General features: G+C 34.8%; 6 protein-coding genes across 6 annotated transcripts; 1 reads left to right on the forward strand and 5 right to left on the reverse strand.

Annotated features, from left to right (window-relative positions):
• Window positions 1-6,882: 6,882 nt before the first annotated feature.
• Window positions 6,883-7,827, reverse strand: LOC127684293 (olfactory receptor 8H1-like). Its single transcript, XM_052181245.1, has one exon. The coding sequence runs from the start codon at window positions 7,825-7,827 to the stop codon at window positions 6,883-6,885; it is 945 nt and encodes a 314-aa protein (XP_052037205.1).
• Window positions 7,828-26,963: 19,136 nt separating this feature from the next.
• On the reverse strand, window positions 26,964-27,929 carry LOC127684294 (olfactory receptor 8H3-like). The gene has a single exon (XM_052181246.1). The coding sequence runs from the start codon at window positions 27,927-27,929 to the stop codon at window positions 26,964-26,966; it is 966 nt and encodes a 321-aa protein (XP_052037206.1).
• Window positions 27,930-35,079: 7,150 nt separating this feature from the next.
• Window positions 35,080-36,015, reverse strand: LOC127684295 (olfactory receptor 141-like). Its single transcript, XM_052181247.1, has one exon. It carries the CDS (start codon window positions 36,013-36,015, stop codon window positions 35,080-35,082), a length of 936 nt encoding a protein of 311 aa, XP_052037207.1.
• Window positions 36,016-47,404: 11,389 nt separating this feature from the next.
• On the forward strand, window positions 47,405-48,379 carry LOC127684296 (olfactory receptor 1102). Its single transcript, XM_052181248.1, has one exon. The coding sequence runs from the start codon at window positions 47,405-47,407 to the stop codon at window positions 48,377-48,379; it is 975 nt and encodes a 324-aa protein (XP_052037208.1).
• Window positions 48,380-57,370: 8,991 nt separating this feature from the next.
• On the reverse strand, window positions 57,371-58,309 carry LOC127684297 (olfactory receptor 8H1-like). Its single transcript, XM_052181249.1, has one exon. The coding sequence runs from the start codon at window positions 58,307-58,309 to the stop codon at window positions 57,371-57,373; it is 939 nt and encodes a 312-aa protein (XP_052037209.1).
• Window positions 58,310-67,624: 9,315 nt separating this feature from the next.
• On the reverse strand, window positions 67,625-68,557 carry LOC127684298 (olfactory receptor 8I2-like). The gene has a single exon (XM_052181250.1). The coding sequence runs from the start codon at window positions 68,555-68,557 to the stop codon at window positions 67,625-67,627; it is 933 nt and encodes a 310-aa protein (XP_052037210.1).
• Window positions 68,558-72,089: the final 3,532 nt, after the last annotated feature.

The following is a 72,089-nucleotide window of genomic DNA, read 5'->3' on the forward strand; positions in this document are numbered from 1 at the left end:
TAAATTCAGGCTTATATGTATGTCAAGGCATTCATTGTGAATGGTCTTGAACTGTTGAGAAATCAAGTCATATATATTTTTAATGATTTCTAAAGGATTTTGTTTATATGTATATTCCAGGGATTAATAATCACCTACACATATATAGCAATGTTTGACTATAAACATTTTGCTTGAAAAATTCTAGAATGATATTTGAATATGTCATAATTATAAACATATTTCAGGGTTTAATTAATTTGTAATTAATTTCATGTTTGACACAGGTATAGGGTTGCATTTTACATGTGGCCACTTATATTAGATGTATTAAATAGGACATATCAGTCTAGTAACACAATTTTACTGCATATACATGTTGACTCTATTACTTGGTTCATTTCATTGTACTCAAAGAAAAAGCTCATGTCACAATTATCTCATTTATAAAAAATTCACTAAAACCAAGCATGATGTTAGATATAGAATAAATAAAAACTTAAATATATAATTTATTGCTCATTTATTTGCAATACATTAAGATTACATATAATTAAACTTAACTTTTCAAGACTGTAATTGGTAGCACTAGGACATAAAATTATTTATGGACTTTTGCACTTTTGCTTACCTGATAAACAAAATCAAATTTCTACTTAAGTTAATTGTCAAAAACATCATCATTGCTAGAACACTCTTCTCTTTTGCAATCCCTGATATTAATTGTATAATAATAGATGTATTATGTATATACATATTAGTTAATAAATAACATGTTTTTACTTTAAATGATCTAAATCTCTCTAATTTTAAGAAAACTTACTATAAACCAAAGTCTATATTCATAACTCACCAGTCTAAAATATGTGTCAACTACCAGTTTCCTTTTAATATAAGAGAAAAATCTAATCGAATTTTAAAGTTATAAAATTTCTGAATTGTTGCAATCATTTTCTTATAGATTATTATTCCTACTTTGTGCAATTGTTTTTTATTGGTAAGTTAAGTTGCCCTATAACTATTATGCAAATCTTGGTCAAATGGACACTCCTTGGAGGTTATGACCCACAAGCATCTCTGCTTTTAACTTGGCCATAGTAGGTTCTCCATCTCTGCCTGTTAACCAGAGTTTCTCGTGTATGGGCCTTGAGCATCAGGATTACTGTGGTCATCCTTAGGAGCCAATTTTAAAACAATGAATTGTCATGTTTCAAGTGAGAGGACTGAGCTAGTCAGAGTCAGGCTAACTTGATGTCTGACTGAAAACTGGTAATCCAGGAGACTAAGCCTCAGGATTTTTTCCCTCAACTGAAGAAGTCCAAAACAAATCAATTCCCTCCCCCCCAAAAAATACAAGCATCAAGAAACCACTCAATGGCAGCTAATCAAGAGCTTCCACAAGCTCTACCCACCTGTAGCCACCCTGGCCCCATCTAGCCTGAGCCAAATATTATTATCAGCAACAGCTCTGGAAAGATCCCAGAATTCCCTTTAACCAATCACAAAGGTAGACATACCTCTGGAGATAAAACTAACAAATCAAGAAAAAGAAAAGGACACCAACTCCTTGACTAACATGCTTAAAACTGAACCAGCAATGCTTACACATCTGTCTTCCATCTTGATAAATGGTGGACTCCTCATGCTGGATTTCTGCAGCATAAGCACCTTTTACTGTTGCATGCTATTTTGGTCTGCAGTATCATTCTTGGATGAATCAGGAAACCTTACACAAAGACCAGAGTTCAGTTGATAATTTTTGGGTATCTTCTTTTTGCCTAGGAGCTGAAAAATAAAGTGTATGATCATGCTGTTTTTTTTTCTGGAGTGCTAGGTTGAGGCAAAATATACCTTGGCAGCAACTACAAGAATGGAATATAAGATTAAGTGTATATATTTTTCAAATTAGTATATTGAACTAGAGTAGAAGAGATCAACTTTTCAGACATAAATATAGTTACATTTTCAGTGACAATAAAAAATGGAACAGGGAATTTTTAATGAAGAAATTTTTAAATCAAAACATGATTATGTCAAATGTATTCATTAAAATAATAAAATACATGCAAAGTTCAAACAAGTAAATAAAATGATGCTAAACTCCCTTTAACATGTTATTATCTAAAATTACATGATTTTGTGTACAAAACACTATCTGTATTCTCATTTTTTGGTATACTAGAGATTAACTTTTTATCACTTTATTATATGACACGTATTTTTAAATCTTCTTGCACTGTTTTGTAGAAAAAAATAGGATTTGGTCCATTTAACATCTGAAAAATACACTTTGTATGTACATGCTAAACTTTAACCTACTCATAGGATTGTTCCATTATTTGGCTGTGGAGTTTGATGACTGACGGCTTTAGGTAACTTGTAGCTGTCATATACTATGCCTATATTATGATTTTTCTTTTTCTTCATTAACCTATGTTCCTATTCCAATTATGTATACATTTATACCTGTTAGCAGTATATACTATTTTATATTTTCCCATTTTTATGCCAGATGCTTTTGCTGCTTGTTTTGAGTATATGGGAGAGGATATACAGGATCACACAATGTCCTGCATATGATGGTCATTGCAAGATATATGTCAGTATAATCTATTCACTGTCTTGGGGGTCAAGAGTATCAGTAATAAGCACTTTCATCTTCTAAGCCTCCTTGTCAGTCCTCCAAATACATTTTAAAACAATTATCTAGTCTTCAATTTGTTTTCATTCACTTGATTTTTGTATTATTACTAGTTATTATTTTTAGACATGTTCTTGCTCTGTACATAGCTGTCCTATTGCTCTTCACCTTGTCTAGATTGTTGTCAGATGAGTGACAATCCTGCCTCAAAATTTTAAGTGCTAGGATTACAATGATATCATACCACATCCAATGAGAACAGGAATTTTTCAGAAGCAAGAACAATGTTTTCGCAAATACATTGCAGTCTCTCTAAAATTAAGCTTATATTTTTTGTATTAATCATTAATTCATTTGCATCTCATATGATATCCCACTTCCCAGTTGCCCCCTCCACCAACTCCCAATTCCATAATATCCTACTTCCAGGTTACCCCTCCACCAAACCCCCATCCCACAACCCCCTCTTCCCTCCTCTTTGCCTGTATGAGGGTGCCCCCTGACCCACACATACTCTCCTACCCCACCAATTCAGCGTCCTCCTATACTGGTGCATCAAACCTCCCCAGGACCAAGGGCTTCCCATCCCATTGCTATAAGGCAAGATCATCCTCTGCTACGTATATCTAGAGCCATGGATCTTTCCAGGTACACTCTGTGGTTAGTGGTCTAGACTTTCGGAGAACTGGGTAGTCAGGCCAGCCTATGTTATTCTTCCAACGGGGTTGCAATCAGCTCCTCCAGTCCTTCTGCCAGCTCCCCTACCAGGATCCCTGAGCTCAGACTGATGGTTAGCTCCAAGCATCCACATCTGTATTGGTCAATTGCTGGCCAACTCTTCTAAGGAACTGCCATATTAGGTTTCTGTCAGCAAGTGCCTTTTGACCACAGCAAAGGTGTTAAGTTTGGTGTCTGCAGATCCGATGGATCCCTATGTGGAACAGACCCCTGTTGGCCCTTCCTTCAGTCTTTGTTCCATTTTTTGTCCCTGTTTTTCCTTTGGACAGGAGCATTTCTGGGTTAAAACATTTGAGATGGGTGGGTGGCCAGATCACACAACCATGGGCTGTGACTATCTATTGGAGGTTGTCTCATCAGGTTCTATCTCCCACTTCTCTACGTCATCCCTGTTGAGTCCCAGGAGCCTCATGCTTTCCTGGTTCACACGGAATCATGATATAAACCTTTTTTAAACATTACTATGATTAAATTCACTTCAAGAAGTGCTGTAAAGCTGTATTTAATTATTTGAGTTGGATTTTTACCATTTACTTGTGTTCTATCAGAGCTATATTTTAAAAATAATTGCATTAATTCTTTTGTTTTATTTTACTTTATTTCTTTGTATTTTATTAGATATTTGCTTTATTTACATTTCAAATGTTAGCCTCTTTACTCTTTTCTCCTCCAAAAACCCATAATCCCATCCCCACTCCCCTGCTTACCAACACACCCACCCCCACATTCCTGTCCTGGCATTTCCCTACACTGGGGCATCTAGCCTTCAAAGGATAAAAGGCTTCTTTGTACAAGTGTTTTGATCATATTCAGCCCTTTGCAACTTTTCTTAGATCCAGCATCCCTTCCCCATTTCCCCAACTTGTGTCTTTTTTAAAAATAAAACATCAAGGACAATTTTTGATGCCCAAATATTCCTGGATATATAACATTCCAGAGGACTTTGTATGAAATACCAGAAGCCATGCTCGTACAGAAAATGACTCCCTCTCTTCCAGAAGCTATTAAATGCCAATAGCTCCATAGCAAGGTTGGCACCTACATCTAATCTCCAGTCTCCATACTGGGATTTGGGATGATTTAGGCTTGCACAGCTGAATTTTTTTTTAAATTAATTCATCTACTGAATTTACGTGCTAAACATAACTTTCTTTCTTCTCTTTCATTGCATTCCTTCCTTTTCACACCCCACTCCCAGTTCATCAGCCCCTTCTTTCAGCTCAGAAAAGGGAAGGCATCCTGTGGAAATCTTCATGACCTTGGCATATCACGTCGCAGTAGGACTAAGTGCATCTTATTGTGGCTAGACAAATAAAAGGAATACTGCCAAAGTCAGTAATGAGACCATAGTGACTCTGATACTTATCCCACACAAAGATTCAATCAAGAAAGATAATTTTAGTGAGTCATGACATATTAAAAAATAAGAGGAAAAATATAAAAGTAGACAACAAATTGGTTATTAGTGATAAGCCAAACTAATGACTAAACAAATGTTTATTTAATTTATATTTCTAATCAAAGGCATAAACAAATTAGAATAAGAATAACTGACCAACACAGATACCAAAGAGCAAATAATTAATAATAATTTCCTATGGGATTGATATATGTTAAGGCCAATATTTAAAAGGGATAAACAAAATATATGAATATATAGATATTTAGGATATTTAATTAAATGGTGGTAGTTGGAATACATAAACAATCATGAAATTATTATTCACTAAAGTAGAATATTTTCACTTATATAAAAATACACAGAGCAATTTAGAAAATAATAAGCAAATATAGCTTTACATTAATAGTCAATGGCATGCAATTTAATAATTCATAAGTTATATCTGATGGCTTGAAAAAAGTTTTACTGCATTCAATACTAGAGATTACAAGCAGAATTAAACATTTGGAAAGTGGAACTATTTTTCAAATAATAGTCAAAATATCTAAAAAAATTAGATAAAAGAAAGACAATTTTGACTATAGTTAGAGTTTATGAAGCTGAATTTATGATAATAAAGGAACTCCTCTATAAGAAAATATTTATAACATGTAATCAAATATATATGTCATATCAATTCTATGTCAAAAAAATTCTTAACTAAATGTAATAAAAGGTATACCAATAATTTTATTACATGTTTTCAATTTTCAGATTTTAAAAATTTTCTTTGCTGTATATGTATATACATATATATATATATGTATGTATGTGTATATATATATATATATGTATATATATATCTAATTTTCTTTCAATAAATTCATGTTGTAATGGCTAGATTGGACAATACATCGGAGATTGTTAGGATTACAAGTGTGTATTAAATTTATGGCAATAGATTTCCTCTGCCTGACTTTATCAGAAACAAATTCTTCATCAGTGAAGGTTAAGGCCCTCTCAGTAACTATTTTCTTCATGTGTGGAATTTGAGGGGATCATTCATTGACAGACCCTGTATAGACATCAACTGCTATTATTATTTTGTGGTCTAAAGAAGTGTATCTTGACTACAAAATTGCATTTCTCTTATCTCAAAATTTTATTTTAAATTTTCAGAACAAGGACAATGAGCAAGTAACTTTTTGATATTTATCAAAGTTATTTTGTTTCTAAAACACTAACCAGAAACATACAGAAGAATATTATATTATGAATATTTCTGATTTGATAAATTTATAATACATAATATTTGAAGCAATACAAGATGAGAATGGTATACTCATTACACATTCACTGACAATGCTAATTGCCTAAGAGATAACAAACGATTTGACCTTTTTATGTAAAATTAAATACTAATTACAATAGTCCATAAATCACTTAGATGAATAAAAGAACTAAAGCACAGTATGGAGACAATAGCATGAATTTGGTGTCTTTGTCATATAAATGTATATATTCAAATTATTAGACTAACAAGAATATGTACTAGAATGTCAATAATTGTTACAGTGTGACTATTGGTTAAAATGTCAGTTTTCTAGTTGCAAAGAGTATTAGGCTATAATTTAATTCTATTTTGACAATTTAGTTTGAATTTGAACTTATTCAGCTTAACTAAAAATAAATTCTAAAACATTAATCAATATCCTTCACATATAATAATGTTTGTTTCATATAAAGCAATGTGCAATAATATATGGCAAGAATTTAAGTTTTGCAATATTAAATCATGACATTTTTATTATATTTTCGAATAGTTTTATACATTTTCATATTACATTGTTCTGGAATTCTTGTTCTCTGTTACTGATGAATTGGAGATTAAAACCCAGTGAATTTTATTATTTCATATTAAAGAGGATCTTATAATATCGCATAATTGTCACTTTGATCATAGTCAAATGGATGTTTTATTATATGGACTGTATAAAATTCATTTCTAATGATTTCAATTAAGTTCTGTGCAATGAAATATTCCTAAATATGAGAAAACACAAGCATTTGCTTATTTTTAAGGCAGAGAAGCCAAGGAGATAATGTGAACAAAGGAAAATTGACCTTTGGTATAATTGTTACTTTAGTAGTCTGGAACTTTATTTCTTTTCTTTATAATTCTTTCAATAGCACAATTTACTTCTTTGTTTCTGAGACTATAAATGAGTGGGTTCAGCATGGGAATCACAATGGTATAAAACACAGAAGCCACTTGATCCTTTTCCAAGGAGAAAGACTTATTTGATTTTAAATGAGTGAAGATCATGGTACCATAATATATGGTAACTGCCAGGATATGAGAGGCACAAGTTGAGAAGGCCTTTTGCTTTCCTGAAGTGGAATTGATCTTCAAAATGGCAGAGAGAATAGACACATAAGATGCAGATATTGTGATCAGGGACAAGAGTAGAGTAGAACCAGCAAAAATGAATATAATGAATTCAATATTATGTGTGTTGCTGCATGAGAGGGCTATAAGTGGGGGTGAGTCACAAAAAAAGTCATGGACAACATTGGAGTTGCAAAAATCCAGTGTACCCATGCATAACATATTGACAGTGGAATCCACAGCTCCAAACACATATGACCAAGTAAGGAGAGTACTGCAGAATCTTTTGGACATAATTACTGAATAATGTAGAGGATTGCAGATAGCTACATATCGATCATAGGCCATTGACGACAGAAGGAAACACTCGGAAGCTGCCAAAAGGACAAAAAAGTACATTTGAGTGAAGCAGCCCATGAAGGAAATGTTCTTAGTGGAAGTCAGCAGATTGCTTAAAGTTTTAGGTGTGATTACTGTTGAGTAACTGAGGTCAAGGAATGACAGGTGGGTGAGAAAAAAATACATTGGAGTATGAAGCTGGACATCTAAACGGATGATCAGTATCATGCCTATATTCCCCAGAACAGTAACCATGTATATCAGAAGAAAAAGCACAGATAAGACCAGCTGAACCTCCTTGGAATCTGTCAGTCCCATGAGGATGAAATCAGGCTTATTCGTATAATTCAAGTTATTCATTGTGAACTACCCTAAAATGAAATTAAAGTGACACTTAGGTCAAATGAATTTCAATAAAATATTTTATGCATGTTTCTTTATTTTTATAATTAATTTCTGTTATCACAAATAATATTTCTGTAGTGCTACTAAAAACTACTGCCAAAACAGAAATATGACGCTTGATTATTAGGTAATAAAAATCTTAGATTTTTATATTTTCAATAGAACACATACCATTTTCAAAGAGAAAGAAGGTACAGAAATTACTACTGAGATGTGTTAAATTACTATATCAAATGTTTCTTGATTGTATGTATATATAATTTCACTGCAGAGCATATTTGTGAATCTCTATTGCTCTCTAAAATTAGCTTTTGAAACTTAATCAAAACTCTTAATAAACAAAACAAGAAATTTAGAAAATCATTTTAATGTAACATTTGCTTTTCTTTTTCTTCCAATATGATCTACATCTATTAATAAATAAATCTCATTTTTACAGAAATCTTATTGACCCACATAAAAATTATGCCAATTCATAATGCAGAGATAATCTCATGTCCCAACAATACAAAGTCAAAGTTCTAAAATTTCACTTTCAAAATACGACAATGACTTTTAGAGTCTCATGTCATTAAGACATATTTTGTCAGAAATCTTGACATTTCTTGTCAAAGCTATAAACTTATTGTGTATAAACAGTCTTAGAGTAAACACCTTGTATTGTTTTCAACTGTTCTAACACTGTCTACTTCCACAATACTTACTGTGAGCCAAATATTTTAGGAAATGACAATCACAGACCTTTTAATATAATAGGTCTAAAATTTTGAAAACTTTGAATTTTTTTCAAAAATAAAAGAGGACATAGGTTTAAGAAACTGAATGCTTCTGGAGTATGGATTTCCTTGTTTTTTCCAAATATCTGTATATTCATTTTCTTCCTTTTCTTTAAGTAGGAATATAAAGTAAGACAACCAAAGGTTTATTCAGATCTTGCTGGAATACATGGTCCTACAGTAGCTATACATCAAACGAGTCCTAGGAAATTCTATAAGTCCGAGTAATCTATGTCTTTTTATCTAATAATTCTAGACACATTTATATAAGGGTGCTGAACATAATTTAACCTGTGGTCATCCTTAGAGACTAATTTCTAAGAAAGTCTGGCATGCTTTTGAGAACCAAAGTTCCAGGGATAATTGAACCAGAGATTTCCTTTTCTAAGCACCATAGTGAACATAGTGACCAAATCTTTCGTTCTAATGATATAATTCCATTGAAAAGTTGTATGTACAATCATTTTTATTAATTCAGAAGAGTGAATATGTTAACAGATATAAGTGTTTATCAGTTATATTCTCAATATTGTACTTATAAAATTTCAGTGAAATATATTTTAACTTGAGAATGATTCTATAATAAGAGGCATACATTATAAATAATAAACTACACAAGAAAATATCAGATTGGTTATTTTTTACACTTTACTTTTAATTTGTTTTATTTTATATTTTATTTTTCAGTTCCTTAAACATGAGAGAAGAGACACAAAATTAAAAATTACTAACCATTAAAAAACATATACTGGTTGGCCCAGGGCAAAGCCAGAGTTCTAGATACTTTCCATATCAAGACACCTTGATTTCCAGGTACTCTGACACAACCAGGCTCATAGGAGAGACACAAAAACCTGCCCAAATACTTGATAGGTCCCCTACAGAATGTAATAGAGGTGGACTCTATCTTCCCTGGCCAGCAGAGACATGACTTTCATCCTGCCCACAATTTGGCCCTGGGCAAATCCAGTGCTACAAAACCTCTCCCATAAGCAGAGAGAGCTTGACTCCAAGGAGATACTCCACAACCAAGCTCATAGGCTCACAGGCTCACAGGTTCACAGAAGGGACAGAATCTAGTCACAGGCAGGAAAGCCAGTTAACACCTGAGATAAACAGATGGTGATAGGCAAGCATAAAAACATGTACAACAGAAACTGATGCTTCATCAGTATCTAGTTCTCTCATCATAGCAAGCCCTAGACAACCTAACACACCTGAAAAGCAAGACTCCAACCTAAAATCCCATTACATCAATATCATAGAGGATATAAAGAAATACAGAACATAGGTGAACAGGTAGAAACTCATAAAGAGGAAACACATGAATGGCTTAAAGAAGTTAAGGAAAACACAATCAAACAAGTGAAGGAATTGAACAAACGGATCCAAGATCTAAAAATGGAAATAGAAACAATAAAGAAATCACAAAGAGAAGCAAACCTGAAAATGGAAAAACCTAGGAAAGAGATTAGGAGTAACAGATGCAAGAATCACCAACAGAATATAAGAGAAAGAAGAATCTCAAGCTGGAAGATACTATAGAAGATATTGAGATGATAATCAAAGAAAATACAAAGTGCAAAAAGCTCCCAACCCAAAACATCCAGGAAATTCAGGAAACAATAAAAGATCAGGCCTAAGAATACTAGGAATAGAAGAGAGAGAAGATTCCCAATGCAAAGAGTCAGAAAACATCTTCAACAAAATCATAGAAGAAAAGTTCCCTATCATAAAAAATTGATAGTCATAAACATACAAGAAGCCTACAGAATACCAAATAGATTCTACCAGAAAAGAAATGTCTCCTATCACATAATAATCAAAACACTAAATGCACAGAACAAGGAATGAATATTGAAAAGTTAAGAGGAAAAGTCAAGTAATATATAAAGGAAGACCTATCAGAATTACATCAGACTTTTCTTTTTTAATTTATTTTTTATTCGATATATTTTTTATTTACATTTCAAATGATTTCCCCTTTCCCTGCCTCCCCAAACCCCTAAAGACCCATAAGACCTCTTTCATTCCCCTGTTCCCTCATCCACCCCTTCCCACTTCCCTGTTCTGGTACTGCCCTACACTGCTGCACTGAGCCTTTCCAGAACCAGGGGCCATGCCTCCGTTCTTCTTGGACACCATTTGATATGTGGATTATATGACTTGTGTCTTGGGTATTCCAAGTCTCTAGGCTAATATCCCCTTATCAGTGAGTGCATACCATGTTTAATCTTTTGAGACTGGGTTACCTCATTTAGTATGATGTTCTCCAGTTCCATCCCTTTGTCTAAGAATTTCATGAATTCATTGTTTCTAATGGCTGAATAGTACACCATTGTGTGTGTGTGTGTGTGTGTGTGTGTGTGTGTGTGTGTGTGTGTGTATTTTTTATCCATTCCTTTGTTGAGGGACATGTGGGTTATTTCGAGCTTCTGGATATTATAAACAGGGATGTTGTGAACATAGTGGAGCATGCTGGGGATCCTCTGGGTATATGCCCAGGAGCGGTATAGCAGGGTCCTCTGGAAGTGATGTGCCCAGTTTTCTGAGAAACTGCCAGACTGATTTCCAGAGTGGTTGTACCGACTTGCAACACGACCAGTAGTGGAGGAGTGTTCCTCTTTCTTGACATCCTCGCCAACACCAGCTATCTCCTGAGATTTTAATCTTAGACATTCTGACTGGTGTAAGGTGAAATCTCAGAGTTGTTTTGATTTGCATTTCCTTAATGACTAATGATGCTGAACATTTTTTAAGATTCTTCTCAGCCATCCAAAGTTCTTCTGGTGAAAATTCATTGTTCAGCTCTGTACCCCATTTTTAATAGGGTTATTTGATTCTCTGGGGTCTAACTTCTTGAGTTCTTTGTATATATTGGATATTAGCCCTCTGTGAGATGTAGGGTTGGTGAAGATCTTCACCCAATTTGTTGGTTGCCGATTTGTCCTTTTGATGTTGTCCTTTGCCTTACAGAAACGTTGCAATTTAATGTGGTCCCATTTGTCAATTCTTGATCTTGTGAGCGTAAACTATTAGTATTCTGTTCAGAAACTTTCCCCCTGTACTGATGTCCTCAACAGTCTTCCCCAGTTCCTTTTCTACTAGTTTCAGTGTGTCTGGCTTTATGTGGAGGTCCTTGATCCACTTGGAGATGAGCTTAGTACAAGGAGATAATGGATGGATCTGCATGTTGACCTCCAATTGAACCAGCACCATTTGTTTAAAAAACTATCTTTTTTTTCCAATGGATGTTTTCAGTTCCTTTGTCGAAGATCAAGTGGCCATAGGTGTGTGGGTTCATTTCTGGAACTTCAATCCTGTTCCATTGATCAACCTGCCTGTCACTGTACTAATACCTTGCAGTTTTTAACACTATTGCTCTGTAGTATTGCTTGAGGTCAGGGATACTGATTCCCCCAGATTTTCTTTTGTTGCTGAGAATAGTTTTAGCTATCCTGGGTTTTTTGTTGTTCCAGATGAATTTGATAATTGCTCTTTCTAACTCTGTGAAGAATTGAGTTGGGATTTTGATGGGTATTTCATTGAATCTGTATATTGCTTTTGGCAAGATGGCTATTTTAACTATAGTAATCCTGCTAATCCATGAGCATGGCAGATCTTTCCATTTTCTGGCATCTACGTCCATTTCCTTCTTCAGAGACTTGAAGTTCTTGTCATACAGGTCTGTTACTTGTTTGGTCAGAGTCACACCAAGGTACTTTATATTGTTTGTGGCTATTGTGAAGGGTGTCATTTCTTTAATGACACCCTTCATTCATTGAGAAATGTCTTTCTCAACCTGCTTATCCTTTGAGTATAGGAAGGCTTCTGATATGCTTGAGTTGATTTTATAACCTGCCATTTTGCTGAAGTTGTTTATCAGCTGTAGGAGCTCTCTTGTGGAGTTTTTTTGGGTCACTTAAGTATGCTATCATATCATCTGCAAACTAGTGATAGTTTGATTTCTTCCTTTCCAATTTGTATCCCTTTGACCTCCTTATGTTGTGTAATTGCCATAGCTAGTACCTCAAGTACAATATTGAAAAGATATGGAAAGAAGGGGCAGCCTTGTCTAGTCCCTGATTTTATTGGAATTGCTTTAAATTACTCTATATTTAGTTTGATGTTGGCTACCAGTTTGCTGTATATTGCTTTTACTGACTTTAGGTATGGGCCTTGAATTCCTGTTCTTTCCAAGACTTTTAGCATGAAAGGGTGCTGAACTTTGTCAAATGCTTTTTCAACATCCAATGAAATGACCATGTAGTTTTTTTTTTCTTTGAGTTTGTTTATGTAGTGGATTGCATTGATGGATTTCCCCATATTGAACCATCCCTGCGTCCCTGGGATGAAGCCTACTTGATCATGGTGAATGATCATTTTGATGTGTTCTTAGATTTGGTTGGCAAGAATTTTATTGAGTATTTTTTCATTGATGTTCATACGAGGAATTGGTCTGAAGTTATCTTTCCTTGTTGAATCTTTGTGTGGTTTTAGTATGCTGGTCAAAGGAAAAATCCACCAAGAAGAACTCTCAATTCTAAACATCTATGCTCCAAATGTAAGGGCATCCTCATTCATAAAAGAAACTTTACTAAATTTCAAAGCACACATTGCACCTAACACAATAATTGTGGGTGACTTCAATACTCCACTCTCCTCAATGGACCATCAGGAAAACAGAAACTAAACAGGGACACAGAAAAACTAATCAAAGCTTTGGATCAATTGAATTTAACATATATATATATATATATATATATATATATATATATATATATATATATATATATATATATAACATTTCATCCTAAAGAAAAATAATATACCTTTTTTTCAGCACCTCATGGTACCTTCTCCAAAATCGACTTTATAATGGTCACAAGGCAGGCCTCAACAAATATAAGAAGATCGAAATAATGCCATGCCTCCTATCAGATCACTATGGAATAAGAGTGGGCTTCAATAGCAACAAAAAACAACAGAAAACCCACATACACATGGAGGCTGAACAATACTCTACTCAATGATACTTTGGCCAAAGAAGAAATAAAGAAAGAAATCAAAGACTTTTTAGAATTTAACTAAAATGTAGGCACAATATACCCAAATCTGTAAGACACCATGAAAGCAGATCTTTAAGATCTATATGAGAAGAACTTTAGGTCTCTAAAGAAGAAAATTGAAGAAGACCTCAGAAAGTGGAAAAATGTGCCATGCTCTTGGATTGACAGGATTAATATAGTTAAAATGGCCATCTTGCCAAAAGCAATATGCAAATTCAACGCAATCCCCATCAAAATTCCAACTCAGTTCTTAGAGTTAGAAAAAGCAATTCTCAAATTCATCTGGAATAACAAAAAACCCAGGATAGCTATAACTATTCTCAACAGTAAAAGAGCTTCTAGGGGAATCAATATCCCAGACCTCAAGCAAGACTACAGAGCAATAGTGTTAAAAACTGCATGATATTGGCACAGCAACAGACAAGTGGACCAATGGAATAGAATTGAAGACCCAGAAATGAATCCACACACCTATGGTCACTTGATCTTCAACAAAGGAGCAGAAAACATCCAGTGGAAAAAAGATAGCCCTTTCAACAAATGGTGCTGGTTCAACTGGAGGTCAGCATGCAGAAGATTGCAAATTGATCCATTCTTATCTCCTTGTACTAAACTCAACTCCAAGTGGATCAAGGACCAGACACACTGAAACTAATAGAAAAGAAACTGGGGAAAACCCTTGAGGACAGAGGCACAGGGGAAAAGTTCCTGAACAGAACACCAATAGCTTATGCTCTAAGATCAAGAATTGACAAATGGGACCTCATAAAATTACAAAGTTTCTGTAAGGCAAAGGATACTGTCAAAAGGATAAAATGGCAACCAACAAACTGGGAAAAGATCTTCACCAACCCTACATCTGATACAGGGCTAATATCCAATATATACAAGGAACTCAAGAAGTTAGACCCCAGGGAACCAAATAACCCTATGCAAAAATGGGGTGCAGATCTAAACAAAGAATTTTCACCAGATGAAATTCGGATGGCTGAGAAGCACCTTAAGAAATGCTCATCATCATTAGTCATTAGGGAAATGCAAATCAAAACAACCCTAAGATTTCACCTCGCACCAGTCAGAATGGCTAAGGTTAAAAACTCAGGAGAAAACAGGTGTTGGCAAGGATGTGGAGAAAGAGGAACACTCCTTCACTGCTGGTGGGATTGCAAGAAGGTACAACTACTCTGGAAATCAGTCTGGAGGTTCTTCAGAAAATTGAACATGACACTACCGGAGGACCCTGCTATACCACTCCTGGGCATATACCCAGAGGATTCCCCGGCATGTAATAAGGACACATGCTCCACTATGTTCATAGCAGCCTTATTTATAATAGCCAGAAGCTGGAAAGAACCCCAATGTCCCTCAATGGAAAATGGATACAGAAAATATGGTATATTAACATAATGGAATATTATTCAGCAATTAAAAACAATGAATTCATGAAAATTTTAGGCAACTGTTTGGAAATGGAAAATATCATCCTAAGTGAGGTAACCCAATCACAAAAGAATATACATGGAATGCAATCACTGATAAGTGGATATTAACTAGCTCAGAATCTCTGAATACCCAAGACACAAGTAGCATATCAAATGACTCCCATGAAGAAGTAAGGAGAGGGCCCTGATCCTGGAAAGGCCTGATCCAGCATTGTAGGGGAGTACCAGGACAGAGAAAAAGGATGGAGGTGATTGGAGTATGGGTGTAGAGAAGGCTTATGGGACATATGGGGAAGGAGGAACTGGGAAAGGGGAAAGCGTTTTGGAATGCAAACAAAGAATTTAGAAAAGAAAAAAATAGCAGTAGTAAGAAAAAATTCATAGCCCTGAGTGCCTCCCAAAAGAAACTGGAGAGAACATGCACTAGCAGCTTAATGGCACATGTGAAAGCCCTGGAACAAAAAGAAGCTAATTCACCAAGGAGGAGTAGAAGACAGGAAATCATCAAACTCACAGCTGAGATCAATCAAGTGGAAACAAAGAGAATCATACAAAGAATCAACAAAACCAGGAGCTGGTTCTTTGAGAAAATCAACAAGATAGATAAACCTTTAGCCACACTAACCAAAGGGCACAGAGACAGTATCAAGGTTAACAAAATTATAAATGAAAAGGGGGATATAACAACAGAAACTGAGGAAATTCAAAAAATCATCAGATCCTACTACAAAAGCCTATACTCAACACAACTGGAGAATCTGGAGGAAATGGACAATTTCCTAGACAGATACCAATTACCAAAATTAAATCAGGATCAAATAGATAATCTAAACAGTTCCATAACTCCTAAAGAAATCGAAGGGGTCTTAGAAAGTCTTCCAACCAAAAACTCACAGGACCAGATGATCTCAGCATAGAATTCTATCAGACCTTCAAAGAAGACCTAACACCAATATTCTTCAAACTATTCCACAAAATAGAAACAGAAGTAACACTACCCAACTCCGTCTATGAAACCACAATTACACTTATACATCAGACTTTTCAACAGAGACTCTAAAAGCCAGAAGATCTTGGACAGAAGTCATACAGACCCTAAGAGAAAACAAATGCCAGTGCAGGCTACTATACCCAGCAAAACTCTCGATCCCCATTTTTGGAGAGACCAAGATATTCCATGACAAAATAAAATTTATACAATATCTTTTCATTAATCCAGCTCTTTGGAGGATAAGAGAAGGAAAGCTACAACATAAATGGGGAAACTACAACCATGAAAAACCAAAAAAAAAAAAAATTAAACATCACATAACAAACCTAAAGAGGAGATCCACACAAACAATATAACAACACAAACAACAAAAATAACAGAAATCAGCAATCATTGGTCTTTAATATCTTTTAACATCAATGAACTCAATTCCCCAGTAAAAAGACATATGTTAGCAGACTGGATACATAAGTAGGGCCCAGCATGTTGATGCATGCAGGAAACACACATCAGTGACAAAAACAAATACTACCTCAAACCAAAAGGAGTACAGGGTCCCAAGAATCAAGCTGAAGTAACCATAGTAATATCCAGTTAAAAAGTTTCAACCACAAGTTTTCAAAAGAGATGGGAAAAACTCTTCTTACTCTTCAAAAGAAAAGTCCACCAATATGAATTCTCAATTCTGATCATCAATACCCCAAATGCAAGTGCACCCAATTTTGTAAAAGAAACTTTACTAAAGCTTAAACACACATTGGTCCTTACACAATAATACTGAGAGACATCACCACCCAACTCTGGACAATGGATAAGTCATTGAAACAGAAACTTAACAGAGAGACAGTGAAACTAACAGAAGTTATGAACCAAATGGATTTAACAGATATCTATAGAACATTTCACCCTAATAGAAAAGAATATACCTTATTCTCAATTAGACAAATAAAGTAGGTCAAATGAATACAAATTGGAAACAAGTAGTCAAGGTCTCACTGTTTGCAAATGACATGATAGTATACATAAGCAACATCAAAAAATTCTACCAAAGAACTTCTATACCTGAAAAGCAACTTCAGCAATGTTGCTGGATATAAAATTAACTCAAATACATCAGCAGCTTTTCTCTACAGAAAAGATAATTCGGCTGAAAAATTAACAACACCATTAAAATAGTCAAAAATAATATAGAGTATCTTGGCTTAACTCGAACCAAGCAAGTGAATGACCTGAATGACAAGATCGTCAAGTCCCTGAAGAAATAAATCAAAGAAGACCTCAGAAGACAGAAATATCTTCCATGCTCATGGGTCAGTAAAATGAACATAGTAAAAAATAACACAGATGTCCCTCAACAGAGGAATGGATACAGAAAATGGGGTACATTTACACAATGGAATACTACTCAGCTATTAAAAAAAATGAATTCATGAAATTCTTAGGCAAATGGATGGAACTAGAAAATATCATCCTGAATGAGGTAACCTAATCACCAAAGAACACACATGATAAGTGGATATTAGCTCAGAAGCTTGTGCATTGATGCCAGACTTTTTCTTCCAACTTATCTGTTGTTGAGAACCAGCATGATGCAAAGCTTACTATAATGTTCAGTGTGTCAGCATAAGTGTTTAGCTATATCTTATGCACAGTGCATGTGATTCTCACAAATATACATTTCTGATGGAATTGCTGAACAATATGGCAATTCTTTTATTATTTATACATTATTATTCAAATTTTTAATATTATATTTGTAAATATTAATATTATATTTTTAAATTATACTTTTACTTTTTTATTACATACACACTATGTACTTTGATTGCATTAAGCTCTCTCCTCACTAAGAAGCATTTATTCTTAACATGTCCTTCTCCTGTGTGCATATCTGTATGATTTATTTTGTTGTCATCTAGCATACTCAATTAGAATTGCATTCATGAGCATAGTTACAGCTTATTTACTTGAGCAGGGGCAATTTCTTGATGATGACTACTACTGAGGAATATGATGTCCCCATCTCAATCAAATATAAACTTTCTGTAGATCCTCAGTGAGGGAAGGGATCTCATGGATTCTTCCCCACCTCCATGATGAGATATTGATGGGCTCAGTCCTATGAAGACAGTCACCATGGGAGTGAGTTTATGAGCACAATAGCAAAGTTCTGTTAAAATTTTCATAGGACTCCATTGCACCCTTACATGCTCAATCCTCATTTGAAACATTTCCTGACCCTTGGAGGAGATAATATAGAAATTGCATTTATGTCTGAGTCATGAAAACTCACTGATTCTCAGCATTTTACTTGCTATGAGTCTCAACTTTAATAAGTTATTGCTTTAAGGAAAGAATTTTGTAAGGAGGATTGAGAGTGAGACAGATCTATTTTTATAAAACTAAACACTCACCACTATAACATTTATTCTTGGAACTGTATTTATTGTATTCTCAAGATCCTGCTATGCTATATTTTTATTTTCATTTATTTTAGGAATTTTTGTACTATTGTCTATTTATTCCATTGTCCAGTCATCAATTAAAGTGTTTTGCTCAAGCACAGTTTTATATAATTTTTTTTTTAGTTTCTTTGGCTGATTTAGACTTTTCTTTTGTAAGGTCTCTTAAGAAACAATTAGGTCTTTTATATATTTATATCTGTTAAGAGTTGTTTCCTAGCAATAAATATAATAAAATTTAGGTAATTGTTTAGATATGATAAAAACTTAGATAAAGTGTTTACTGGTACAATGAATATATTATAGATAGCAGTTACTTTCTTTTTAATCAAATTTATTCATTTTTTATTATTCATTCCATGATTAATAAATGATATTCCACTTCCTAGTTAGCCCTCCACAAGCCCCCCTATCCCATAACCTCCTTCTCCCTCCCCTTTACCTGTATGAGGGTGATCCTCCAGCCACCCATCCTCTCTTGCCCCACCCCACTTCTAGCATCCCCCTAAGCTTGGCAATTGAACCTCCACAGGACCAAGGGTCTACCCTCCCATTGATGTCAGACAAGAACATCCTAAGCTACATATGTACACTCCCTGTTCACTCCTTGGTTGTTGGTCTAGTCCCTAGGAGCACTGGGTGGTCCTTCCAGCTGAGGTTTTTCCTATGGGGTTGCAATCCTTCTCAGCTTCTCCAGTCCTTCCATCAACTTCCCCACCAAGAGTCCCTGAGCTTAGTCTAGTGGTTGGCTCCAAGCATCCACATCTGCCTTGGTCAGTTGCTGGCTGAAGTTCCCAAGGAACAGCCACACCAGGTTCTTGTCAGCATGTGCCTCTTGGCATTGGCAACAATGACAGGTTTGGTGTCTGAAAACAGGATAGATTCGCAGGTGGAGCAATCCTGCATGCTGGATCTAGCCTGGGGCCTAAAGTCAGGGGAAGAGGAGCTCTGGCTGGTCCACAGGGTAGAATTCTTGTCTTGAGAGGCAGCAGCAGGATTCACCTTGGTAGCTGGGAGTGCAGAGAGGTCTTCTTTTTTTTAATATTTTTATTTTCTATATTCTTTGTTTACATTCCAAATGATTTCCCCTTTCCCAGATCCCCCCTCCCCATATGTCCCATAAACCTTTTTCTCTCCATCTTCTAAGGGATATTCGATGGTGGCTGTATAGGCAAAGGATTCTCCATGGCTACTCATAGCAGATCCTGATGAAAAGGGGCACTGCATGGTTTTAAGGCATTTATTGTCATAGCAGAAAGTAGATGTGTAAAACTATATATCACTTCTCAGGGTGGGCATGAGATTAAATATCTTTTGTAGAGAGGAGTGTCTGGGAAGGAAGACTGAATGGATAATTCCTCTAGGCCTATAGGTACCTCAATAAAATGGAAATCTGTCTTGGGCCTGTGATAGTTCACATCCTTTATGTGGGGGGAGGGGGCTGGGGTATTGCACTTATGTGACAAATCTATGAGGGAGCTGAAGCTAGTAACAGGGGCCTAGTGCCTGAGAGAAGGTTAAGCTCCTACTATCCCTTCAGAGTCTGCTGGGCAGATACTAGCCATTGTTCAACTGGGGACCTTGCTACCTTTCACGGTCCCACAATAACCCAGACTCACAAAGAAGATTAATAGTATATCACTTATAAGAGGATAAGAGTCATAAAGTACAGGATACCCACACAAATTTACAGAGACCCCAAGAAGCTAAATAATGAGGGGGTGTCAAAGTTAGAGTGGTGCCATCCTAATAAGAAGGTGGAAAGAAAATACTCATCTGTCACTAGATTTGATCAAGGGAAGGACCTGGGTTGGAGAGGGAATAGGGAATGGAATGGGGGGATCAGCTGTAAGACAAGCTAGGAAGAGAGGCACAGGACATTGATTAGAAATAGGCAGCAGGCAGGGCAAGGGACATCTGTAAGATTTTCCAGAGATCTGGGATAGGGAAGGTTCCGGGAATTTATGAGGGTCACTCTTATTGATCTTCCTAGCAGTAGGGGATATGGCCATTCCCTATAGTCAGACATGACTCCCAATGGAGGGATAAAGACAGCAAACCACCCAGAAAGTCACTAAATCAAAATCGATCCTGCATACCAGACAAAAGCAGACCAGATGTTGAAACAGCCAACCAATGACTGACCCACTTTGAGATCCATGCCATGGGCAAGACACAATCCCTGACACTATTGATGGTACTCTATTAGGCTTGCAGAGATGAGCAGCCATAACTGTCCTCTGAGAGGCTTCACCCACCAGCTGACAAAAGCAGATGCAGAGACCCAAATCCAAACTTTAGACAGAGATTGGGGTGTCATATAGAAGAGTCAGGGGAAGGAAAGAGATCATGGAGGAGAGAGAGAATCTCCAAGAAGACCAACATAGTCAACTAACTTGGAAAATAGCATGCTCTCAGAGACTGAAACACCAACCAAAAAACATACATGAATTAGACCTAGGGCCCCTGCACATGTGTAGCAGAGATGCAGCTTTGTGTTCCTGTGTGTCCCCAAAAAAGAGAGGGGGTTGTCCCTGACAATATTGTCTTCCTGTGGATCCTGTTCCCTAACTTAGCTCCCTAGTCTTGCTTTACATGGAAACGTTGTGCCTAGTCCTATAGTGACTTGATATGCCTGGGAGTGTGAAGTGAAGGGGAGATGAGGGGACAATATATATATGGGCATAACAGGATGAGGGGGTGCTATTCGTATGTAAAGTGAGGGTATAAATTAATGGAAAACAACAACAAAAATAAATAAAAATAATCTTAATATTAATTGTCACAGAAATTTAGAAACATATGTTAGCTAAGCCAAGGCAGAGTATACTACAGATTATTATCATTGCTTTGGATTACCTTCCATTCTGAATTAGATGGTAAAAGCTGAAGTTAAAGGATATAGGAAAATTAAGCTGAATTTATAGAACAAGATTACTTCTTTCTTCTCATTAGTACACAGAATTTGAAGAGACTGTTCATGCTGCTGTGGATAGAAATATCATCAGTAATATCATCCAGTTGTAGACCCTGTAATCTGCAATACCAAACTGTCATACAAAATATGCCCAGTACAGTGGGATGGATATTTTGGGAGTACCAAACCATCCATATATTACATTTGAGGTCTTCTACTAAAAATAATAAAATATGGTGTGGATGATCATAGGTCCAATAGAGAAACATGTTTACATCATATTGGTGACTGTATGTTATCACACTGCCTTCTAAACACATATTTATATCCATAGACTAGAACTGCTTTAAAGCTTGAATAAGAAGCTCTTCTTTGGAGTAGGAAACTAAAAGGTCAGAGGCTTATACATTGTAACCCCCCACAAGAATACTTATTCTGTATTGCATGTATGACTAATTTATGTATGACACTTATAGACTCATACAAAAATTAAAAGAAAAAAACTGTCATTCACTTCAAAATCAGGGAACCTTGTAAAAAAGTGGTGACAAGGAAGGTAAGAGTAAGAGGATGAGGGAAAATTCTATGAAGTACTGAAACACAGTGAGGACTTGGCCATTATGACCATAAAGAGAACTCAGATAGAGATATATTTAGGAGTTTCCTTGGATCTTCAAATTCCTGCCATTTATGTGGCAGGTGGCGCTGAAGACATACTTCTCCTGATGACGATCAGTAAATCATTGCCAGGAGAAGGTTGTCACTCTCCTTTCACTCATAATGTTTGCTGATTTGTCTGTGTCCCCCAAAATATCTTTCATTCATGTTCCCATAAGCAACCTTAACTAACCAAAGTAGGTGCATGAAAAAAAGTAGAATAGTTGGAATTTTAATGAGAATTACATAGAATCCATAGATTGCATTTGGCAAGATAGACATATTTACTATTTTAATCTTGCCAGTCCACAAGCATGGGAGTTATTTCCATCTTCTAAAGTCTTCCTCGATTTCTTTTTTCAGAGACTTGAAGTTCTTGTTATACATATCTTTCACTTGTTTGGTTAGAGTCACACCAATATACTTTATATTCTTTGTGACTATTGTGAATTTTGTCATTTCCCCAATTTCTTTCTCAGTCTGTTTATCTTTTGAGTAGAAGAAGACTACAGATTTGTTTGAGTTAATTTCATATCTGGCCACTTTGCTGAAGTTATCAGCTGTAGCATTTCTCTGGTGGAGTGTTTTAGGTCACTTAAGTACAGTATATTATCATCTGCTAATAGTGATATTTTGACTTCTTCCTTTCCAATTTGTATCACTTTGACCTATTGTCTAATTACTCTAGCTAGAACATCAAGAACTATATTGAGTAGAAAGGGAGAGAAAGGGCAGATTTGATTGGTCCCTGATTTTAGTGGGATTGCTTCAAATTTCTCTCCATGTATTTTGATGTTAGCTACTGGTTTGCTACATATTGCTTTTACTATGTTAAGGTATGGGACTTGACTTCCTGATCTTTCCAAGACTTTTAACACGAAGGGATGCTGAACATTGTCAAATGCCTTTTAAGCATATGATGAAATGACTAAGTGGCTTTTTCTTTGAGATTGTTTATGTAGTGGATTATGTTGAGTTAGAAAGAGCAATTCTTAAATTCATCTGGAATAACAAAAAACCCAGAATAGTAAAAACTCTTCTCAACAATAAAAGAACTTCTGGTGGGATTATGATCCCAGATCTCAAGCTGTACTACAGAGCAATAGTGAAAAACTGCATGGTATTCGTACAATGACAGGCAGGTAGATCAATGGAATAGACTTGAAGAACCAGAAATGAACACATAGACCTATAGCCACTTGATTGTTGACAACGGAACTAAAACCATCCAGTGGAAAAAAGATAGCATTTCCAACAAATGGTGATCGTTCAATTGGCAGTTAGCATACAGAAGAATGCAAATTTATCCATTCTAATCTCCTTGTCCCAAGCTCAAGTTCAAGTGGATCAAGGTAGCTCCACATAATAACAGATACACTGAATCCAATAGAATAGAAAGTGGGGAAGAGCCTGGAGCACATGGGCACAGGGGAAACTTTTCTGAATACAACACCAATAGCTTATGCACTAAGATCAAGAATCGACAAATGGGACCTCATTAAATTACAAAACTTCTGTAAGGCAAAGGATGCTATCAAAAGGACAAACCGGCAACCAACAAATTGGGAAAAGAACTTAACCAACCATATGTCTGATAGAGGGCTAATATCCAATATATACAAAGAAATCAAGAAATTAGACTCCAGAGAACCAAATAACCTACTAAAAAATGGAGTACAGAGCTAAACATAGAATTCTCAACTGAGGAATATCAAATGGCTGAGGAACATCTAAAGAAATGTTCAACATCCTTCGTCATCAGGGAAATGCAAATCAAAATAACCCTAAAATTCTACCTCACATCAGTCAGAGTGGCTAAGTTCAAAAGCTCAGGTGACAGAAGTGCTGGTGTGGATTTGGAGAAAAAGTAACACTTCTCCACTGCTGGTGTGATTGCAAGCTGTTACAACCACTCTAGAAATCAGTTTGGTGGTTCCTCACAAAATTGGACATAGTACTAGTGGAGGACCCAGCCTACCACTTCTGGACATATACCCAGAAGATTCTCCAAAAGGTAATAAGGACACATGCCCCACTATGTTCATAGCAGCCTTATTTATAATAGCCAGAGGGTGGAAAGAACCCAGTGGATACAGAAAATGTTTTGCATTTACAGAATGGAATACTACTCAGCTATTAAATACAATGGATTCATGAAATTCTTAGGCAAATGGATGGAACTAGAAAGTATCATCATGGATGAGGTAAACCATACACAAAAGAACACACACGGTATGCACTCACTGATAAGTGAATATTAGTTCATAGCCTTGGAATACCTGAGATACAATTCACAGACAAAAGAAAGCTCAAGAAGAAGGAAGACCAAAGTATGGATACTTTCATCCTTCTTAGAAGGGGAAACCAAATTCTCAATATAGGAGATAGAGAGACAATGTATGGAACAGAAACTGAAGGGAAGACCATTCAGAGTCTACCCTATCTGGGAATTCATCCCATATACAATCACCAAACCCAGACACTATTGTGGATGGCAACAAATGTTTACTGACAGGAGCCTCATATAGCTGTCTCCTGAGAGGCTCTGGAAGTTCCTGTGAAATACAGAGGTAGATGCTCTCAGCCAACCATTGGTCTGAGCACAAGGTCCCCAATGGAGGAACTAGACAAAGGACCAACGGAGCTGAAAGAGCTTGCAGCCCTATAGGAAGAACAAAAGCATTAACCAACCAGTACCCCCAAAGCTCCCAGGGACTAAAACACCAACCAAAGAGTACACATGACAGGACCCATGGCCTCATCTGCATATGCAACAGAGGATGGCCTTGTTGGACATCAAATGGAGGAGAGGCCCTTGGTCCTGAGAAGGCTCGATGCCACAGTATAGCAGAATGCTAGACCAGGGAAGCAGGAGTGAATGAGTTAGTGAGCAGGGGTAGGGGGGATGGATAGGGTGTTTTGGGGGTATAAATAAGGAAAGGGATAATACTTAAAATGTAAATAAAGAAAATATCTTATTAAAATTAAGTAAAAAAAATAGAACACACTAATTGTGACTGGGGGAAGGGAAAGGGAAAGAGAGAGAAAGAGAAAGACAGAGACAGAGGCAAAGGGATGGAGAGAGAAAGGAATAAAAGTGGTATATGAGGGGGTGAATAAAACATTATATATATATATATATATATATATATATATATATATATATATATCAAAAGAGACTTGTAAAACAATGAAATGAGATCAGAATGTACATGGAAAAATTTAAAAATAAAAACAATTTTATGATAAGAAAAATTGAGATGCACAACAAAATATCTGATTGTCAATTATTTGGTTTCATGTGTTTCTTTTGTAAAATGTAAAAGTAATAAACTTGTCAATTTTTTAAATGAGAATTTAACTTTAAACCATCTAAAACACTAAGTTACTGGATACATCTCAGAATTAAATATATTTCAAATGTATAGTATGTTCTTGCATAAAGGATACATTTATAATATATCAGTGCATTAGCAACATAAAAATAGTAACCTGATTTTTTTAACTTATACTTAGAAAACTTTCATCTTACAGAATGTAATGGCAATATGAGGGTTCTTAATGAATGAAGAATGTGTCAATGAAAATATAAAAGAAAGGACATGAATTTGTTTTTATATGTCTTACATAGACATGCTTCTACCATCATTGATATTGAACAGCTTTTACATGGTTATCTACAATTGCTACTCTATTTCTATTTATCAAAAATCTTTAGTTATTACCAAATTGTCACAAAAACTAGGAGAGGATACTTTTGTCCACATAGTTCACTTTAATAACTTATTCTAAAATTTGCTGTACATTCCAGAGAATGTTCTTCAATAGATATGAGTTTTCCTTTGAAATGAGTGAGTTAATTTAGTATCAGACTAAAAAAATTCGGACAATCATTCTACATTCCCACTTGAGCTCTCTGTCCATGGAACAGCTTTCAGGTTTTTTCTCCCCCAGTGGTGAGCATTTTTATTTAATAACATAAACTGCAGTAATATCTTTTGAAAGTGATTAAAGTTCTATTGGTTCCCAAGGGTACATTGTGACTATTTCCTATTCTCTGACATCCCTATTACAGTGTTCTGAGAACAAGACTCTCGTGTGACGCTTTGGCAGATAATTTAAGATAAATGTCCATGATTCTGAAATTAGATAGGGTAACACAACTTACAAAGTCAACTTCAGTGATTGCGAACAACATGACAATTTACTAATATAATGTATATTACAAAATCAATATTTGAGAATTACAGGTTCTTTTCTAGTATTTTCCTGAGCTAACTAAATGTAGGTATTCTTAGATAAAAGACATAACAAATATAAATTATTAGGAATTAAATTTTAATTATAATTAATAGTATTGTATGTACTATGATTGTATTTGAATGTATTTAATTTATTGTTCCATCACATGCTCCTATAGTTACTATTTATGAGTCTAGTAAAATGAAACTTAAATGGTCAGAGAATCATTAATCATTTCATAGCTGGCTCATTAATTCATATACTATAAAATAATGATTCTAAAGGAACTGATATTGTGTCAAAGTTATCTTTTCATACTATAAGTATAAGTAACATTTACTTATTTAAATCATCATTAATATGTTTCCTGATTTCCAAAAATAAGAAATTTTAGAAATCATATTCCTAAAAATGGCTAAAGTAGTGTTTATGTAAGAGAAGCTCTACAGAGTTAGAGATCCTGTTGTCTGGTGCATTTAGAGAGACAAACCAAAGGACATATATATATATTTGGTATATATATAAGAAAAATAGCTTAATCACTTAGTGCCTGTCTGAATTTAAGCCTTGAGTCTTTCTGCTTTTTGATAACTCTATGGACAGCATTTTTCACTTCTTTGTTTCTGAGGCTATAAATGAGTGGGTTTAACATGGGGATCACAATAGTATAAAACACAGAAGCCACTTGATCCTTTCCCAAGGAGTAGGAATTGCTTGGTTTCAAATAAGTAAAAATCATAGTACCATAAAAGACAGTGACTCCTAGGAGATGAGAAGCACAAGTGGAGAAGGCTTTGTGCTTTCCTGAAGTGGAATTGATCTTCAAAATAGTAGAGAGAATAGACACATAGGATGCAGATATCGTGGTAAGAGAAACCACTAGAGTGGAACCAGCAAAGATGAACATAATAATTTGAATGTTACGTGTATCATTGCAAGACAATGCTAAAATTGGGGATGTGTCACAAAAAAAGTGATGGATTACTTTGGATCTGCAGAAATATATAGTGTTCATACAAAATATATTAACAGTGGAGTCCATAGTTCCAATCATATAGGAACCAGTGATAAGGGTACTACAGAATCTTCTGGACATGATAACTGGGTAGTGTAGAGGGTTGCATATTGCCACATATCGATCAAAGGCCATTGAAGCAAGAAGAAAACATTCAGCAGCAGCCAAGAGGACAAAAGCATACATCTGAGTGAAACAGCCAATAAAGGAAATGATTTTGGTGGATGTCAGCAGATTCTGTAAAGTGTTGGGTGTGATGACAGTTGAGTAACTGAGATCAAGGAATGACAAATGGCTTAGGAAGAAGTACATTGGGGTGTGAAGTTGAGCATCTAAACAGATGATCAGCATCATGCCTGTGTTCCCCAGCACAGTGACCAGGTATATCAGGAGAAATAGCACAGCTAGGACTAGCTGCATCTCTTTGGAATCTGTCAGTCCCATGAGGATGAAGTCAGACTTTTTCGTGTAGTTCCAGATGTTCATTGTGAATGCCACTAAAATTGAAAAAAAATCAAAAGTGATTCTCAGATTGATTAACTTTAAAAAGTTTTCTTTAAATGTATATGCTGGTATATTTGTTATTTTTGTTCGCTCAATATTGATATATTTTACAGTATGAGGATGAATAAATATTGAAGGTGGATAAAGGTAAAACACTCATATTTGGCTATGATATGCTAGAGGTGGCATAATTCATGCTTTTAATTATCATAATACCATTATAAATGATTTTCTTTAATAGCACCATAATTAGTATTGAATATTTGTCTATAGGTACTAATGGCATGCTTCTAATTTAAAAGAAAAATATAGAAAGGTCAAATAACTTGTCATAACTGAGTTCAATTCACTGCTTCCTCTTTGGTGTTTTCTGTATAGTTTTGCTCAAAGGAGCATACATATGAGTTTTTGTATCTTGCATATGACTACTCATTTAATCCTAATTTCTTACCTATTTTTATTATAAGAAAAATCTACCTTGCAGATTATTTTTGTTCATTAATATTTGATATCAGTAAAAACTAACCACAAATAGATTTTAGTTTTGATAAGAGTTTAAGGTGTACTTGATGACATATAAATATTAATGGTGTTTGTATGCATTCTTTTCCTGTCAATTAAACCTCAAATATACTCTAAAATTACACTCAACACTCATAGACTCTTAACGTTGTATGGTTGTTTCACAAATTTTGGTGTTTACTTAGTTAAGGCACAAGCATTAAGGGCTTACTTGTTTCTAAAGTAAAGCCCTTATGCCAACCAAAAATATCCAAACCTTGCCAATTTTAACAATACTTTCTGTGAGTCAGAATTTGTGAGTGGAAAACATATCAATAAAAGTAAAAGAATGAGTCTTTCAATATCACATACCCAAAATTATGCCAATTCCTATTTTTTCTTATGAATAATATGTAAAATATGATTAAAGACACAAACATTTCTGTACGGCAGCATATATATTGTATGTGATCAATACCTTTGTATATTTGTCCAATCATTTCTTTAATTCAGAGTTATGTCACCCTGGAAATTATTCTTGAGTATCGACAAGATGGAAAATTTCTTAGGCAGATATAATTCAAAAGCATGTCAAAGAGTTACTATGGACATAAGCTAAGGATTGCAGAACTTTTATCTTTGCCACTGTCTAAGGACAATAGGTGTCATCAATGTGTGGACTTCCTCAGGGATCAATTTTCCCGAAAGATTATTTGGCATGCATTCAAAAACCTAAGTTCAAGGACTAATTCAATAAAGCTTTTGGGTTTTGGCAAGAAGTCTGATGAAAACAATGAATATGTTCAATGTATGTTTTCTTATGACTTCACTTAAAATAAGAAGTTAACCAAGAAAGTATGTATTTGTGGACTATAGTTTTAAGTATTACAATATCCATATCAGATAATTTCTTGGTGCTCTGGAAAAGAAAACATTATTTATACATACATATATATTTTATACCTTTATCAATTACAGTATCAAGAATGAATTGGCAAAATTTTTCACGAGAGATATTTTAATTTGAAAATGTGAGTCTTTTCTGAGTAAAATGTATTCAGTAAAAGCAGTAGATGCTAATAAACTTGGAATTAGTCAATAGAGGCAACCACCAGTTAACAGGCTTTTTTTAAAGCATAAATATCATTTTTCTCAATTGTATTATTTTGTGTACAAGAGCAGATTTTGGTATCATTTGCATATTTTCACAATTTTATGTACAATGACCTGACTTGAGGAGACACTTAAAAAAGACCCTAGTTTAGAATATTTTGTATTGGGTGAGCATTAGTCTTCACTAAGTACAATCAACATTCTAAACATGAAAAGCATGTTATAGCATCACAAGGGTGACTGAGGCTCTGTTTTCCTGTAGGATTTCATCTATTAGCAAAATACGACACCTGCAAAATTTGCTTTGTTTTTCTGTGAATATTAACTTTATTTTTATTTAAAACACACTATGAGAATATAAAGATGGTGTCTATTGTGAATATAATAAAAGTCCTATAATTTGGGGGAAATAAAGATAATTTTACTTATTCATAATAGAGTCAAATGTGCTCTTTAGTAAGAATGAAAATATCTCATCCCAACCCCAATACAGCAACTGCAGCAAAGAAGGTTGCAGTTGTAGTCGAATAAATCTCAAACAATACATTAACATTTCCTTTCAATTATTTTATAGCTGATACTATCATATAACAAAAAAAATACAGTTTGTAATCTATCAAAATAAAATAGAACCTAAGGTTGTGTACTGAATGTGATCCACACTCTTTGAAGAATCTCCTAAAAATGAAAGGAGCCTCAGCCACTGTGAGCAGGAACTGTAACTTGCAAACTTCCAGAGAACTGCTTCTAATGATTAGAACATATTCTAATATGAGGCTCTGTTTTCCTGTAGGATTTCATCTATTAGCAAAATACGACACCTGCAATATTTGCTTTGTTTTTCTGTGAATATTAACTTTATTTTTATTTAAAACACACTATGAGAATATAAAGATGGTGTCTATTGTGAATATAATAAAAGTCCTATAATTTGGGGGAAATAAAGATAATTTTACTTATTCATAATAGAGTCAAATGTGCTCTTTAGTAAGAATGAAAATATCTCATCCCAACCCCAATACAGCAACTGCAGCAAAGAAGGTTGCAGTTGTAGTCGAATAAATCTCAAACAATACATTAACATTTCCTTTCAATTATTTTATAGCTGATACTATCATATAACAAAAAAAATACAGTTTGTAATCTATCAAAATAAAATAGAACCTAAGGTTGTGTACTGAATGTGATCCACACTCTTTGAAGAATCTCCTAAAAATGAAAGGAGCCTCAGCCACTGTGAGCAGGAACTGTAACTTGCAAACTTCCAGAGAACTGCTTCTAATGATTAGAACATATTCTAATATGAGGCTCTGTTTTCCTGTAGGATTTCATCTATTAGCAAAATACGACACCTGCAAAATTTGCTTTGTTTTTCTGTGAATATTAACTTTATTTTTATTTAAAACACACTATGAGAATATAAAGATGGTGTCTATTGTGAATATAATAAAAGTCCTATAATTTGGGGGAAATAAAGATAATTTTACTTATTCATAATAGAGTCAAATGTGCTCTTTAGTAAGAATGAAAATATCTCATCCCAACCCCAATACAGCAACTGCATCTCTCTCTCTCTCTCTCTCTCTCTCTCTCTCTCTCTCTCTCTCTCTATGTGTGTGTGTGTGTACATGTGTGTGTGTGTGTGTGTGTGCTATGAGATTTAAGTACAAACATTTGTAACTATCACTACTTTTATGCATAACTGAAGATATTTATTTACTTTCATTAAATGTGTCTTACCATGTATACCAGACTGACCTTAGACTAATTCATTCTCTTGATTCAGCCTTCTATGTGATGATAATATAGGCCTATGCCACAGTCTAGATCAGCAATGTTACTCATGTCAATGGAATGGATGATGTAGTAAACCATGAAGATATACATGCTCCAAAATTAGCACATTGATGATAAAACTCAGGGGTTTGAGCACCTAATCTGAGGTATTCAAATCTTGATCTATACTTAACCTGCTTCAAATTCATAAATAGAATGAAACAGATAATGGCTTTCAAGTGAAATTTAACAACATCGATTAAGTTTCAGTTCTTATCTATTTTATTATAGGTTAATGATATTTGATTAGTATGGTAGGATATAAAATATGATCATGTAGCATATATTACAACTACATGTTTTATACAATTTGGATTTTATGGGTATACAAGCTTATACATCTTTAAAGTTTCAATATATATGTTGATCTCAGTATGCACTTAAGTGTGGACAAATTATACACATACATTATTTATATTTATATGTATATAATTACTGGTGATCTATGTGTATCCAGAATCATATGACTTACAGAAGGAATGAAATAAAATGAGAATATAAGGAGACAGTGAGAATAAATTGGCATTGAAAACCATGGAGAAAAATCCTCAGACTAAGTCAACTCACAAAACAAAATTTAGCATGTCTAGCCTATGAAATACTGGGGAAATATTTGTATTGATTAATATGATTAACATAAATATCACTTTCCTCAATCATATTATTTTGTGTACAAGCACAGACTTTGGTCGCACTTGAACATTTTCATAATTGAAATGGATACTCAATATTTTACCATTTTTGAGGTATTAACATTATGTCTTGTGAGGAAATTTTACAAAGCCCTTAGTTCATATATTTTGTACCAGATTAAGTCATTTTTTATATTGTATATTACATTACTTTAAGCAGGTAAGATAAATACAATTAATATTAGTTTTTCATGAATATGTGTGCATTAATGTATATGAGTGTATGAACTAAATAAAAGTGGTGAATAAAATTTTTCTTCTTTAAAATGAAATAAGTTGAGTGATAATTGTGATGAATATTTATTTTTATTTAAAATAGATTCTTCTCTCATACAAGACATCTCAACCACAGTTTCCCCTTCTGCCACTACTCTGAGATCATATTCACCTCCCTTCTCCCGCAGATTCACCCCCCTCTGTTTCCATTCAGAAAAAGAAGAGGTCTCCAAGAAACAAAAGCAAACACCACAAAGAAGATACAATAAAACATGAAAAAGCCTGTATACATAGGCCTGGACAAGGCAAGCCAACAGGAGGGAAAGTATCCTAAGAGCAGGCTAAAGAGCCAGAGACAGACCTCCTCCTATTGTTAGGACTCTCACAAAAACATCAAGCTAACAACAATAACATATATGGAGAGGACTTGGAGCAGATCCATGCAGTCCTGATCATTTCTGCTTTACCCTCTGTGAGCCCATGTGAGACTTGCTTAGTAGAATCAGTGGACCATGTTCCGCTAGACTTATTTATCTCCTCAGCTTCCTACAATCTTTCCTGTTCCTCTTCTATGGGGTTCCCCAGTCACTAGGGTAAAGAACTGAGTATAGCCCTCCAATTTATACTCTCTCTTCACATGCCTGTGGGTTTCTGTATGTAATCCCAATTGCTGCACAGAAATCTCTCTAACGGTGACTCACAAGAAATCAATCTATAAGTAGAGCTGAATATTATTAGGAATCATTTCGTTTTTCCCTTGCCATGTTTGGTTACACTCTAGGTGACTGATCTATCTTGTCTCCTGTTCCTGGAAATCCAGGCAAGGTAGGGTATGGATTTTCTCTTGGAGTAAGCCTCAAGTTAACTCAGACATTGTTTGGCCAAACCCACAAGTTCTGTGCCAAAAATTATCACAGCACATCTTCCAGGCAGGACATATTGTAGGTTGAAAGTTATGTGACTGGGTTTGTTTGTCTTTCCATAGCATGCAAAGTGCCAAAGAGACTAAAAAGCAAAGGTGAAGGCTTCATGCAGGCTCTTGCTCCGCCTTTGTATTTGAGTGAGCCTTGTAGATGAGATTGTACACTGCAATAAGACCAAGCTGACAGTATTCAGGGAGCAGCCCTCTGTCCTAGCATCAGCCAGGGCTATTCAGGCAACTTCATGGAAATTCCTAGTTCAAAAATTTCAACTGCAGTAGGTGTGCACACAGTCTCCAAGTACCGCACCATGCCAGCAGTCTCTCCCCAAACTCTTATCCTAAATCTCATCCCACTTAACCCCTACCACTCCTCTCCTTACCTCCCCTCAGTACTCCTGCAAAATCTATTCTATTTTCCCATTACAGGGAAATCCATGCACCACCCTACCTGATATGCCCTCTTCCTGGACCTCTTTCAATTTAAACTCTCTGGGCCTGTGGATTGTAGCTTGAATATCATGTTTAATAGCTAATATCCACATTTATAAATGCATATCATACTTGCTTTTTGGTGTCTGGGCTCCTCACTTAGGATGACTTTTTTTCTATTTCTATTTGCTTTAAAGTTTAATGACATATTTTCTAACAGCAAGCAATATTTTATTGTGTAAATACACCACATTTTATTCACCTATTCTTTAATTGAGGGACATGTAAGTTGGTTTGAGTGTTTGGCTATTATTAGTAAAGCTGTAATAAACAGTTGGGTAAATGTCTTTGTTGAAGGATGGGTATGCCCCAAGATTTTTTGGTGCTTTGCTTTGCTTTTGACATATTCTCCAGGGTACTGTAGCTGTATCTTGAAGTAGAGTGATTTCAAATTACTTGAAGAATCGCCACATTGATATCTACAGTGCCTATAAGAATTTGCATTCCCATCAGCAGTGAAGTATGGGAATTTTTATTTTGAGGCTGTTGATCCAGTTAGACTTTATTTTGATCATTAAAATCTTAACAGAAAAAAATTCAATTGAACTTCAATAAGAAATTTCAATCATAATCAGTTATAAAAAGATACTGAAACAATCTTTGTTTTATTGAGAGGTTAAAGTAAAAGTTTTATTTTATGGACATAAACACTTTTGCTAAAAGTCTTTTCATTGCTTCTTTTACATCTTTGTTTCTTAGACTGTAGATGATAGGATTCAGCATTGGAATCACAATGGCATATTTCAGAATATGTTCCTCTCATTCTGAAAGGTGTAAAATGGAACCTTAAAGTAGTTTGGATTTGTATTTATCTGATGATTAGGGATCCTGAACATTTCTTTAAGTGTTTCTCAGCCTTTTGCATTTCATCTCTTGAGAATTCTGTTTATATATGTGCCCCATTTTTAAATTGGTTTATTTTCATATCTACTTTCCTGAGTTCTACATTAGTCCTCTATTAAATGTGGAGCTAGTAAAAACCTTTTCTCAAATCTGCGTTCTTCCAATTTATGGTGCCTTTTACCTTGCAGAAGGTAAGGTAAAGATTTATGAGGTCACATTTAAGATTCATGAGGTCACATTTATTATTTGTTGACCTTAATGCCTGCTCTGTTGATATTGTGTATTCTGAATGTTTCCTCCTATGCCATTGGGAACATGGCTGTTCCCTCTTTCTCTTCTATCCAATTCAATGTGTAGAGTTTTATTTTGAGGCTGTTGATCCAGTTAGACTTTATTTTGATCATTAAAATCTTAACAGAAAAAATTCAATTGAACTTAAATAAGAAATTTCAATCATAATCAGTTATAAAAAGATACTGAAACTAAATCTTTGTTTTATTGAGAGGTTAAAGTAAAAGTTTTATTTTATGGACATAAACACTTTTGCTAAAAGTCTTTTCATTGCTTCTTTTACATCTTTGTTTCTTAGACTGTAGATGATAGGATTCAGCATTGGGATCACAATGGCATAAAATGTGGACACTATCATATCATGCTCCAATATATAGCTGGAACTTGGTCTCATATACATGAAGAAGATTGTTCCATAATATATGGACACTCCAGTGAGGTGAGAGCCACATGTAGAGAAAACTTTTTGTCTCCCCTCAGCAGAATTCATTTTCAAAATAGCAAACAGGATGAAGCTATAAGAGATGATGATGATCAAAATAGTGACTACCTCAATGGAGCTCACAAAGATGAAGAGTAGAAGTTCATTCATTTTAGTGTCAGAACAAGAAATAGCCAGTAGAGGAGGAATATCACAGAAAAAATGTTTAATTTCATTGGAGTCACAAAAAGATAGGCTAGCAGTTGCTGCTGTATGGATAGATGCATGCAGAATTCCACCAACATTGGAGGCAATGATGAGTGACATGTAGACTCTAGGTGACATGCTCACTGCATATAGAAGAGGGTTGTAAATAGCTACATAGCGGTCATAAGCCATTGCAGCCAAGAGAAAACACTCTGTGGTTCCACAGCCAACAGCAAGAAACATCTGTGTTGCACATCCAATGAATGAAATCACTTTCCTCTTTGACATAAAATCTATTAACATTTTTGGGGTGATAATGGTAGAAAAGCAAGCATCTATGAATGATAAAACACCTAGAAAATAGTACATTGGGTTGTGGAGCTGAGGATCCCCAATGACTACTGCAATCAATCCTATGTTTCCCATGAGTGTGAAAAGATAAATCATTAGAAATAGGAAAAAAAGAATGATCTGAATTTCAGCATTGTCTGTGAGGCCCCTCAGGATGAAAAAAGACACATCAGTGATATTCTCCATTCTGAAATCTTAGACAGCCATTTTAAAGTCATTCAGAAGGTCACTATTCATAATACTAAAATAGCAAAGATTCTTGGAGTCAAAGTTTGACCTTTCTTTCTTCATTTATCAACTGATGGTATAAATGCTCATGTGAAAATACAGAATCCAGGGGAAGGATTGTGTTCATGCTCTGATGAACTTAGGTTTTGCTTAAAGCCATCAGCTCTAACAGCCAGTTCATTCCTGCTTTCAATTACTTATTTTCATTTTAAATTCAATTAAAGTCAAAGTTAAGGATCAAGAGTGGTAGTATAAACTGGGAATGTGGTAGACTGTTGGAACCTGAAAGTCATCCTCACAATTATGAGATTAGTTTGAAGCACATGAGGTTGTCAAATCAAAAAATAAACAAATTGAGAGGGTAAAAGTTTCTCTTACATTCCAGATAATAAAATTTTCTATCAGTTACAGATCACAGGATTCAAATGTAGATATCTAGATCTTTCAGCTATTTGGTTAAATGATTTGCTATAATCTTCTCTCCAATAAAATTTGAAATTGATTTCACGATGTAAGTATAAATGTTGAGGAAAAACATGTTAAGAGCACTGTTGTAGAAAGCTATGTTAGTTTTACAATGTGCTGGAAAAAAGATGATAGAGAAAAAGAACCATACATCATAATATTGTACACAGTATTTTAAATTAATTTTATCTCTCTTAGATATTATATAATATGTTAATAAAATTGGTAGCTGGTGAGATGCCTCACAGAATAAAGTACTTACTGCCAAACTGGAAACCAGAGTTTAATTCCTGAGAATTTACATGCTGCAAGGAGTGAACCAAACACTTCAACTTTTTCCTATGATCCCACATACATGCCTTCACACATTCATGACATTCCGCTAAAAATGAACAAAATATATGTATTTTATATAAATTAATATATTAATAAAACTAATAAATAATTGAAGAAGAAAATGGGCTATGAAAATAACATGACAATAGATCAAACCTCTTAAAATCTTTGCACATTATCTGTTACCAGGGATAATCAATAAATTAGTTAGACTTACCAAAGGCCTGCCCCAAACTATTGGTATCATCTATGTCAGAAGAGGCTTTTGATTTTAATTAGTGAAAAAATAATGAAGTCACATATTAACAAGCTCTGGGACAGAATTCCAGATTGCCTGAAAGAACTGTCAATACTGGAAACTATTGTGGCAGCATCTTTTGAAATGTCAAAGAAATTATGATAAAAATGAATTACTTATCTCCATTCTCTCCGTCCATTCCTTCCTCCCTTCTCTCCTATTTTTCTCTTTTCTTTTTTCCTCTTCTCCTCTACTCCCTTTGTCCTTCCTTTTTTATCTTGCTTTTTCTTTCTTTCCTTTACCTCCAAGTTTTTCTTCCATTACTCATTCTTTTCATTTAAAACATTGGAACATTTACAGCAGAAAATTTTAAATGGGTACATACATATGTAATTAAATACAAATCCCATGTAAGTATTGATTTGGAGACAAGGATACTTAATGTTAAAAACAGAAATGATAAGAACAATAAATTTGTTTCAATTACATAAATCATGAATTTCTGTGGCAAATATAAATTAAGTGTGGAATAATGCAAACAGGGAAAATCAATTATACTTTTAGGTATTATTCTTTGTGAAAATAAAATAAAAGAAACCAAAAAATCATCACGGAATCAGTAGTAATAGGAGTGACTTCAAAATTGTGTAGCTAACTGGAAAAAATTACTATTTTTTAGGTTATTTCAAATGCTGTCTCCCAAAGTATGGTCAGGTAAATTTGTGTTCTCTTCTTATAGGAAGTTCTTCACTGATTATACTTCAGCATGGCATCCTGCTTCATCAATAAATAAATACATAAATAAAGCACATATTCTCTTTAGAAGTATAAGCATAAACCATACATTAAAAAAATTCCTTGATGGTTTTCCACATGTGCTCACACTGACCTAGGCAGACTTCTGCATAAACAAGATTTCAGTAAATACATCATAGTCCCCATTTCAATAGGTACTAATTCAAATGTGTCCTTGATATTTAATTATAAACAGTTCATTGAGTATACAATAGCATATTTTATATTGACTTGTAGGATTCGTAAAATGTTCTAAGTCTACGCTTAAAAAGTATCCTACCTGAGGAAGAACAAATACAGGTTAAATTACAGGACAAATATGGTTCTCTGAGATTGTTTATATTTGCTGACTTTGCCATGAAAGCCACAGGAAATTCTCCTGGGAAGGAATAGTTCTAATTATATTCTACTTCAGTCTGTGATGTGTTAGTTTAGCAATTAAAAAAATAAGTAGTTGAAAAACAATATAATATATGCAGGCAAGTTATAGATCATAAAAAAACTAGTGTCAAAAATAATGAATTAGGAAAATAAATGTTTTCAGTATGAAATAAGAAATCTTAAAAAGAAGACAAAATTTTGCAATATAGCTTTGATAGTGTTTCACAATTTGTTTCATGGTCATAGTCTATGCTGTTTATATTGAAAAAGTCAGTGATTATTATGAGTTATATTAACATGCAATCATAACATTCTTACAAAATACAACAGAGATAATTAGAGTCATTCAGAGCCTTTATATTTTGCGTAATTAAAACTCCTATTTTAAAATGAATAAAAATTTAAATTTGAGAATATCAGAGTATTATTCCTTCCCAGTAAAAGGCAAATAAAAATGCTACTTCCCATACTGGTATGACACAATCTTTTTTTTTCTTTGCATTTCCTTTTTTTTTAATTTATTGATATATTTATTTACATTTCAAATGATTTCCCCTTTTCTGGACCCCCACTCCCCGAAAGTCCCATCAGTCCCCTTCCCTCCCCGTTTTCCCACCCAACCCTTCCCACTTCTCTGTTCTGATTTTGTTCTATACTGCTTCACTGAGTCTTTCCAGAACAAGGGGCCACTCCTCCGTTCTTCTTGTACCTCATTTGATGTGTAGATTATGTTTGGGGTATTCCAGTTTTCTAGGTTAATATCCACTTATTAGTGACTGCATACCATGATTCATCTTTTGAGTCTGGGTTACCTCACTTAGTATGATGTTCTCCAGCTCCATCCATTTGCCTAAGAATTTCATGAATTCATTGTTTCTAATGGCTGAATAGTACTCCATTTATATATATATATATATATATATATATATATATATATATATATATATATACCACATTTTTTGCATCCACTCTTCTGTTGAGGGATGCCTGGGTTCTTTCCAACTTCTGGCAATTATAAATAGGGCTGCTATGAACATAGTAGAACATGTATCCTTATTACATGCTGGGGAATCTTTTGGGTATATGCCCAGGAGTGGTATAGCAGGATCTTCTGGAAGTGAGGTGCCCAGTTTTCGGAGGAACAGCCAGACTGATTTCCAGAGTGGTTGTACCAATTTGCAACCCCACCAGCAGTGGAGGAGTGTTCCTCTTTCTCCACATCCTCGCCAACAGCTGCTGTCTCCTAAATTTTTAATCTTAGCCATTCTGACTAGTGTAAGGTGAAATCTCAGGGTTGTTTTGATTTGGATTTCCCTAATGACTAATGAAGTTGAGCATTTTTTAAGATGTTTCTCCGCCATCCGAAATTCTTCAGGTGAGAATTCTTTGTTTAACTCTGTACCCCATTTTTTAATAGGGTTGTTTGGTTTTCTGGAGTCTAACTTCTTGAGTTCTTTATATATATTGGATATTAGCCCTCTATCTGATGTAGGATTGGTGAAGATCTTTTCCCAGTTTGTTGGTTGCCGATCTGTCCTTTTGATTGTGTCCTTTGCCTTACAGAAACTTTGTAATTTTATGAGGTCCCATTTGTCAATTCTTGATCTTAGAGCATATGCTATTGGTGTTCTGTTCAGAAACTTTCTCCCTGTACCGATGTCCTCAAGGGTCTTCCCCAGTTTCTTTTCTAGTAGCTTCAGAGTGTCTGGCTTTATGTGGAGGTCCTTGATCCATTTGGATTTGAGCTTAGTACAAGGAGACAAGGATGGATCAATTCGCATTCTTCTGCATGCTGACCTCCAGTTGAACCAGCACCATTTGTTGAAAAGGCTATCTTTTTTCCATTGGATGTTTTCAGCCCCTTTGTCGAGGATCAAGTGGCCATAGGTGTGTGGATTCATTTCTGGATCTTCAATCCTGTTCCATTGATCCTCCTGCCTGTCACTGTACCAATACCATGCAGTTTTTAACACTATTGCTCTGTAGTATTGCTTGAGGTCAGGGATACTGATTCCCCCAGAATTTCTTTTGTTGCTGAGAATAGTTTTAGCTATCCTGGGTTTTTTTTTTATTCCAGATGAATTTGGTAATTGCTCTTTCTAACTCTGTGAAGAATTGAGTTGGGATTTTGATGGGTATTGCATCTTTTAGTCACAGCACTTAAGAGACAGAGGCAGGCAGATCTCCATTTAATTTTATGTCCAACCTGGTTTTTAGAGAAATTCTATGACAGCCAAGACTACACAAACAAACTCTGTCTTATCAAACAAAAAACCCAAATAATATTGCTAGAAATATTGAGTAGACAAAAGCAGTAGGATATTCCTTAAGATGTTGTAAAGCTTGATATGTCAAAGATTAGGATCCCAACTTTCAGTCTACTCATCTGAAGTGTTACGCATACTTGCAGACATACCTATATGGTTCCTTATATACATATGATGTATGTACTCCCATGAAAGTGTACTATATATACTCATCAAGTATTCAGCCATTAAGCCAGGTCCCCATCACACCTTTTTGTACGTGTAAATAAAGATACTATAGTAAATGTGTCCATGGTTTATGTGGAATATAAACTGTATTGACTAGGTTTAGTTTTTGTTTTTTTTTTGTTTGTTTTTAAGTTTGTTTGCTATTTTATGTTAACTTGACACATGCTATAATGAGAGGAGAAAACTCAATATAAAAGATGCTTCCAGAAGATCAGGCTATAAGAAGACAATTGTGTAAGTCATTTTCTTTTAAGATATGATGAAAGTTTTTTTTATTGATATATTTATTTACATTTCAAATGATTTCCCCTTTTCTGGACCCCTACTCCCTAAAGTCCCATCAGTCCCCTTCCCTCCCCCTGTTTTCCCACCCAACCCTTCCCACTTCCCTGTTCTGATTTTGCTCTATACTGCTTCACTGAGTCTTTCCAGAACAAGGGGCCACTCCTCCATTCTTCTTGTACCTCATTTGATGTATGGATTATGTTTTGGGTATTCCAGTTTTCTAGGTTAATATCCACTTATTAGTGAGTGCATACCATGATTCATCTTTTGAGTCTGGGTTACCTCACTTTTTGGTTGGTATGTGTGTGTGTGTGTGTGTTTCAATTCTCTAAGGTCAGCATTTTTCTCCTGATCTTTATTTTTTATTAAACTATTTTATTTACTTATATTCCAAATGTTGCCTCCTTTCAAGTCTTCCTCTCAGAGTTCAGTTCTATTCTTCACCTCCCCCTGACTCTGAAAGAGTATTCCCTCACCCACCTACTACCCACTTCCACTTCACCACAACACTGCATTCCTCTTCCCTGAGGCATCAAGTTTCTACAGAATTAGAAGCATTCTCCCTTACTGAAGCCAGACAGTTCTCTGCCACATATGTTCCAGGCATCATGGACCAGCCCATTAATTCTCTTTGGTTGGTGGCTTTGTCATTGGGAACTTTGAGGGGTCTGGGTTAGTTGATATTGTTGTTATTCCTTTGGGGTTGAAATGCCCTTCAGTTCCTTTCATCCTTCCCCTAAAACTTCCATAGGGGGCTGCAACCTCAGTCTAATGGTTGGTTGTACGTAGCTGCATCTGTCTCAGTCAGCTACTGGTAGAGACTCTCGCTCTCGGAGGACAACCATGCTAGGCTTTTGTCTGCAAGCACAACAAGGCATCACTATTAGTGTCAAGGTTTGGTGCCTGTAAATGGAATGGATGGGCTTTCCTTCTGCCTCTGCTTCACTCTACATGTACCTACATGGGGTAGAGATTCGAGGAACCTCTAGAACATCCAAGAGACCTGGGAAATGAGAGGCTTCCAGGACTCCTTGGGGAATGATCTTAGCAGAAATGACAAACTGAAAAAAAAAAAAGAAATGACAAACTGTGGAGAGATGGAACCTGAAGAGACAACTTCCAGTAGATAGGGCCACCAGTGAAGGAATGGGGTCACCCATCTATCTTCAAAATTTTGAACCCAGAATAGTTTCTGTATAAAAGCAATTTAAGGCATTTTTTTTAGTCATTAATCTTGGAGGGTCAAGTCCACTGTGGGTGATGACACAGCTGAGGTCATGATCCTGGGTTCTATAAGAAAGCAGGCTAGGCAAGCCCCAAGAAGCAAGCAAATAAATAGCACTGATCCTTGGCCTCTGCATCAGCTCCTCCCACCTAGTTCCAGCCCACATTCAGGATATATAAACCAAATAAACCCTTTCTTCCCCATGTTGCATTTTGTCATGGTGTTTTATCACAACAATAGAAACAACTAGTACATAAACTTCTTAGTCATTTATGTAAGTGTTAATCACTGTTGTTATGGAATCACAAGTAACACTGTGCTCAACTTTGCAAGAAAGCTTTATCTTTTCCAGATCCTTACATAATTTGAATTTTCACAAGTCACACATGAAAGTCCTACTGTTTCACAACAACAACATGAGCACATTGCAGGTAGCCCTGACATGTTCATTCAATTATGCTGGAGTGTTTCTGTTATTTTAATTTGCACTTTACTGACCAATGAGGCCTGAAAAATATTTTCATACATTTCTCATTTCACATGTGTTACTTTGTTTGTCTGAGATGGGGTCTGTCTACGGGGGCATTATGGCCCTGAACTCTATGTTCTCATGTTACTATTTTCTCAAATGCTGTATTTAAAGATGTGGTCTCATGTCTAGCTTCATGGGACTCCTTGTCTTCTGTACATCTTCTCTCTTAATGTGCTCCCTCCAGGTTAGTTGGCTCTATTAATATTTTATTTATGAAGTTTGTTTTGCTACTGGTGAATTTCAAATGGTAATCCTATGTTTGGGAAATCAGTCTTTAATTAATATGTCTTTTGTTAATAGTAATTTTCCTGTTTATGTCTTGTTTTTAGGTGATTCATTTAAAATTTATTTTTTATAGTAGTTTTGGATGGTATTCAGAATGGTTATGAGATACTCTAAGGAAATGTTTTTCCCTCTGGGTCAAAGAATAGAAATTATTTTTCGCCATAGGTGGAGACATGACAATTTGAACTGGTTCAAACATTAGAACAGTGTCTGTTATGGTTCCCTCTAAGTCTTAATACAACTTGGCCTGTCAATCATCTGGCAAAAGATACCAGGATGGCTGATTTTCATAGCACTATGCTAAGGGTGTGGGAAAAACAAATAATTTCTTAGTTATTTATATATTTTCACAATTATCATAATGTTTCTTTTTCAGAGTAATATAGCTTATTATGTACACTTGTATATTATCTATTCCAATTCATTTTTATACTTTTAAATCTATTTCGCATGTGAATTAAAAGTATAATGTTTTTAAATTTATACATTTAGTTAGTAATCTTTATTGAAATTTTATGTATATTTTAATAAACTGTTTATTTAGTATCTTTGCGTACATTTACAGAATAATTAGTAATAAATATTATGTTTCAAGAGTTGAAGCTGGATTTTTGGATTTGTTAGGTCTTTGACAGAGAATTAAAGCTAGAGTTATGTTTTTAACCATTAAATTTATTTTTCAGTCACAAGCATATGCTTTTTCTATTGGGGGTTAATTGGTTACAATGTCTAATTTTTATTCTTACAGGCATTTGTATTATTTTATTATGAAATTGTATTTTTGAAAGTTATTCATTTGCTTACTGTGGTGGGGGGAGGGGCAATGGCACATGGGTACTATTCTTTCCCTAAGGAATTTCAGTGTGTTCTTCATTGTGGAGTCCCTGAGGACTTCTGGGGTGCTCAAGGGCATAATATAAGAGGGAGGGAATATGTAATGTTTAGACCTTTTCTCCCTCAACTGTAACTTATTTTCTAAAGGTAAGAAGAGAAGCTTCCTACTGCATATGAAATATTTCAAAGACATAACTTTTAATTCAAAAATGAAATGTCTGTGTACTATTATTGAAGTATTTATAGAAGGCTGCATTGAGGAGCATTGCCACACAAAGAGGTAGAATGTCCCACAAATATTGCTCACACAACCTGTTAAGAATTTTCTTTAACACACTTGAGAAAGCATAGCACAATAAGAGGAAACTATTCACGAGCATATGTATAATTTAGAAAAACTACAAAATAGTTGTTGGTTACTTAAAATTCAAGTATTTACTATAATTTTCCTTATTGAGGTTTTAAATAGTATGGATTTATTGTTCTACGTGAAAATTAATCAAATCAAAGACTGATTTGTGAAATACTTTGCAAAAGTGGAAAATTTATTTTATGCTGTTTCTAGAGAAATAATATTCCTATGTTATGATATGCCAAAGTGTGTTTACAGAAAACTAGACATGAATCTTGACTTAGTTGTGAACTGTATGACTACATCATACATACATTCTTAGACTAGACCAGTAAAGCTTTTCTCCTCAATTAAACAATAGTGAATCATTTCTTCAGCATGCTTTTATATAAATTTAAAGTATAAATAAGAAAATGAACTTTACATGCTATTGCATGTCAAATATGTCAAACACTTCCTCATGCACACATGCACACACACACACACACACACACACACACACACACACACACACACAGATGTGCAGGCACATTCACACACACAATTAGTTCTAGCTTCCCAAAATATTTAGTGGAAACATTTGTGTTTGTGTTTAGAGATCCATGGAGATCGTGTCTGAATTTCCCAATTAATATCAGCCATGCCTCCCTCCTGTGTCTCACAGCAAATTACACAGTTACTATGGTGAGGCACCTTCCAAAATAATTAGTTCTCTGGGAAGTAAAGAAATTAAAGACTGTTGCTATATTAGAAAATGTTGCTTTGAGTGTCAATCAACATGTCCAAGATATTTTATAATGATTCCCACCCATTTAGACACTGATTAACTGAAGGACACTTAAAAATTATATGCATAATTTTTACTTTCTTAAGTTTTTATTCACCTAATTCATATTGTGTTCTGGGTTTCCCCCAAAAATATTATAGTTTATAAAGCTATAGTTTGAGCATGTATAATGTTTTTAATAACAAGTACAATCTTAATCGTGTTTCTTTAATACATATGCATATTTGCTTGTAATAATATAAATATTTTTTCTGATATAATCATTCAGGGACTAGAGTGATGACCCCATCTTTAAGATTGCTTACTGAGAGCATTCAAATTCAATTTATAGCACCAACATCAGTTATCTCAGAAACACCTATAACTCCAGCTTTAAAAGAAACAATTTTTTGACACTCTGGTTATCTGTCTACATGTGGTACATGCTCACAGAAATAAATACCATAAAATTATGTATTTATACACTTTATGAATAAAATTTTATATATAAACATAAATTACTATGTTGATCTATATATTTTTGTGTATAATATATGAGATATGCTAATTTACTATGACAGTATAAATAACCTTACATTTTAAAGTTAAGAATCTTGGAACATTAGGAAAAATTATGTTTTATTTGTTCATTTATAATTTCACACTTACAAATCCATTGATTCTGTATTTTAGAGAAATCTTCCACTAAAAGACACAACATTCTTTAGAAAGAATAATTGTCAATGAGTTTATTAACTATCTCCTTTCCCATTTGAAACTTCCATATGACAAAATACACTGTGTTTAGTATTCAAAGAAAATCAATTAGTTGAGTGCATGACATGATAGGTATTTCCCTCTGGTAAATATAGTTTGGAAGAAGTCCTGATAAAAGAAAAACAGTCTCTTAATACTGAACACTCCACCATCGCCTTTGATTATTTTTTCCTTTTCAGAACTAGTGTAACCAAATTCTCCAATTCGACATAGCAAAATTAAAAGCAAAGACTTAAAAAAAAAAAAAAGGTACCTCAAATGTGACCACATTGAGAAGAGGTGCAAAGAGATCCTGTAACCTCAGTGACACCGTTCTGTCCATCTTCATAGTCCTGACATAAGTTAAACAGAGAACCAGAGGAGCATTACATCTAAGTAGTCCCTGTAGGATGTGGTTCCATCATAACTAGGGAGCTCTATGCTCATCCTTCTCAATGGATGGAAAAGTTGATAGAATTGGGGGAAATTGCTTTCATGGTGACAGTTCTTCCTTTTGATTGGTAAATTTTCCTTTTTCCAGCACCAGTCTCATGGAACATCTGCATTTCTCTGTCGTCCATCTTTTCAGTAGACTGATAATAGACAGAGAAACATAAACAGCTCTTTAGAATATCTTTTTTTCTGCCAGTACTTGCACAAGGAACTGAATCTGTGCCTCTTTAATGATTGAGCACTACATTGATGTGTATTATCATTCTTCATTTGTAAATCCTTTTGGAAATAACATTGCATCTACTATTTTCATTTCAACACACAAGTACTCTTCCATAACATAATTAATATTGAACATTTTGGTTTCAAAAAGTTTGTGTAATGTGATTTTGTTACTTGGGGGAAAATCACTCTGTGCAAGTAATTCTACTGGTATTTATTGAATAATGGATTTTTCATAGTATTTTCAGACACTTCATTAAAGCCATATTATTTTTGTGATGTGTCTGTGAATTTCACCCAAATTCTTTTAATGATTTTTCATTAATAATTGGCATATTATCCAATAAATCTCACACTAGTATTAACTTGAAAGCCAGAAAAAATACAAGAAGTGGAAAATCAAGAGTCTACAAATTAACAATTGATGATAAAATATTAATTTATTTAGAATAAATTAATTAGAATAAAATATTAATAAGCAACAAGAATATCTTTTCTTTTACCCTTTTGCTTTTACAGATTTCAAAGAATATTCAAATTCTGCAAAGATATATCTCTGTCCATCACTGAGACTTCCGTGAGTGTGGAAAGGGAAAGTGTCTGAAAACTATATGAAGATGCTTTTGTGACAAAGCATGGCACAAATTAATTACGAAAATGTGAACACACACTATTTCACATCTAGTCAATTGAGAACAGTTATGTTTGAATTGTGGGAAGAACTGGAATTAACATAATTGCATTGGCTATTTTTAACCTAAGAAATTTACACAACTGACAAATAATCTTTCTTCAATTTATTTAAAAAGAGTAATGCATCTACTCAGACTCACTTTACTGACAATCCTGTTTCAAAATATGATGAGAATATGAATTGATTTTAAGTCTATAGGTTGTTGTCTTTAGAATCTATAAGTAAGGCAAGAAATGCCAAGAACTCCATCATATATGAATGCAGAAACTACCTATGTGAACAATGTGACTGAAATCACTGTTTTTATACTACTTGGATTCACAGATGATGTTGACATGAACATATTTTTATTTATCTTATTTCTTGCAATATATGTTGTAACTCTGATTGGAAATCTGGGTTTGGTTGTATTGGTCATTGAGGATTTACGGCTCCACAACCCCATGTACTATTTTCTGACTGTTTTGTCATCTTTGGATGCCTGCTTTTCTACAGTACTGACACCCAAAATGTTGGCCAATTTTCTTTCAAAAGATAAATCCATTTCATTTGTTGGATGTGCAACACAGATGCTTCTCTTTGTTACATTTGGAACCACGGAATGCTTTCTTTTGGCAGCAATGGCTTATGACCGTTACTTGGCAATCTACAGCCCACTTCTGTATGCAGTAAAAATGTCGCCGAGGGTCTATGTACCACTCATTATTGCTTCATATACTGGTGGAATTATGCATGCTACAATACACACAGTGGCTACTTTTAGCCTTTCTTTCTGTGCATCCAATGAAATTAGGCATGTCTTCTGTGATATTCCTCCATTGCTTGCACTTTCTTGTTCTGACACCCACTTAAATCAACTTCTGCTCTTCTTCTGTGCAGGATCCATTGAACTAATCACTATCTTCATTGTCCTCGTCTCTTATGGATTTATCCTGTTTGCCATTCTGAAGATTAATTCAGCTGAAGGAAGGAGGAAAATATTTTCTACATGTGGAGCTCACCTAACAGGTGTCTCCATTTTTCATGGGACAATCCTTTTCATGTATGTAAGGCCTAGTTCCAACTACTCACTTGAACAGGACATGGTAGTATCAACATTTTATACCATTGTGATTCCCATGCTAAATCCTATCATCTACAGTTTGAGAAACAAAGATGTAAAAGAAGCACTGAGAAAGTTACTCAAGAGAAAATTGATTCATGAATGAAACACATTTTAAAATTGATTGGAGTAAACCTAAAACTCAGGTTAGCTTATATGTGTATCATATATAAATATCATTCACATTGTATATCTAACATTCTCCAAAATATTAAGTAATCTTGAATATGGTGTGTAGGAATGTGAATATATGATTTATAGAGCTACATTATCTTTAAATGAAACATATCAGTTAATTATTTATGTATATATGATCCTATTATTATTCAAATTATTCCATCTTTGTTGGGTATGTCAGAAATTATTTATTTCTTATAAGGATTATGTTTGGAAAACAGAAAATTAATATAATTCCTCTTACTTTCTTGTAAAATGTTGCTGAAGCATCATATTTCCTAATATATTACAAACTTTTGCTTTGTACATTATTTTGTGCACTATTGACTTTAAATTATAGGCTTATTTATATCAAAGTCTTTTCTTTCAACTGTAAAACCAGAGAGATGGAATAAAAACTCTAAAATTAATGCCTAGACTATGTAGTAATGTTATTGGAAAGATTTCCATATATTAGCCATGCAAATGAAAGTATAGATTAAACATATCATCTTCAATTGGCTTTTATAAGTTTCTATTTGTTTATCACTACAGTTGGCCTGACTTAATGAAATAATAATTTCTTTAACACTAAAAGTCCTTGCCCAGTTCCCAAACCTATCTTACACTATGTATATAAGAAATGATCTTGCATTTGTTATAATTCCATAAAGCATACTCCTACCCAATAAAAGCCCCATAATATGGAGAAAACATTAACTTTAATTCAAAAATATATTTGTCATATTCAGTTTTCTGTATTTATTTCTATTCCAAAATGTATATTGTTTCCAAAGAGATCACTTTTCTGTGTTCATACCAGAAAATGGCAGCATATTTAATCAAATAAAGTTTTGAATCTGCAGAAAAATTCTCATTCCTCCATCAAAAAGCCTGTCACTCTAATAAAGATAAAGAGTAGCATATAAAGTTAGTGACAGAATAAATAGCAATGGTTATGGTAATGCTTTTATATTTTAACTACAAATTTGCTCAGAATTAAAATCAAGAAGACAATCACTTAAACATTAAAGATGACTAGAACCACTGGGCTATTATCATAGTATATTTTGTACAAAAATTATATTGATTAGTGAAAGACAGTAATGTAAATTATAGAATCAAACAGTGGAATACCCTTGAACGTGAAGAAGAGATGCTTTGTTAACTAATATGATGACCTTGAATGAGGTGTGTGAACTTGTTTTGCTCTAGCTTCACCACTCCTCATTGTTGGTCTCCGAGTACATAATAGAGGCCCTGCTCTCAGTGGGTAGGACAAATCTAGTGGTCTTAGAGTAACCCAATTGACAGACAGAGAAATGTTGAGAATTTAAGATGGTAATAAATTCCATGGAATGCAAATTAAATATAAAAATGAGGATGGATAATACAATTTTAAATAGGGTAGTGAAGAAGAATCATTTATTTTTTTATTCGATATATTTTTATTTACATTTAAAATGATTTCCCCTTTTCTGGCTTAAAACAAGCAAACATGAAATAAAAATTGCAGTTGTGTTCAAGCAAAAAAAATCAGAAAGAAGAAAAATAGAAATATTCATACAGTACAAGGACAGTCTTCAGGTGAAAGAGGGATGAGTTAGCATATGAAAAGATTAGAGTCACTGCTGTTTTCTACCATGAAACAAATGGGAAGATTTTTCCTTTTACTATTCATGTGATGAGAATTATAATGAGTCTGTGAAAGAAAATAAAACTCACAATTTAACAGTATAGTTTTGCTAAATTGTTGAAATCTTTATCTAAAATTATATTTTAGAAAATGAAATAAGATGCTTCATCAATAAATTTCCATAAGGAAATGTAGGCCCTCTGTCTAATACAGTAACAGAGGAAATGTCAAGTAGAATCTACACGCAGTTCTTATTTTCAATCACACTTTCCTAATGTTTGGAAGTAATAAGAATATTCTATCATAAGTCTTAAATTTTTTCTTGAACCATAAGAATAACATTAAGGACTGGAGGACATCTTTCCTTTGAGAGGTTTTTATTATAGCATGATTTAACTCTATACAATTTTTTGAGATTGTAATATTATTATATTTCTCAATTTCCTTTTGTTCCTGCAAACTCTTTCATATGGCTCCCCCAACTCTTTCAAATTTATTACCTTTTTAAAAATATTTCATTACATGAATATGTATATGTATATATATATATATATTCATCAATATAAATTGTTCATTTATTTAAAACTGCTTACATGTATACTTTAAGGAATAACCATTTGGTACTGAATAGACAATTGATATAATTTTTCCACAAGAAGACTTGTTATTCACTTTTTTTAGCATGTCCATTGGCATCTTCCTTGTTTGGTCATGTTTACAGAGTTTTGTTGGTGATACTATTGAAGTTAAAAATTCATAATGTGAAACAAACTCTCACAACAAACTCATTGATCTTCTGTCTCTTACTCTTTTCTGCCTCGTCTTCTACCATGTTCCCTGAGATTTGGGTTTGGCAAGGTTTTATAGACATATCCATTAGTACTGAACTTTTACAATTATGTATATTGATTTGTTGTGGTTTTCTGTAGTGGTCCTTGTCTGATGCAAAGAGAAGTTTCCTTGATGAGGTTTGAGAATTGTACTTATCTATGGATTTAAGAGGAAATGTTTATAAGTTGTTGTTAGGGATTATTTTGGCTCACTAAAATAATGATTCTAGATTCTTCTCTAATCATCACTGGTACTGAGTACTTAGGCAGGTGGTTTTCCAGTTTTTGAATGGGTCCTAAATCCAATTAGAGAGCTGTGGATTAGTACCAAGCTTTGTGTGTCATTTCTATACCCATACGTTGTTTTTGGGGTGTTGGTAATTAATATGACTCATAGGCACCATAGCTGGGTAGAATTCTTGGTTGCCTCCCACCTTTTTAAGAGTAATTGTGTTTGAAAATGTGACTTCTTCCCTCTGCCCAGAAAGGCAAAATCATTTGGAATGTAAACAGAGAATATAGAAAAAAAAAAAAAAGAAAGAAAAAAATGTGACTTCTTCCAGATACAATGTTAGGTTGGATGTCTTTAACTATAGGACAAAACCACAGTATTTGTTTGTTAATTATCATTAAACTCTTGGTAGGAAATATGTATAGTCAAGTCAATTAAGACACTGCTCCCTCTTGTGGAATGTGAAAGAAACTCGTGTATAGGATTAGATTCCAAAAATGTTCTCCTCTTCCACAAGACAGATCCATTACCTGAGTATCCACGCCACTGTGTTCCCTTTGGTTAACTATGGTAGGAATATGAGAAACCACCTCAAAGACTTCTGACATGTAAACAGCATTTGGAATTACATGTGCAACACCTCTTCCTACAGAAACTATACTTGTACTAAAGTAACTATTTGTAGAGAAATAGTTTTGTTTTCCTGTTAAATGATAGATAATTTTGCTCTCAAACAAAGCAGGTAAAGTGTTCTATATCCATCTTGTGTTTAAAAAGTAACTATCCACCAAAAACACAGGTCGTCTTCTTCAAGAACATACATTTAGAATCTGTTCTGCTGCCTTTGTGTAACAGACACAGACCTAGACATACCCAGGAAGAAAGATATAAAATCAACTGTCACGATTGTGGGCAAGTTTTTAATCACTAATTGATATGGGTGGGAGCAACCCACTGGGGACAGTGTCAACCCTCAGCAAGTTGGCGTGGTCTATGTAAGAGAGGCTGCTGAGCAAACAAGTACGCAGCATTCCTAAACAGGTTCTGCCTCAATTCCTGCCTCAACTTCCCTCCAAAGTGGATAATAATCTATAATCCAAATAAACTATTTTCCACTAAGTTGCTTTTGGGCAGTGTTTCATTACAATAACAAGACTAGAACAGGGTCAATTTCTACATACTCTCTTTGGGCTTTAATCTGACTATTTGCCTATATTTTGTGTAAACAAGCTATTATAAGATCCTTCTCATCGTGGAATCACTTGGGACCCTGATAATTTCTGCAGTGTTGATCAGCCTAACTCACACTCTCACCTCTCATTTCTTACCTCTCCATCTCTTCCATCACAGGTAGAGGGAATATTATTTTTAAAGGAAATAAAATAACTTTATCTTAATTATGCACACAAAAAGAGTATGTGGCAGTTTTCAGTGCCATGAAAGCTATACTCAGAGAAGAAGCATTCAGTTTACTTCCAGCTTAGGGAACTATAGATCTTGCTTCAGATGTTCATAATGCCTTTGGCAAGGAGTTAGTTTAGACCTCTGAGAATAATAGGAATAGATTGTGTGTTTTGGGAGTCACTTCAACAACCTTGACTCAAAAGAGGGCTTGTCATGTCCCCTATTGAATCTTTTTTTTATGTGGTTTTGAATTTTTATAAAAGTATTGATAACCCCATTGGAAAAAAGTTCATATATATATATATATATATATATATATATATATATATATATATATATGTGTGTGTGTGTGTGTGTGTGTGTGTGTGTGTGCGCGCACATATACCATACACACACACAAACACACACAGAGATAGATAGATAGGCATATATAGATATAGAAACATATACACATATATATAGAAATATATATAGAAAAGATAGATGATAAATAGATATATAGATGTATAGATATATAGATATATAGACATACATAGATATATAGATATATAGACATATAGACATATAGACATATAGATATATAGATGTATAGATGTATAGATATATGGATATATAATTATATTGATATATAGATATATAGATATATATAGATGTATAGATATATAGATGATATATAGATATATAGATACATTACAGACAACCAGAAGTTTTGGTCAGGAAAACAGGAAGAGTGGCAACTTTGTGAAGTGGGAAAGAGGTAAGTACTGAAGGAGAATTAAGGAAAATAGTAGGATACAAATGTTTTGATTGGAAAATTAGAAAAAGTGGGCTTTTCAGGGAGGGTCAAGATAAGTAAATAAAGAAGAATGAGAAAGAATAATACAATAACAAGGAATCTGAGAGATTCATGAGGAATCAGAGTATAAAATATCTTAAATAATTCCTTTTTACTTAATTAAAATAAAATTTGCATTTGGCTGGAGTCTACCAGGAAAATAAGTGGTATAAGTAAACTTTGTTTCTATTCAATATATTCAATATTATTTGGCAAAATAATTATAGGCATCACATATCCATCAGTTAATGAGAAGCAAATTATCAATTTATTTTTTTCTATGCTGCATTATAGTCTTCCATCTCTACTTGACCCCAATCCACATGTATGAGTTTGTATGTATACACATGTGTTTTTGTATATGTGTGTGTGTGTGTGTGTGCGTCACTGTCTATCTGTCTATTTTCTCTCTAATTCTTTCACTCTACCTTTCTTCATAATTTGGATAATACAGCTGAGGCTTAGTGAACCAATAAACAAAAGTTCTCAGTGTGTAGAAAGACAGTTTGTGTTGGTAAACAAATTGCTAGACTAACTTATTAGGGTAGGTGGGGGGAGCAGTGAGTGGCAGTAAAAGTCAATTTTAAAGGGACAGGTAAGTGGGGGAGAAAAGGTTAGAGCCAGAAATACCTAGATGCTTCTCCAGGCTGTTTGTGTTATTCAGGAATTAGATGTCCTTGCCCAAGGTAGTTGGCCATTTGATGTGTCAGTGGGTGGTCTAATGGCTTTCCTTAAGTTTCTATTTACCTGATAGAGTCATTTTGTTTACTAGAGTCCTTATTTGTAGGACACTGCACTGTCACTAGCATTGCCATTTGGGGGGTGGGGGCAGCTATATAGACATGTCTCAATCCAGTCAGTCCTGAAACATTCTAAAGTGGTCATGGATGTCTTTGAATTTTTTCTACTTACATCTGTAACTTTCTGGTGGTAGAAGTTAAAGCATTGATATACATTATGGATTTACACTAATGGAATACTACTCAGCTATTAAAAACAATGAATTAATGAAATTCTTAGGCAAATGGGTAGAACTAGAAAATATCATCCTAAGTGAGGTAACCCAATCACCAAAGAACATACATGGTATGCACTCACTGATAAGTGGATATTAGCCCAGAACTTTGGAATACCCAAGACCCAATTCACATATCAAATCATGCCCAAGAAGGAGGAAGGAGAATTCCTGGTCATGGAAATGTTTGATGCAGTAGTGTTGGGGAATACAAAGACAGGGAAGCAGGAGGTAGTTGATTGGGGAACAGGGGAAGGGGAGAACCAGTAAAGGGGAAATCTTTTCAAATGTAAATAAAGAATATAATAAAAAATTGAAGAGAGGAAAAAGACTTGTTATATGTATTGTTTTTATTTTTTTAAAAATATACAAAATAGACAAATACCAAACAAATTTTAGGCAACACCAATAAAAAAAACAAAAATCATTTGTAGTATTTACATATACCATTGATATAGGAAAAAGTTTGAAAATCAATTAAGAAAATACAAAAGTATAAAATATTTTAAAGATTTAAAGAAATTAGCTGTTATTAATTTTTAAAAGTTGTTAACTTATTAACTTCTAAATTAAAGAATCACATTTTAATTGTAATGGTCAAAATCATTATGAGAAGCAAAATATAAATTTATAAATAAAACAAAACCTTCAAATCTTTTTAAAGATTATTTCAGTAGAAAACATTAAATTTTATATTTAAATAAGAAGAAATTAAAATTAGAGTTCTTTGTAACTTTATTACAAACAATAATGGTAACATTGTTTTTGTAGCTCCAACTGACCAATATTCCTAGGAGTCAGATCATTACACTCACATGTCTTAGTCTTGTTTTTTAGGTTTTGGGTTTTTGTTTTTGTTTTTGCATCCTATAGTACCAGGACAGAGAAATGTGAGGGGGTGATTGGAGAATGGGCAGAGGGAAGAAGATTTATGGGACTTATGGGGAGGGGGTATCCGGAAGAGGGGAATGCATTTGGAATGTAAACAAAGAATACAGAAAATAAAAAACAAATAAGGCAAAGGACACTGTCAAAAGGACTAAACGTCAACCAACAGATAGGGAAAGGAACTTCACCAACCCTAAATCCTACAGAGGGCTAATATCTAATATATACAATGAACTCAAGAAGAAAGACACCAGAGAACCAAATAACCCTATTAAAAAGTGGGGTACGGAGCTAAACAAAGAATTTTCCCATGAAGAACGTCAGATGGCTGAGAAGAACCTTAAGAAATGTTCAACATCATTAGTCATTAGGGAAATGCAAATCAAAACAACCCTGAGATTTCACCTCACACCAGTCAGAATAGCGAAGGTTAAAAACTCAGGAGACAGTAGGTGTTGGTGAGGATGTGGAGAAAGAGGAACACTTTTCCACTGCTGGTGGGGTTGCAAATTGGTACAACCACTCTGGAAATCAGTCTGGCAGTTCCTCAGAAAACTGGGCACATCACTTCTGGAGGATCCTGCTATACCACTCCTGGGCAAATACCCAGAGGATTCCCTGGCATGGAATAAAGACACATGCTCCACTATGTCCATAGCAGCCCTGTTTGTAATAATCAGAGGCTGGAAAGAACCCAGGTGTCCCTTAACGAAGGAATGGATACAAAAAGTGTGGTATATTTACACAATGGAGTACTATTCAGCCATTAGAAACAATGAATTCATGAAATTCATAGACAAATGGATGGATCTGGAGAACATCATACTAAGTGAGGCAACCTAGTCTCAAAAGACCAATCATGGTATGCACTCACTGATACCTAGAAAAGTAGAATACCCAAGACATAATCCACATATTAATTGATGTCCAAAAGGAATGGAGGGGTGGCCCCTGGTTCTGGAAAGACTCAGTGCAGCAGTATAGGGGAATACCAGAACAGGGAAGTGGGAAGGGTTGGATGGGGGAATAGGGGGAGGGAAGAGGGCTTATGGGACTTTCGGGGAATGGGGAGCCAGAAAAGGGGAAATCATTTGAAATGCAAATAAAAAATCGACTAAATAAAAAAAAATCTTTACTCTATTAAGTCAGAGAGTCAAAATTTTCCATCAGCAATTACATTTGAATAGAACTTAAAATCAAAAGAAAGAGATGCAATAAAATAAGGCAGTTCTCTATGGCTTCTTCATAAGTCACAGGAAAACACATTTTTCAAATACTTTCCAGGGACACACACTGGAGTTGTATTGCATGAAGATTTTATTTTGTGTGAGTCTGTGTCTGGTTTGTGTGCATGTGTGTGTGTGTGTGTATGTGTGTGTGTGTGTGTGTGTGTGTGTGTGTGTGTGTGTGTATGTATGTGTGTGTCTGGTACGGCTAAGTGCCTGTGAGATCAGGAACCCCTAACAGCACCTTAAGCTGCTAAGACTCCTCTCGAGCTGAAGTTACAGGATTGAGTTGTAAGCTACCTGATGTCAGTGCTGGAAAGTGCTCTTGGGTCCTTATCCATAGCAATGTGTGTTACTAATTGCAAAACCTTCAATGCCAGAGGAAATAGCCTTAAACATTAATACACTAATAATCTAAACCTAAAACATACTAAATCTAGAGTTTAAAACTCAATCCCTGTTTCAAAAACAAGACCACTTAACTATTTAGTGGATTCCTTCTTAATATCAAGAAACAACTGTCCTTAGTCTCATTACATAAATGCTATTGCTTCATAATTCTCTAAAATTACAGCATATATACAATATAATTTTAAGATTAAAGATCATTGTTTCTCATTTTCCATAGTTTTCTTGAAACCAAAGAGATTTAGACCACAGATTTAATACATATTTTATTATTTCATATTATTATTATAATGTAGATTCCTAAAATGTTTTCTCAGTAATATCTAAGATCAAGTTATATTATTCAAAGCACAGCTCCATACAGGTTTAAATAAAACATACAATACATTTTGATAGAGACCAAGGAAAGACTTTACTGAAAAAATAGAAAGAGAAAATTCCAATGCTGGGTACAACTTCTATCTTTACTACCTGGAGTCCACCCTTTTCTTTATAACCCTACAGAAAGCATTTTTTACTTCTTTGTTTCTGAGACTATAAATGAGTGGATTCAGCATGGGAATCACAATGGTGTAGAAAACAGAAGCCACTTGGTCCTTTCCCAAGGAGTAGGATCTTTTTGGTTTCAAGTAAGTGAAGATCATAGTACAATAAAATATGGTGACTGCCAGGAGATGAGAGGCGCAAGTGGAAAAGGCCTTTTGCTTTCCAGAAGTAGAACTGATTTTCAAGATGGTAGAGAGAATAGATGCATAAGACATTGATATGGTGAGAAGAGATAGCATTAGAGTTGAACCAGAGACAATGATTATTATCATTTCAATGACATAAGTATCACTGCAGGACAGGGCTAGAACTGCGGGTGTGTCACAGAAAAAGTGATTGATAACATGAGAGTCACAGAAATCCGTCCTGCTTAGACATAACATATTGGTAGAAGAGTCTATAGCTCCCATCAAGTAGGAACCAGTGAGGAGGGTATGACATCGTCTTCGGGACATAACAACTGGGTAGTGTAGAGGGTTGCATATAGCTACGTAGCGGTCATAGGCCATAGAGGAGAGAAGAAAACATTCAGCACCAGCAAACAAAACAAAAAAGTACAGCTGGGTGAAGCAACCCATGAAGGAAATGTTCTTGATGGAGGTGAAGAGGTTCTTGAAGGTTTTAGGTGTGATGACAGTTGAGTAACTGAGGTCAAGGAATGACAGATGTATTAGAAAGAAATACATTGGGGTGTGAAGCTGGTCATCCAGATGAATGATCAGCATCATGCCTGTGTTCCCCAGCACAGTGACCAAGTATATCAGGAGAAACAGCACAGCAAGGACTTGCTGTATCTCTCTGGAATCTGTCAGTCCCATGAGGATGAAGTCAGACTCTCTTGTGTAATTCCAGGTGTTCATTGTGAATGACCCTAAAACTAAAGAAATCAAAGATAATAATCAGCTTGATTAACTTTAAAAAAATAGTTTTCTTTAAATGTATATGCTAGTGTTTGTTGTTTGGTTGACTTGATATTTCTTTTCAGTATAAGGATGAATAATGATTGAAGATTGATAGAGGTAAAAAGTCATATTTGTCTAGGACACGGTAAGAGGTGGCATAATTCATGTTTTTAATTACAATGGTAGTATTCTAAATTGTTTCCTTTAATAACACCTTAATTAGTATCAAATATTTGTCCCTTCGTATTGGCATGCATCCACTTTAAATGAAGAATCTAAGAAGGTAAAATAACTTTTCAGAACTGAGTTCAACTCTTTGGTGTTTTCTGTATATATAGTTTTGCTCAAAGGATTTGTATTCCCAAGAAATGTATAATTTATAGAAAATAAAAGATAAATTGTTAGATATGGTTGCAGATATGAATTAGTATTTTCATATGTTAAAAAAAATTATTCAAAGTCACAAATAAAGAGACTTTATTCCAAATGAGGTTTTTGAACATGCCAGAACTTACCTCTTAATCAAGAGGCTATGCTTGGAAAACAAACTCCCTCAAAGCAGAAAGTGCACTAGCCAGAGGGCTTCTGGTCTTATTCTCATTGGCAAAGGTCTATCTTCACAATCTTTCAGTACTGGTTAGCTTAAAATGAGCCCTGCCAAGGAAATGAAAGAAAGCTAAGAGCGCACAACTACTTAAAATTCCTAGAATTATCAGGGTTTTGTGTACACAAAATATTTACAATGTGTGTGCTGAGATGAAGGGGTAGAGCATTTGCATTATCATCTTACACTTTACAGTGGGAGCAAAAAGATTTGTATTTCTCGTAATTAACATTAATTTTGTTTTATAATATTTCAAAAAGAACATTTACTATTGATTTCAGGTATGGTATCATAAAATGTGACATTTCACTTCATTATCCTTCTGCTCCCTTTTAATTAAAGTACATTTAAAGTGGAGATGAAATTGAAAATATTACATCATATAATGTCTATTTAGTAAATTTATAACTCATAGATTCTATTATTATTATTATTATTATTATTATTATTATTTTATGACTACAGGGGAAACCTTTTAATTTTCATTTTATAAAGATGAGAAATGTAAAGTTTTAAAATAAAATGAATTCCAAATGACAATGTGAGTCTAATGATATTTAATATAGGCCATATTAATTATTTGTCACTGCAGTAAATAAACTGAAGTGTTTGATTTTGCTTTAGGTTTATGAGTGTTTTGACTGCATGTATGTCTGTGCATCATATATTTGAAAGTGTATTTAAGTTCCGACAGAAGTCGGAGTTAGATTTTTGGGCACTTTAGTAACAGTCATTTGTGAGCTGCTAGATGTGTGCTCCGAATTGAACACATATCCTCTAGAAGATTAGTCAGTGCCCTTAACCTCTGAACTATATCTTTATCACTTTAATTAAAATCTTAATAAGTACTCATATGGAGCTAAAGCTAAGAGTTTGAATTAAGCATTTTTGAGTGCAAATATGTTGTCACTCAGTAGTAGATTAAGAAATATTTTGCTTCTTGAACATCTTTAATGTTTATGAGTACATAATACTATAGGCATTGCAGTGATGTATGTATTTAATGAAAAATAAAAGAAGCTAAGGAAAGATAAGGAAACTTGTCTGAAGGAAGAACAATTGAAACAGTATGATACTTTCCATAGTTTCAATCCCGGAATTTACAGCGTTTTGAACAAACCAAAGTCAGGTTATGTAACTAATGAACAACACTAGAAAATACCTACAATATAATATTTAGCTCCTGTTTAATCTCAAGATAATTTAAATCTTTACTCACTTTATTGTGGTAAATTAGAGTTATAGATATTATAATACTTGACCCAAGTAAGCCTAATAAAAATTTACTTTTATAGACTTATATAGAATGTAGACCCTGACTGTTGCAACATTTCATTTCTATTTGTGCAAATATGAACACTGTTCAGTTAAGACACAAACAAAATTACCTACAACTATCCAAATAAAGTTGAAGATACTTACTGTGAGGCAAAGATTATAAGGACATTTCTTCCAGAATTATAGTTTATTAATGTTATATCATTAAATTTTCTAGTGTATAAAGTATGAAAACTTTTAAATAACTTGTACATTTCTATAACACTTTTCCCCTGGAATGGGTATTTTTAGATTTTTGTACATTCATTTTATTTTAATTCTCAAAGAAAGCAATCCACCATAGAATTTTGTTTCTTTCTATGCTAAATGAAAATTTCAATGAGTAATCTTTTCTCCAGAGTATGTCAAACATTTGGAAATCCTAAGAGTAGTATAGTACATTGCTTCTTATCCTGATGAAGCAGGTATTTTATATAAGCAACACTGATGATCTTGTCTTTAGGGAACAAATTGCAGGGGAGTATCCTTGGCACATGTTCAAGGTGAAATGTTCAAGGGCAAATGAGCAATAACTTGTTCTGTCAAAATCTCTATCGTGAACCACATATGCACTGGGTCATTGTTACTGATGCTTTATATTGAAAAGTAACTATTTCCTTTTGAATTGACCTAGTTATTATATTGCTTCATGATCACATCAGGTAATTTTCTAGGGTAAGAAGTAATGTTAAAAGAAATATTTACATATTTTAAGGCTCATTTCATTAAGTTGAAAAATAATTTCATTACTTTCAGCATTTGAAAGCATTTATCTCATAGAACAAGATATGCTAATCAAAGAAAAGGTTAAATTGTAACAGATTTCAAAAAATAAACAAATTCAAACCCATTCTTGATATATTTCTTTTTTTTTTTTCATTCAATCTGGTAAAACTTTTTTTTTCTTTTTTTTTATTCGATATATTTTTTATTTACATTTCAAATGATTTCCCCTTTTCTAGCCCCCGACTCCCCGAAAGTCCCGTAAGCCCCCTTCTCTCCCCCTGTCCTCCCACCCACCCCTTCCCACTTCCCCATTCTGGTTTTGCCCTATACTTCTTCACTGAGTCTTTCTAGAAGAAGGGGCCACTCCTCCTTTCTTCTTGCACCTCATTTGATGTATGGATTATGTTTGGGGTATTCCAGTTTTCTAGGTTAATATCCACTTATTAGTGAGTGCATACCATAAGTCACCTTTTGAGTCTGGGTTACCTCACTTAGTATGATGTTTTCTAGCTCCATCCATTTGCCTAAGAATTTCATGAATTCATTGTTTCTAATGGCTGAATAGTACTCCATTGTGTAGATATACCACATTTTTTGCATCCACTCTTCTGTTGAAGGATACCTGGGTTCTTTCCAGCATCTGGCAATTATAAATAGGACTGCTATGAACATAGTAGAGCATGTATCCTTATTACATGGTGGGGAATCCTCTGGGTATATGCCCAGGAGTGGTATAGCAGGATCTTTTGGAAGTGAGGTGCCCAGTTTTCGTGGAACCGCCAGACTGATTTCCAGCGTGGTTGTACCAATTTGCAACCCCACCAGCAGTGGAGGAGTGTTCCTCTTTCTCCACATCCTCTCCAACACCTGCTGTCTCCTGAATTTTTAATCGTAGCCATTCTGACTGGTGTAAGGTGAAATCTCAGGGTTGTTTTGATTTGCATTTCCCTAATGACTAATGAAGTTGAGCATTTTTTAAGATGCTTCTCTGCCATCCGAAGTTCTTCAGGTGAGAATTCCCTGTTTAACTCTGTACCCCATTTTTTAATAGGGTTGTTTGGTTTTCTGGAGTCTAACTTCTTGAGTTCTTTATATATATTGGATTTTAGCCCTCTATCTGATGTAGGATTGGTGAAGATCTTTTCCCAATTTGTTGGTTGCCGATTTGTCCTTTTGATGGTGTCCTTTGCCGTACAGAAACTTTGTAATTTGATGAGGTCCCATTTGTCAATTCTTGATCTTAGAGCATACACTATTAGTGTTCTGTTCAGAAATTTTCTCCCTGTACCAATGTCCTCAAGGGTATTCCCCAGTTTCTTTTCTATTAGCTTCAGAGTGTCTGGCTTTATGTGGAGGTCCTTGATCCATTTGGATTTGAGCTTAGTCCAAGGAGATAAGGATGGATCAATTCGCATTCTTCTGCATGCTGACCTCCAGTTGAACCAGCACCATTTGTTGAAAAGGCCATCTTTTTTCCATTGGATGTTTTCAGCCCCTTTGTTGAGGATCAAGTGGCCATAGGTGTGTGGGTTCATTTCTGGATCTTCAATCCTGTTCCATTGATCTGCCTGCCTGTCACTGTACCAATACCATGCAGTTTTTAACACTATTGCTCTGTAGTATTGCTTGAGGTCAGGGATACTGATTCCCCCAGAATTTCTTTTGTTGCTGAGAATAGTTTTAGCTATCCTGGGGTTTTTGTTATTCCAGATGAATTTGTTAATTGCTTTTTCTAACTCTGTGAAGAATTGAGTTGGGATTTTGATGGGTATTGCATCGAATCTGTATATTGCTTTTGGCAAAATGGCCATTTTAACTCTATTGATTCTGGCGATCCATGAGCATGGGAGGTTTTCCCATTTTTTGAGGTCTTCTTCCATTTCCTTCCTCAGAGTCTTGAAGTTCTTGTCGTAAAGATCTTTCACATGTTTGGTAAGAGTCACCCCAAGATACTTTATACTGTTTGTGGCTATTGTGAAGGGGGTCATTTCCCTAATTTCTTTTTCCCCAAATCTCTTCTCTTTGTGTGTATACAACACTTACTTGACCACATATATTTCTCTAATGTTATTAACTGAGTCAATATTATATCCTTGATTTATATTCAAAAATTTAAAAGGAAGTTAGTAAATTTAATGAGTGTTGAATAGTACAGAGCATTTATGTATATAAATAATGTCTATGAATATGAAATATATGAAATTTATATGAAATATAAATTTATTTATGTATTAGAGTATAATTAATTTAGAATTACTGGAATAATCTTATATTTTTAACTTCCATATATCTTCAAGTTACATTTAAAATTTTGCAAATATGTTAAGTTATTGTACAGTTATGTAAAATATAAAGGATAATCATAATATATATGATCAGAAGAATTTTCTCTCAATTTCTTTTCATATCATTGATAGTTGTTTCTTTGGCAATGCTTGAAATATTTCCTTTAATTAAAGTAGATTTAAAAGGTATTACTTTTTTCATTTTGAAAAGCATATATTTTTAATATTTTAGTTATGTTAATGTGTGTCTGTGTATCTGTATTGGAGTATGTGGACATATAGGTGGCCTTAAAGAACAGAGGTATCAGATTCCCTGGAGCTGGGGTAGCAGATGCCTCTGAGCCACCAGATCTGGGTACTAGGAACCAAACTCAGGTCCTCTGAAATTTCTGTGCACATTCTTAAATGGTGAGGCATGTTTCAGGTCCTTAAATAGCTTTCCATAAAAACGCATCTGGATTAAGAGGACACCAGATATCAGACTCATGTTTCCCAAGACAAAGGACTGCATCATGGACAAGTTGATTAGATATATGAATACAACTGGTTTTTCAAAAAGAAAAAGCACTCCTGAGAATAGGTGCAAACTGAGGGAGAAAGTTCAAAAAGCAGTGGACCATGAGGTTCTTTGTCCTTCATATGACATCTTCAAAGCATTACCATTTCTGTTTATACAGTACAAATTTCTCTTGAGCATGATCTGTTGTTACATAAAACCCAGATAAGGAAGGGCTTTCTCTACCATGTGGCTTCTTTCATATGTGAATCTGTATATTTTATGCCATGGACCCTACTGTACCATCCTGGTTTCATGTCTATTGCTATTGAACTTATTTAAGTCTTATTTAGGTACTCATAACACTGAGGTCATTTCCTGTCATTTCTAGGAGAAATAATCTCATATTTTCTTGTCCACTGGCTCTTACAATATTTCCAACTCTACTTCCCTGATGTTCCCAAAGTGTGAGGTGTAGGTATTGTATTGTAAATGTGTGATTTGGGGCTGAGCACCTCATGCACTCACTGATATGTGGATATTAGCCCAAAAGCTTGGAATACCGAAGTTACAATTCACAAACCACATGATGCTCAAGAAGAAGGAAAGACCAAACTGTAGATGCTTTGGTCCTTCTTAGAACGGGGAACAAAATACACATGGGAGTAAATAAGGAGACGGCGTGGAGCAAAGATTGAAGGAAAGGCCATCTAGAGACTGCCACTCCTGGGGATCTATCCCATATACAGTCACCAAACCCAGACACTCTTGTGGATGCCAAGAAATACATGCTTACAGGAGCCTGATATAGCTGTCTCCTGAAAGGCTCTGCAGAGCCTGACAAATACAGAGGTGGATGTTCACAACCAACCATTGGACTGGGCATGAGATCCCCAATGGAGGAGTTAGAGAAATCAATGAATGAGCTGAAAGGGTTTGTGATTCCATAGGAGGAACAACAATATCAACAAACCAGAAACCCCAGACCTTCCAGGGACTAAACCACCAACCAAGTAGTACACATGGAAGGACCCATGGCTCCAGCCACATATGTAGCAGAAGATGGGGATCAACAGAAGAAGAGGCCATTGGTCCTGTGAAGGCTAGATTCCCAAGTGTAGGGGAATTTGAAGGCAGTGATGCATGAGTGGGGGGTGTGAGGGTTTACACCCTCATAGACTCAGGGGAGGGGGATGGCACAGGAGTTTTCTGGGGGGACCGGGAAAGGGAATAACTTCTGAAATGTAAATAAGGAAAATATCCAAAAAAAGATAAAAGAGTGCTACAGGAAACCACCACTGGTTAAAATGCAGAAGTTATTAGTTTTTATTTTATGTAAAAATATACTTTAAAGATGGTGAAAAAGAATGCAAATCCAAGAAAACTGAAAATATATTACAAAGCTACATCTAGCACACTGATTGGAAAAGTTGGAGTGTTTTAAAGGGTAGTGCAATGCATTTCAATCAAGTGTCTTATTTTACTTTTCAACAACTGGATAATATCTAACATTCTACTGGTGGAGCATACAGTATAAATATGGTATCCTTAATCATCTAGTGTGAGAATGAATATAAAATCTGGAGTGGTAAGGCAAAAAAAAAATGACTAAAGAATAGAAACAGAAATACTATTGGGTAGAGAGGTAAAAGGAAAATATAAGACAAATGGGTAGAAAGTGGATAAAGAAGATGAATACCTTAAAGTAGCATAAACAGATGTTTACATATTATTTTGGCGAATAGAACCTGTCACTCTCATGAAAAGGAATAAAAGCACCGTTACCCTCTCTGCTAGGTACATAGAGGTAATATAGCAATAACAAGAAACAGGATAATCAGATGTGAAATTTCATTGATACTAGTTAGCATTAATAGGTGAAATCATTTATGGAACAAGGCAGGAATTCACCCATCAATACTTGCATCTCCTTCATAAGACTGAAGATTGAGATAGCATCTTTGCAGCATGTATGCTTGCATACCAGAAGAGGGCATCATATCCCATTATGAGCCAGAATCCGGTGGCTAGGAATTGAACTCAGAACCTTTGGAATGGGAAAATGTACAGAAGGTCAGGAAATTAAACAGAGTTGTACAGCGGGAACTGGGGATCGCCACCAGAAAGTCTCAGATGCAAGGAAAACCAGAGACTCGCAGTACCCAACAGTGATGACATTAGCTGAAATACCCAACCAAGAGAAGTGAGAACCTGTAGAGTCCACATCTAGAGATGAGGCATGGTCCCTGGTTGAGTGATGGGTCCACCAACCCATCTCAAAAATTTTAACCCAGAATTGCTCCTCTCTAAAGGAAATACAAGACAATGAGTACAGCAGAGACTGAAGAAAAGGCCATCCAGAAACTACCACACTAGGGACCCATCTCATATACAGCCAACAAACTCAACCACTACTGCTGATGCCAAAAAGTGTTTCCCTAATATAGCTGTCTCCTGAGAAGCTCTGCCAGAGGGTGACCAAATTCAGATGCAGATTCTTGCCATCAGACTAGGCACCCAATGGAGGAGTTAGCAGAAGGATTGAAGGAGCTGAATAGATTTGCATACCCATAGGAAGAACAACAACATCAACCAACTAGACCTCCCAAAGATTCCAAGGACTAAAACACTAACCAAAGAGTACCATTAAGGGACACATGGCTCCTGCTGCATATGTAGCAGAGGATTGTCTTTTGTGGCATCAATAGGAAGAGAGTCCCTTGGTCCTGTGAAGGCTTGACACCCCAGCATAGGAGAATGCTAGGGCTGTGAGGTACAGATGGTGAGTGGATGGAGGAATACCCTCATAGAAGCAGTAGGGAGGAGTGATGGGATAGGGGAGTTTGTGGAAATGAAACCAGGAAGGTAGATTGTATTTGAAATGTAAGTAAATAAAATAACCAATAAAAAAAAAAACAAAATAGAATGAAGATTGAATCTCTTTATAAGATGTTTATTTAAAACGTAAAGTCGTGATAACCCCAAACCAGGTGAGTTTAATTAGGTAAGGTCATAAGCAGAGTCTATAAATCATTGGGCACTCATTTCCTCATCCTAAACTTTCACAAAGGAAAAATAATTTAATAATGTTGGTTATTGTGCCAAATTTAACCAGTGAATAAAATATTTCAACAATATCAAAGAAACAAATTTTTAACACACTTAATAATGTTGTGGAACTTTATTATAATGGCTTTTGTAACACCAAATATATATATATAAATAAATATAGGTAAAACTTTACTGATTGTATATGACACTAGACTAAAATAATGTAGAAATTTTATAAGTCAACTGAGCATAAGTCTGTAAATCTGGTCCACAAAGCATGTATTACATGTAAGTGGTATAAAACTGGAACTGTTACAGTTAAATGAATCAGTAGCCTGTTCCTACAAGACCAAAGTTGGCTCTAGCACCAAAGTGATAGCCAAGAACCATGTTTAACTCCAGTGTCAGAGATGGAATGTCCTTTTATGGTCTTAAAGTATACCAGGTACACATAAGTATTGTACATATATACAATTATCCAAAACAATCACATAGAAAAGAATCTGTACAAAAGAATGTTTATGCCTTAGTGTCATGATATGTTCATTGAAATGTACACAGATGTAATTTAATTGTTATATATTTTTATTAGATGAACAATTTATAAACTGAAATGACCTCTTAATGAATTTAGTATGTCCCATAAAGAAATATTAATTCACATTTCAAGTTCTAAAACATTATAGTATCAATAATGTTGTGTTATATTTTTTGAAGTTACTCTATTTTCTAACTATTAAAACAACTATTTGAACTTATCAAGGTATTTTCAAATTGCAATGGACATGATTTTTTTACAGGAAGTTTTTTCTGTGGATGACTCTCAGAAGAGCATTTTTCACATCTTTGTTTCTCAGACTGTAGATAAGTGGGTTCAGCATGGGAATAACAATGGTGTAGAATACAGATGCTACCTGTGCTTGGGTGAGGGATGATGTGTTATCAGGTTGCAAATAGGTGAAAATCAAGGAGCCATAGAAGACAGTGACCCCTGTGAGGTGAGAGGCACATGTAGAAAAAGCCTTCCACCTGCCAGCTGCTGACTGTATCCTAAGAATAGCTGAGATGATGGTCACATAAGTGAAGGTGATGATGAGAAGAGAACTGAGGAGTGTGAACCCAGCTAGAACAAAGATCACCAATTCTGTGCTGAAGGCATCTATACAGGACAGGGCTAAAAGAGCTGTGGTGTCACAAAAGAAATGATCGATGTAGGGATCACAGAGAGGCAGACTGCTTATCACACATATGGATATGAGAGAATTAGTGAAGCCTATCATGTATGGGAGTGCTGCCAGCCAGTTGCACACCTTCTGGGACATAATCACAGAATATAGTAAGGGATTGCAGATTGCTACATATCGATCGTAAGCCATGGATCCCAGAAGGAAGCACTCACTACACACCAAACCAACAAAGAAATACATCTGAACAAAGCAACCTACAAAGGATATTGATTTCTGTGTGGACTGGAAATCAGCTAGTGCTTTGGGTGTTACAATGGAGGAATAAAATATGTCAATGAATGCTAAATTGCTGAGGAAAAAGTACATAGGCGTGTGAAGCTGAGAGTCTATTCTAATTAACAAGATTAACCCAATGTTACCCCACACAGTGAATAAATAGACGAAAAGGAATATTAAGAACAGACTGACTTGTAATTCTGGGCGATCTGAAAATCCACTGAACATGAAGACTGTCACTGTTGTGAAATTATTCTCTGTCATGTTTTTATGATGTAACCACTGACTTAAACATGAACAAACAGGGAGAAAGTTAAAGAAACACTAAAGACCAAAGAGCCAACAATCAGTGAATGCTTGTCCTCCAGCACTGAGAGCAAAATGGATAGGTAGTAAATGATGAAAATTGATGTTACATAGTTTTTATTAATTTTAATTTAATAATTGTTTATTTGTGTGTGTATGTGTGTGTACCTCAGTGAAGATCCCTGGAAATGAGACAGGATTGTTGGATCTGGATGAAGTTTCATGTTGAGGGGAGGAGCTTGATGTGGGTAGTATTCACCAAATGCTGGTCGACAGAAGAAGCATTATGTGCACTTAACCTCTGAGCCACATCTCCAGCTTTGGACTCATTTTAAAGAAAATGTAAGATGTTACTATATATTGAAATGAATGGTTATGCAGGATTTTTAATGTTTTAAAACATCAAGACATTGTGTTTGCAATAGTTACAAGAAACTTCTGCTAAGTTTCATTATATTCTACCCAAGTCTATATTGGGACAAAATTTTATTCCTATCAATTTATTTATTGGAATCAATTATATTGTAGCCTTAGGAAATATAATGCCTTTAAAAAGAAACTTGAAGAAAGAAAGCATAAGTCATGCATTTAAGTATAATGTTATGTCACACCCTTACTGTTATAGACAAAATGAAAACATCCAATATTGTCTCAGAATCAGTACATTTCTGTTAGTTTTCATATTAGAAAACTATAAACACATAGTTCAAATTGTATTTGCAAACAAAATTCTTCATGCTTCTGTATTTTCTGTCACTTGTAATTTCTGTCCATTGGTGATTTAAATAAGACCTGTTGCAGATTTCAATTTAAAACATAGTTCCAATTCTTTTACCTGTGAAGGTACAAGACATGACTATATCCAATTATAGCACACATGACATCAGGAAGTAAGTTCATTGTTCAAGAGTAATTCCCAATGCAATGAGGAAAATGCTGAAAACAAATATTTAAACCAAAGACTTAGAAGGTGATCTCATGAAAATGGGAGAAGGTACATTTTTATGCACTGACAAACACATAAGAAAAAGTCAAAGTAGCATGCACATAAAGCAAATTTGTTTCTATATTTAACACATCATGCCAAAGCTACTTGAATCATGTTTATTCTACATAATCATTTAATGCACCTCATGCCCCCAAATGTTCCTATTTATTTATTCATTATTTATTTATTTATGTATCTATTTATTATAAAGAAGTTGATAGCCCTTGGTCCTGTGATGGCTTGATGGCCCAGTGTTGGAGAATGTTAGGGTGGTGACACAGGAGTAGGTGGGTGGGTTGGGGAGCACCCTCACTGAAGCAGTGGGAGAGGAGATGGGAGAAGGGGTTTGCTTGCAGAGGGAAAACCTGGAAAGGGAATTAACATTTCAAATGATGGCAAGAAATGCTTGCTGAAAGGACTCCAATATGGCTATCTCCTGAGAAGTGCTGTCAGAGCCTGACAAATACAGAGGCTGATGCTCTCAGCCAACCTTTGGACTGAGCACAGGGTTCCTAATGGAGGAATTAGAGAAAGGACTGAAGGAACTGAGGGAGTTTGCAACCTCTTAGGAAAAACAAAAATATCACCTTGTCCCCCACCCCCCCAAGCTCCCAGGGACTAAACCATTAACCAAGAAATACACATGGCTTCAGCTGAAAATGTAGAGGAGGATTGCCTTGTCAGGTATCAATGAGAGGAGAGGTCCTTGATCCTAGGCTTGATAGATGCCCCAGAGTAGGGGAACTGATGGTGGGGAGGTCGCAGTGAGGTGGGTGGAGAAACACCCTCATAAAAGCAGGGGAGGGAGGTTGGGATAGGAAGTTTCTGGGAGGGAGGAACTGGGAAAGGAGATAACATTTGAAATGTAAATAAAGAAAACATCCATTAAAAGAGAAAAATGAAAAATTAGATATATTGTTAAGAAATAATTTGTGAAGCAGTATAACCCAATTAAGTAAGCTTAAACAAACACCGGCTTTGGAATTTCTCAGAAAGCATCCAAAGTGTCACTTCCAAAGTCTGTGTCCTCTTTGTAGGCTACAAGAGCTCTCCCTGAAGTGCTCTATCTGGTCAAAGAACAGATTATATTATCAGAGCACTACACATGGTCCCAGGTTAAAAGAACCTCCTTCATTTAAATCATTCCTCCAGAAGAAAATGAGGACTTTGGGTATTACTTAGCTATTTGGTAAACCTGAGTTGTATAAAAAAATGATATCTCATAAAAGTGTAGTATAAAGGGATCAAGAAAATGAGGCTCCCAGTTACTGTTCCCTGTACTTATGGCATAAAGTTTATTTTGATACTAAAGGATCTTTAGTTCAAGTAGTTTATATAATGATAAAACTTAACAGGGATAAAACTGCAAAACTCTAATCTTATAAAAGATCTCAACTTGTTATAACATGTTAAAGGTAATTAAGATATACAAGTTAATGGTGAGTCATTATCAGTAAAAATGTAATTATTTTCAGAGAAAATGTTTGAGGTACAGAGCAGTTTTTAATCTAACATTATACAGTACTTTGTATATGTTGTCAATATTAAGCCTAAATCAAATAAAGCAGAACAAAGTTAACTTCAGGGATGTTTAATATAAAGTAATACCCAAGTCAGGTATATGAAAATGACTCCAAAAGTTTGATTAGAATGTTAAATTTACAATACAATTACATAGTAGGAGCCACAGATTTAAGTCACTCTATTAAATGCAACACCATTTCACTAAAATAAGTTGCAGGACAAGGATGCTTGGGAAATAAGATCTGCCAGAAATCTGCTGCTTTTGCCTCGAACTCCATAGACCAGACCACCTCTGGCTGCATAGACTTGATTCCTTCTTTCAGTATGCGTCAACCAGTTCTGGTAATATAGACCTGACTCCCCCCCCCCCAAAAAAAATATATCTGTCTTATCTAAAGAATAGTTACTCCTCATGTCTCACATGACAGCGGGATAGATTCCCTTGTCCAGTGAATGATCTTGGAGTGTATACCCATATTCTAAATGCCTCAAACACCAGAGAGGCAAATAAAAATCATTTTATCCTCAGTGTCTTCAAAACTGACATTTAGGATGTGGTTAACAGGAAGCTTCTACATAAGCCTGCCACCCAACTACTATGCAAACTGCATACCAGTTAAATTAGACTTGACCTTTACACTGGCATTTTTTTCTTCTTAGCAAAAGTTAATTTCAGAGTCTACACCATAATTACTCATGTAGCCTGATTGAAGGAGGCTGCCAAGTACTCTGCCATTAAACTCATTATTTTGAGAAGTTATTCAGAATATCCAAGTGTTGTGCTTAATATCTGGCTTTATATTGGTATCGTTAATTAACAATTCTACAAAGTGATAAACTTTCTTAAGAACCTACTGGAACATGCATATTTGTAAAAAGAAAAGTCATCTAGTGTGAAAAGCATAGACAAAATTTTTACAGACTTTTCTACAGACACTTGCCCATGAGTTATGAATACATTATGATGCTTACATGACT

The sequence above is a fragment of the Apodemus sylvaticus genome, chromosome 5 (assembly GCF_947179515.1).
Source record: "Apodemus sylvaticus chromosome 5, mApoSyl1.1, whole genome shotgun sequence".
Classification (NCBI taxonomy): domain Eukaryota; kingdom Metazoa; phylum Chordata; class Mammalia; order Rodentia; family Muridae; genus Apodemus; species Apodemus sylvaticus.

Coding starts and splice junctions, on each gene's coding strand:
- LOC127684293 (XM_052181245.1), bottom strand. CDS start 7,827: ATGAATAACTTGAATTATACGAATAAGCCTGATTTCATCCTCATGGGA.
- LOC127684294 (XM_052181246.1), bottom strand. CDS start 27,929: ATGAACATCTGGAACTACACGAAAAAGTCTGACTTCATCCTCATGGGA.
- LOC127684295 (XM_052181247.1), bottom strand. CDS start 36,015: ATGGAGAATATCACTGATGTGTCTTTTTTCATCCTGAGGGGCCTCACA.
- LOC127684296 (XM_052181248.1), top strand. CDS start 47,405: ATGCCAAGAACTCCATCATATATGAATGCAGAAACTACCTATGTGAAC.
- LOC127684297 (XM_052181249.1), bottom strand. CDS start 58,309: ATGAACACCTGGAATTACACAAGAGAGTCTGACTTCATCCTCATGGGA.
- LOC127684298 (XM_052181250.1), bottom strand. CDS start 68,557: ATGACAGAGAATAATTTCACAACAGTGACAGTCTTCATGTTCAGTGGA.